Here is a 60,948-nt window from a genome sequence, read left to right as displayed (position 1 = left end):
ACCTTGCCCAAATCACAAGCCTTTTCTGAGATTCAAAAATGTTTTGTCCTCCCTCTCCCACCCCTCCCGTCATCACTTTTTTTAATTACGACTTTCCACGCAGGGTGCCTGGGCTAAGAAGGTAGATGGGGATTTTGAGAAAGCAGGAGCAGGTGTGAAAGTAAATTGGCCAAACTCCACTAGTTTTAGGAGAATTATTTTCAGTTTGTCAAAAGAAAAAATAATCTCTTAATTCCTGCTCTTGGGTATTTTCTCACACTACATCCTTTTTCTTCTTGGCGCTAAGACCTTGTTATCGGCTTGTTCTGAATTTGTTTTCGGCTTGGCCTTGAGTGCATGCATTCATATTGCGAGTGGGTTGCATGGGAAAGCAAGCCCATCTATTTCTATTGCAGTCAAGGCCAGCAGCCAATCTATGGAATGGCTTGAGAGACACAGGACATGGGGAGTTTTAACATGAATATGGTAATTCTATAAAGCTCTTAATAACAGGTCTCTTTGGAAGAAAACCTAGGAGCCTTGACGCTTAGCCCCGGCTCATACCACAGGACCAAACTGCGTCCTCTATCTCAGGATTAATAAACAGCTCACTTTGGTCAAACCAGTATTGTAACAGCAGCGCAAAATGCAGCGTGCTCTGTCCTTTGCTCTGGGAGTGTTAGAGCAGCCCCTGGAAAGGAGTGTATCTGGCTCATGTAAGGAATGGCCTTTCGCACAGCTCCTTCCAGCAGCTGCCAGAGGGAGGGTTATCACAATGCTGGAGGGCGGAGGGACTGTAAGGCGAATAGGATGCTGAGGGGGTGGAGTGTGGGCTGGGATTGGGACCCTTCAAAGATCCCCGGCCACTGACTAAAAAGTCCTCATCTGTCTTACTCTTTAAACCCGCAATAGTTGAGCAGAGTAAGTTAGTAACCCTTCTGAAAACTATCAAAGGCTCTTGGACTCACGGCTCTAAAGGAGCCCCAGCCATGACATATGGAGTAGGGCTGTCAGAGCATGATCACAGTGCTTGCTCTCTCCTCTCCCCTGAACTGGGTGCTTTTCCCCATCTGACTGGCAGAGGAAAGGAGCTGGGAGGAAAAACCATTCAGTAAATTACAGAGACGGACGAGTGCCACATACACAAAGACCCAGCGATCCCTTTGCCCTTGGCAAGGAGCCAACTCTTCCTATTCTGCCAGGCCAGTGAAGCACACGCAGAATTGACTGTGTGAAAGGGAATGTTAGCAAAGTACTGTGTGGAGCTGTTTAGTCTCCCTTTTGATTCCTGTTAACCTCCCACCCCCTGCTGCACTTTCCCTTTGGCTATGGCAGATGGGGAGCAGGAGCAAACATCATTACATAGCCACAGTCTTGAATTGGTGCCCATGAGCTAAGCAGCAGCACAATCCAAGCCTTGCATCTGAAAAATGAATCAAACATTATTTCCAGCATCACAGGAGGCCATTGGAGCCTCACTTAGTGCCAGGGGACATCAGCACATATGGCATCAGCAGAAACAGGAATGTGTCTCCATGGCCAATGAGATGAAAAGGAAAGAGTTAAAAGATCTTTACTAAACTCAAACTCAGGAACCAAACTTTGGGGGGTTCAGAATCTATGACAGAATGTTGCAAAGCTCCCCGTGTTTATAACAGGCAGAATCAAAGCCCCAAACTCCTCCTCCTTCACCTCTCCTGCCCCAAGAGTCTTCAAAATCCTCACCTGGATCCAAATGGGGCTTGAGGTTTACTGCTCTTGTTTGCATTTTCCGATCGATATTTTTAAAGGCACACTGTGAACTTGAATATTTCTAGCGCAGTGCCCTTTAAATAGCATTCCCCCCTCTCCCCCCACAGTGTTTGCTCTCCAAGGCCCCTGGTTACCAATGAAACCAGAAATGGTGAAATATTACTGGACCTCTTTGGCATCATGATTATTATTATTATTTGTAGGGCGGTAGTTCCTACAAGCTCCAGTCATGGCTAAGGACTCCACTGTGCTAGGTGCTGTACAAACATAGAACAAAAAGATGATCTCTGCCCTAAAGATCTCATGCTCTAAATATAGGACAGAAGAAAGAGATGGGTACAGACAGAACAGACTGGGGGAACCAAGGAAACAATATTGACCAGCATCATGGGCAGCACTCTGCACACCAGTTGCCTAACCATTGTCAAGTTTTTTTGTAGGCATCATGGCAAAGTAGGGTGACCAGATGTCCCGATTTTGGGGGCTTTTTCTTATATAGGCTCCTATTACCCCCCCACCCGCGTCCCAATTTTTCACACTTGCTATCTGGTCACCCTATGGCAAAGGAGAGTTTTACGAAGGGATTTGATGACCCTCCTGGCTTGTAGCACAGTGGCTCCAGTTCCACAAGCGGATGTGTTCACCTGTAATGCAGACATCACTGATGCTGGGCCAGGGAGAGCAATTGACAGTCCCAAGCACTATCCAGAAGTAAAAGTGAGAAGAAGGGTTCCTTTGTGTCTACCACTTCTAAGGAATGTTTCATCTGCCAGCATCCTTCTGCCCACGAGTTTAACAAAGGGGGACTGAGAGTGAAAGCCTCTGGGAACTGGGTCACTGGCAGCTCTGCTGCAGTGCAACTTGCTTAATTAAGGCAGAAAAAATGAACCAGAGGGGAAGGAAATCCCAAGAGGCTGGCGGGGAAAGGCAGCTGTGTGCTGAAGGAGCAGATAAAGCTGTTTGTCTGCTTGGTCCCAGCAAACAGCCCATTGGTGTTCCCCTTAGCTTGGCAAGCACAGCAGCCAGTGCCAAGAACACCCTTGTGGACTCTTCTTGCCTCTGAACTGCTCCCACTTGGCAAAGCGAGCTAGTCATGCTGCCTTGTGATAAAGTGGAAAGGGCAGAGAGCTTGTGTGTTCTTAGAAGGGGCCTACTAGGGCTTTGCCATGAAATAAAGTGAAGCATTAGGCACAGGAACAGCTGACTCCAAATAGTGGAATTATTTCTTTTACGGAGGGAGAATGGATCACATCAACTTCCACATGCCCCTCCCTCTGACCCCCTTCTGTCTCTCACACACCCTCATTCCCCTCCTCCCCCAACCCTCACACACACGCTCTCTCTCATTTTCTGTTCTCTGCTGTTGTTCATTGGCTCCAGCCCTTTCAGAGCGCAATCAACACTAAAACCAATTGGACTCTCTCCATGGAGCTAAATGGGAGTTGGATCAGGGCTGCTATTCCATTTTCCTGCGGAAAAACATCTGTAACTTTATCTTGTCGGCATCAGAGGAGAAGACAAGCGAAAGGGAGAAGCCAAGCTGTGGGTCAGGTTCTCAGCGTCACAGGTGGTAGGAGCTAGCACTAGAGGTCACATTGTTTGACTTGACCCTCAGCCACACTCAAGATCAGCTTTGGGTCCCATCTCACTGTCACGCATGGCCCTGCAGTGAGCGGTGTACATTTTATCAAAGTTGGACAAGGAGCTTTTCCGCTCCGGAGACCCAGGCACACTGAGCTGCTGCACACCTATTGCTGTACAATAAGTTTGCCGGGGCCAAGTCACATGGTGTTCTCAAATATGGCCAGTAGGCCCACTTCTAGCGCCTGCAAATTAGGGAGCCTGTTGCCTTGCTGATGGGGTCTCAGCAAGGTTTAGCCAGGGGAAAATAGGGCCTGTCTCAATGTGGCCCTTTTCCAACTTCAGAGCCTGTCGACATTGAAGTGGCAAAACCATTTCAAATGAGGGGTTCACACAAGGCTAGTCTCCAACTAGTTCAGAATAAGGGAAAGTTAACTCTTATCCTTTAAAAGCTAGTGCTGGAGTCAGCCAGCAAAGTTCCGATTGGGAGCTGGAGGTTAACTATCCCAAAGTTTAGGGCGAGGCTGTATTGGGCGAGAAGTCTACCACAAAGTCTGGATCCTGATCTGAATTTCCTCAGAGTTTGAGGTTTTGGTTTGGGCCCCATATCTCTATAAAACTAAATGTTTGCTCTGTTGTCTGTGGAACAAGCTTCTGCTAATCCAGTGGGCTGAGCTTTGCTTTTGCTGCTGCTTGTTGAAACAGTCAGTGGAGCCTGTCTTACTTATGGCTTTTGTTGGCTGAACAACTACAATGCCAGGAGAGAGTGTTCTTGAGACCGATGTTGGAACAGGAGGAGAGCTTTAGTAGCCATGCAATGTGAATGTGTCCCCTGTGCCCCAGTGTGATGGGGACTAGGAGCACGGAAGAGATAGCAGCTTTAGTGCCTGAGACAGAGGAAATCCCTTAGAATTATTCTCCATTGATGCCACTCTGCATAATATGCATAAGGCCACTGAGGACCTCTGGCTTTATGCTGATTGATTAGTTAAGCCTGATAGATGAATAAATAGAGGTATGGAGTGATTAAATGACTTACCCATGGTCACATAGTGAGTCAGTGACAAAGGGAGGAATTAGAATCCTAGAGTCCTAAATTCCTGGTCTCTTTCTGTGAGCATTAGACCACGCTGCCTCTTATTTTCCCAACTCCTTGGCTTCCCCAAATTCCTTTGTCACAGCCACACATGGCCATACATGGAAGATAACGTGTCTTTTATTTTTTATTCTTTTGGAAGGCCTGCTCCTGGGAGGGTCTAGGTTCCCTGAACTGCCAAGTGCTCAGAACCTCACAGTCTGCTCTGTAATAATATTTTCCACATCTAGAAATGTCTTCAGTACAGCCTCTCTTAAGTGGCAACTTTATTCCTCTGCCCACCATTAGAACTCTAATATAATCCCTTGTAACAAGTCAGTGGGTGGGTTTTGCAAACCCCTATTCAGCACACTGCAAGTAATAACATCGGTCGTGATCAATATTTAAAGCCAGTTCCTTTGCTAAAAAGCTACAGTAAAACCATCAGATCCCCAATGAATAGCTAAATAATTCACAAGGGTTGCTCTAATGTCTTTAAGCCTCCAGCACTTGAAAGCTAGCAAAAAATTCTTAGTAAAGTTGTTGCAGCAAGGCAGGGTAGACAGCTGGATCACGTTTATTACAAGCTGCTTTAGTGAGAATGGTGCAGCCTCAGGTTATAGTGGCGTCCTGGATTTGCTGGAGTTATATCTGAAAAAAAATAGTGTCTTTTAAATGTTTTGTTTTTTTTTGTAGTATTCTCTGTGTCCCTTTTCTGGGGGCTTGAGCTGGCTAACAGCTGGCAGCTAATGCCTACGTCATACCCTTTATGTTTCAAAAGTTGCAGAAGCTGAGCCATACATCATGTTCATCTCAAAGCCACTGCAAGGTTAAAGTCAAGAAACAAAGTGTATTAACATCAAGGGCAGATATAAGTATGTTATAGCAAAGAATTAGCCTAATAAAAATACTGTTGTGGTCTATAGCAATGGTCTGAAGTACTGAAAACCTAAGATTGGGGCATGGACTGCTGTTTGGTTCTGTGTTTGGCCAGCTCCTAGCACAGTGGGGTCCCTGGTCCATAATTAGGGCTCCCAGGTGCTATGCCATACAGATAAATAATAATATGATGTAACATCACCATTGCTAGCTGAAGATCTCTGGAGTGTTACAATAGATTAGAATACTGTCAGGGTTTATTATCCAGTTGTAGTGCCATAGGTGTAGGATCCCCCCAACCAATACCTGGGCCCCACTGCACTAGATGTTGCCCACACCAAGGCAGTCTCTGCCCTAGGGCAGTGGCTCATGTTGGCCTAAGGCAGTGGTTCCCAAACTAACAACCTGTGAACCCCTTTCACTAAAATATCAAGTCTTAAAATGAATATTTCCAGGGATTTTCTCCTTTACCTGAGTATAAATTATAAAAACAGTGATCTTGGAAATATAACATTTGTTTTTATGACATGCTTATTACACACTATTTATTATTAATTATTAGTTATCATTACAGTATTTTTATTACATTATGAAAACAGCAACACTCTTCCAAGATCTCACTTTCGTCGCGTTGAATAAGCCTGTTATAAGACAAGGCTCCTATGTTTCATCAAGGAGTATCAGATGTGAAACAGCATAAAGGTATTTAAGAAGCCAACTCAAAGAGTTCCTCCTTCCACAAGCATTCAGGTCTTGAGCAGTCCCGGCAAACAACGCACGATACAGCAAAGCTTAAACTTGTTCTTCATAATAATTTTAAAAACAATACTATCTGTCTATTTAATTTTAAAATCAGCAAAAAATATCCACCTCTCTTTCCATTTCTTATAAGGAGTCTTGAAGTTTAAATCTCCTCAGTGTGATAGATATGCTTGCTTTGATCTGCTTAGCTCTTGCAAGTCCAGGGACTCCAGGCTGCTGGCCCCCTGCTGCCCAGGGTCCCTGAGGACAGCTCTGTCCGCCATTAGGGAATTTTTCCCCAAGAACCCCCTGTAACATTTCGTGAACCCCCAGGGCTTCATGAACCCCAGTTTGGGAACCACTGGCCTAAGGGAAACCCAGTGCTACCGGACCCTCATTAGGGGTGTGTCGGGCTCTTCAATGGCTGGCCTCAGCCCTGCCGGAGGAGAGCCGGGGGCGGAGGCAGGTGAATGAAATGAGTCCCACAGTCCCGCCCTCTCGAGCTTTGAGCTGGTCTGTGTGGCTGAAACACACAAGTGTGAGCCGGAGCCCAGGCACGTGTGTCCAAGGGCGCCAGCGCCGAGCACCGGGGTGGGGAGGGGGAGTAGGAGGGTCCTGGGCGGTGTGTCAGAGCTGGCTGGGGAGAGGCCGGCAGGGGGAAGGCGCCTTGTTCCTTTAAATCGCGGGAGCTGAGGGCAGTCGCCGCAGGGAGCGGACGCTGGGCTCAGTTAAGGGAGTCCCGGCGGCGGTGGGATTCGCTCCTTCCCCAAAGCGCAGCACGTGGCGGGACGATGAGTTGAGCAGCCGCTGGCACCGCCTCCCCCGGGCGCCTGCTCGCCCGGCTCAGCAGCACCTGGGCACCGCACCCTTGCGGCGGCAGCGGCCGGGTTCCCCACGCGGTGCCTGCCCTGCCCGGCGCGCTCCGGGGCTGGGCGCGGCTCCGGCTGGGTTTGCATGTGCTGCCCTCGCCCCAAGCCGGGCGCGGCGATGGCTCGGGGCCCCGGCTGGCTGGCGGCGGTGGCGGCTGCGCTGCTGCTCCTGGCGCCCGGCTCGGAGGCCGGCTGCGCCGAGCTGGGGCGCTGCTGCCGGGGCAGAGACCTGGCTTGTGTCAGCAGCGGCTGGAGACCGGACCGATCCCACGGCGTCTGCTACTGCGACCAGGCGTGTCCCCGCACCATGGACTGCTGCCACGACTACCCGCAGGCCTGCCCAGGTGGGTGAGCGCCCGCTGCCCCGGGGTGCTGATACACCGGCTGCCTGCCTGCTGGGATCCGGAAAGGCGCCAGGTGCTGCGGGGTGGTGCTGGGCACTCAGCACCGATAAGTCACTTGGAAAGTGTCTAGCACCCATAGGTGCCACGGGGAGGTGCTACCCGCCTGTGGGTCTCAAGGCGAGGCAGTGAGAACCTGTAGGTGGCCAGGAAGAGGTGCCAAGTCCCTTCAGGGTTTGGCTCAATATTTGTTACTTTGCTCTGGATTTCACTGACTAGGGTTTGTGCTGCTGGGCAGCTCCTGGTCTGATCTGAAAAATGCCAGGTGTCCAGTAACAGCCTGGGCAATGCCTTTCTGGCTTGGGATAAACTCCTTGTAGTCTCCCTTAGCACCCCCACCCCCTTTTCTGGTGTTTAGAAATACCCAAGGGAGTTAAGGGGGCACCATCAACTGGAAAGTAATCTAGTCCGTTTTAAAAACATGACTAAAGAGCAGATTCAGATCCGACACCTGCTCCAAGTTCCTTTTCTGTTTCAATATTGTGTGTGACTGTAATGTGTGTCTGTTTTCAGAACCACCCTCTTCCCCCCTGGTACTGTGTGTAACCTCCCACCCCAACAACAGAGGGAACTGGCTGTGCAGGAGAAACCCCCAAAGAGGCCATCACAAATACACACAATACACAGACTAGTTTTCTCTCCTCTTCTCCAGTTATAGGAACCCTAGGCATTACTTACAAGAAGAGTAGGTAAAACATTTTGAGGCAGCAGTATGATAAATGTATGGTTTGCCTCTAAGATTAAGGTCCACTAACCTTCAGGATGTGTCATGAGGCGACTCAGGTGAAGTTTATTATTTTAATGATACGTGTATTGCCATAGTATCTGAGCACGTCTACAAGTATTAATTACGCTTCAGAAACCTCTGTGGCATAAGGAAGTAATAGCTCCATTTGACAGAGGGGAAACCGAGGCACAGAGCTTAAATGACTTGCCCAAGGTCACGCAGGAAGTCTGTAACAGAAATGGGGAAAGAACCCAGCTCTCTTGAGTCCCAGTCCTGTGCTTAAATCACAAGACCTGCTTTCTTCTTGTTAATGAATTGCTAACTCTAGGACCAGATCCTCTGCTGGTGTAAATGGCTACAGCTCCCCAGAAGTCAGAATGCTCTCAAACTCTGTATGTGTCTGGTCTGGGTTCCGGCTGGGATTTGAGCTGGCTGGACCCTGAGCCCCAGTCCATGAGCAGGTGTGTTTTCATGTTGATGTGCAGTTCAGAATGGCAGGGAGTGGAGCAAAGCAGTAAAATGCTTAAGAGCAAAGTGCAAATCTTTAATCAGGGAGGTAACTTTTTCCAGAGATTGGTGCAATCACCTGCCTGTTTCCCACAAACCACTTCCTCAAAGAGTCAGATGCACACTGATAGTATTCTTAGGTGTCCTAGTCACGGTTTCCATATTTTTCCTCAGTTTGGCTCTGCCCTAACAAAGTTTTGCAAACATTTCCATTATCTTTTGGGAGTACTACTTTGAGGGAAAGTTCCCTGTGGGAAATGACTTCATTTAATCATTTGAAATTGAATGTAGTGTTGGTGAAAGGGGCTGGGTTGCCAGTTCTGGAGACTGAAAACTCCTATTTACCCAACATGCACAGTATGGATTGCAGCAATGCAAACAATATCTTCATTGCCCTGTCCTGAAGGGATTAACTCCAGGGATATGAGAAGAGCTCAGTCACTTTTCCAACTTGGCTCCTCTGGGCTGAGGCTGCCAATGAAGGGGTCTGTCCTGTTGGTGCTAGATGTCAGAATGGCTTTTAGTGATGTGGACACAGGCCCACTGGGAACTGAACTGTTTCACATGTGGGAAGTGTTTGAAGTACAGACACATCATGATTCCCAGTGACCATGCTCTAGAGCAGGGTTCTAACAATTTTTCTGGTGGCCTCAGAGTGCTTTGCACATTCTTGTCTTTTTTTGATGATTATATTTCTTTTGTGTTTTTGGTAAAAGTGGTTGTCTGTACAACAATTCTGAAGTAAATTTAAAAATGCTTTGACATAATAGGTTTTATCATTATTATTTGGACTTCTATCTGCAAATAGGTCCCAATTTTTTATTTCAGAAAGACAAATCAATCCAATCCAGTAATAATGGTATTAACAACAAACCTAATCCTATTCTATTGTATGTTAGAAATACAGCATGATGATAAAAGTTCTGGGTTTTACCACAACCATTGTGTAGATCAGATTACTTGCAAAAACTCAGCAGCTCTTTGAAAGGAAAGTCTGCAGGATCTCAGGTCTCCTGTGAAATTAAAATAAAAGCTTTGAGGTTAGCATCAGTGAGGCAGTTTCGGTACTTGTTTTTCAGGAAATGAAGGGCACTGAATGCCTTCTCACACAGCACAGTAGTAGAAAACAGGGACAAGCAAAGCAACTTTAGCTATGGGCTTGTAGGTGTCCTCAAACAGGTACATGTTATTCCAGAACTCCTGTGCTGTACCACCAGGCTGACTGAAGTATGTTTTCATTCTTGAATCCTTGCACATTTTCAGCATAAGGGACTTTAGCTTCCTTTGATTCTTTGGACTTAAGGAATCTCATCTGTCTTGAAAGGCAGTTAGTTTGTTCGCAGCCAAAAAAGCTGAACCAGAATTGTTGAATGGGTCAGTCACAAAGGTGTACAGATGGAAAAAGTTTCCCTCACTGAAACAGTTTTCAAGATCCTCCAACAGGATACTCGGCTGTAACCAAATACCTAAGCTGACTTTTTGCTTTACATTTTCATCCTGACAGCTGAGAAACTGACTAAGCTTGTGTGTGTGTGGTGGTTTTTTTTTTTTTTTTTTTTTTTTTTTTAAATAAAACCCCTGAAAAGTCCCATTTCTCTTGTAGGTGCTGGACGATGTTCGTGATTGTCATTCTAAATGTATTATTTCAATGCTATCAAATATTGTTAGCTGAGGTTTCTGAAGCTCCTGGTTCAAGGAAGCAAGCTTTGGTAAAACCTCTTTCAAAAAGAGCAGGTAACCATGTACTTCTGGATCTTGTAGGGATTTTTTTTTTGGACAGTTCTGGTGAAACTTTATTCAAAACCTCAATGAGCTCTTCTCAGAGCTCAAACAGCCTCTGTACACGGTCACTAAGCCAGTGGACTGGGTTGTAATTCAGCAGCACCTTGTGTGTTTCACAGCCCATTTCACACAGAGTTGCAAATTTCCCTTTATTGACACTGCTGGTGTTGACAGCATTGATGGATTTCCCCCCCCCCCCCCCCCCCCCACTATGGATTCAACCTCATTAATACTTTTCATTGAAGCCTTGCTGGCAAGTACTTCTTGGTGGGCAAAACAGTGAACCAAAGAAAGTCTAAGTGCAACTTTCTTGGAAGCCGTTCAGCACCCCTACTTGTGCACTTTGCATAGCTGCTGCCCCATCAGCTGTCAAACCACAGAGATTGTCAAATCTAACACAGCACTCCTGCATTCTCACCTGCACACATTCAAAAATGTGTTTGCCAGTAGGCCTATCTCTGAGGCTCACCTGACCTAAAACAGCGATCATGGTCCAGAAAGCGAACGCATACGATTACCTTGGGATTCCTCATGACATCAAGGCTCTCCTCCAAGCACAGACTATAGAAGGGGCTTGCTGCGACTTTTCCAGCTATTTCACTTTGTAGAAAATTCACCACATCTCTTATGCTGCTCTGTAATGTGTCGTTGCTCAGTCAGTGATATCTCTCTGAAAAGCTTACTTTCTGGTTCTATGGCCAGAACAATTTTCTTCAGGAGTTCTCCATCGCTGAATGGTTTCCTTGCTTTTATTCAAAAAAATTTTGAGCTGCTGCTGTTGTCTTTTGAACTCTGTTTTTGCATCATGTAACAGCTTGCGCCTCTGAAACTCATTGTGGTAATTCTTCTCAAGTACCCCTGCATGAGTACTATAGTGATGTTACATTGCATACATTTTGATTGGATGAATCTCTCTTACAAACAGCACATGGCAATTTGCTTGGAAATGTGTTTCTGAAGCAGTCTGATTCCAAGAAACTGCATTCCCTGCTGGTCTTGAAATGTTCGTTTTTCTTCCTCCCATGTTCCGCTTTTCTTAGCCGGAGGTGACTCCTGTGGGACCATCTCTGTATCGCGTTCAGGGGCACTATCTGGCACTTAAATGGATATTAGAAAGGTTGGTGGTGTGTGGGTGTGTGTGTCTCTTAACTCTTTTTACCTTCTGCCACAAACAATCTCAGCCTACTCAAGCCCCACACGGTGTACCATGATCTTGCCCATGATGAGGTTGACCAATTGCTGCTTACGGAGCTACAGTAGTGGGCGATGTAAACACACTGTATTTACGTTTTTTGTGGTTTGAAAGGAAACCACATCTACGCAATACAGCTCTACCTGCACTGTAGTAATATTTAGAAGGGAACGAGTCTGCATTATGATTTATGGCATTTACAAGGCAACTTTAAAACTTTATCTCAGCGATTGTTGGGGTGCTCTGGTGCATAGCAGTATTTTGACTTCTATATTTGGGGGAGCAGAGTGGATTTAACCAGGACCAAACAGGGCCTTGTGGGTGGGGATTGTGGACAACTGCCCACAGTGCCGTGGAGGGGGGAACGCCATGGACAAGAGGCAAGAAATGAGGCAGGCTTGGGGTATGAAGCCACGGAAGGGAGCTTGGGACAATGTGGGGGGAGGCAGTAGGGCCCATGGGTGATGGGGCAGTGGGTGGGGAGTCTGGGAGGCAGCAGGACATAGAGGTAAGGGGGGGGGCAGTGCTTAATTTGTAATGAAAGGTGTCAGGGCTCAACCTGGGCACCTGCTGGTGGGTGCTGAGCTCTGAAGGCAGGTGACATTGGGGTGCTAACTGTGCTGTGAAAAGTGATATTTGTATCTTTTTAAAATCACTTTTCACAGCACATCCTGGCAAATTTGAGATCTGGGTGGAGGGTGAGGCACCAGGGATGATAGATTTGGGGGAGGGGGGTGCCACCAGTGCATGGTCTGGGCTGATGGTTGGTGCCCTGGGCCAACACCTGCAGGATTCCAAGGTCGGCACTCGCTGCCACGTGGCCAGGGGTTGATCCCTGGGACGGCGCTTGGGGTCTGCGCCTACTGCCGCATGACTGGGGCCAAGGGTCGGTGCCCAGGGCCAGCACCTGCTGGAGCCCACAGCTGGCACTGGAGATCTGCACCTGGGGCTGGCGGCCATGGAACGCCGATTCTGGGCCTGGGAAACAAGCACAGACTGGTGGGACCGCATCGTATTGCAGGTCTGGGATCGATTCCCAGTGGCTGCGAAACTTTCACATGCGTAAGGGCACTTTCTTGGAACTTTGTGACTTGCTTTCCCCTGCCCTGAAGCGCCAGAATACCAGGATGAGAGCAGCCCTCACAGTTGAGAAGCGAGTGGTGATAGCCCTGTGGAAGCTTGCAACGCCAGACAGCTACCGGTCAGTCGGGAATCAATTTGGAGTAGGCAAATCTACGGTGGGGGCTGCTGTGATTCAAGTTGCCAGGGCAATCAAAGACCTGCTGATATCAAGGGTAGTGACTCTGGGAAACATGCAGGCCATAGTAGATGGCTTTGCTGCAATGGGATTCCCAAACTGTGGTGGGGTGATAGACGGAACCCATATCCCTATCTTGGCACCGGAGCACCAAGCCACTGAGTACATAAACCGCAAGGGGTACTTTTCAATGCTGCTGCAAGCCCTGGTGGATCACAAGGGACGTTTCACCAACATCAATGTGGGATGGCTGGGAAAGGTACACGATGCTCGCGTCTTCAGGCACTCTGGTCTGTTTCGAAAGCTGGAGGAAGGGGCTTTCTTCCCGGATCAGAAAATAACCGTTGGGGATGTTGAAATGCCTATCGTGATCCTTGGGGACCCAGCCTACCCCTTAATGCCATAGCTCATGAAGCCGTACACAGGCAGCCTGGACAGTAGTCAGGACCTGTTCAACTACAGACTGAGCAAGTGCCGATGGTGGTGGAATGTGCATTTGGACGTTTAAAAGCACACTGGCGCAGCTTACTGACTCGCTCAGACCTCAGCGAAAAGAATATCCCCATTGTTATTGCTGCTTGCTGTGCGCTCCACAATATCTGTGAGAGTAAGGGGGAGACATTTATGGCGGGGTGGGAGGTTGAGGCAAATTGCCTGGCTGCTGATTATGCGCAGCCAGACACCAGGGTGGTTAGAGTACAGCAGGGCACGGTGCACATCAGAGAAGCTTTGAAAATGAGTTTTTTGTGACTGGTCAGGCTACGGTGTGAAACTTGGGTTTGTTTCTCCTTGATGAACCCTCTGCGTGCCCCCCCCCCGCCCCGGTTCACTCTACTTCCCTGTAAACCAACCACCCCACCCTCCCCTCCCCCCTTTGAGCACCGCTTGCAGAGGCAATAAAGTCATTGTTACTTCACATTCATGCATTCTTTATTAATTCATCACACAACTAGCGGGATAATTGCCAAGGTAACCCAAGAGGGGTGGGGGAGGAGGGAAGGAAAAGGACACACTGCAGTTTAAAACTTTAACTCTTATTGAAGGCCAGCCTTCCGATGCTCGGGCAATCATCTGGGGTGGAGTGACTGGGTGGCTGGAGGCCCCCCCCCCCCCACAGTGTTCTTGGGCGTCTGGGTGAGGAGGCTATGGAACTTGGGGAAGAGGGCTGTTGGTTACACAGGGGCTGTAGCGGCAGTCTCAGCTCCTGCTGCCTTTCCTGCAGCTCAACCATACGCTGGAGCATATCAGTTTTGATGCTCCAGCAGCCGGAGCATCCACTCTTGCCTTCTGTCTGCAAGCTGACGCCACCTATCATCTTCAGCCCGCCACTTGCTCTGTTCATCCCGCGATTCAGCCCGCCACCTCTCTTCTCGTTCATGTTGTGCTTTTCTGTAGTCTGACATTGACTGCCTCCACGCATTCTGCTGTGCTCTTTCAGCGTGGGAGGACATCTGGAGCTCCGTGAACATATCATCCTGAGTCCGCCGTTTTCTCCTCCTAATCTTTGCTAGCCTCCGCGAAGGAGAAACATTTACATTTGCATTTACACATGGTGGAGGAGAAGGGAGAGGTGGTTAAAAAAGACACATTTTAGAGAACAATGGGTACACTCTTTCATGTTAAAATTTGCTGTTCACATTACACAGCACATGTGCTTTCGTTACAAGGTCGCATTTTTCCTCTTATATTGAGGGCCTGCCGGTTTGGTGTGAGAGAGCACTCACATGGTGCCAGGCAACAGAATTCGGCTTGCAGGCAGCCATGGTAAGCCACAGTCTTTTGGCTTTTTTAACCCTCATAACATGTGGGAATGGTTTCAAACAGTAGCGCCCTCATTTCCCATACCAAGGACCCATTGGGTTGACCATTTAAAATGGGTTTGCAATGTAAAAGGAGGGGCTGGGGTTTCTGGGTTAACATGCAGCACAAACCCAACTTACCCCCCCCCCCCGCCCCCCCCCCAATCTCTGGGATGATCCCGACCCCCCCCCACCGCATGGCTAACAGCAGGGAACATTTCTGTTCAGCCGAGCAGGAACGGGCACCTCTGAATGGCCCCTTAATAAAATCACCCCATTTCAACCAGGTGACTGTGAATGATATCACTCTCCTGAGGATAACAAAGAGAGATAGGGAATGGTTGTTGTCTGCATGCCAGCAAACACCGGGACCATACGCTGCCATGCTTTGTTATGCAATGATTCCAGACTACGTGCTACTGGCCTGGCGTGGTAAAGTGTCCTACCATGGTGGACGGGATAAGGCAGCCCTCCCCAGAAACCTTTTGCAAAGGCTTTGGGAGTACATGAAGGAGAACTTTCTGGAGATGTCCCTGGAGGATTTCTGCTCCATCCCCATACACGTTAACAGACTTTTCCAGTAGCTGTACTGGCCGCGATTGCCAGGGCAAATTAATCATTAAATACGCTTGCTTTTAAACCATGTGTAATATTTACAAAGGTACACTCACCAGAGGTCCCTTGTGTGCCCTCAGGATCTGGGAGCACGCCTTGGGTGAGTTCGGGGGTTACTGGTTCCAGGTCCAGGGTGATAAACATATCCTGGCTGTTGGGGAAACTGGTTTCTCCGCTTCCTTGCTGTGAGCTATCTTCATTGTCGTCGTCGTCGTCTTCCGCGTACCCCGAACCCGCTTCCCTGTTGCGTGTTTCTCCATTGACGGAGTCAAAGCACACGGTTGGGGTAGTGGTGGCTGCACCCCCTAGCATGGCATGCAGCTCCACGTAGAAGCAGCATGTTTGCGGCTCTGCCCTAGACCTTCCATTTGCCTTTCTGGCTTTGTGGTAGGCTTGCCTTAGCTCCTTAATTTTCACACGGCACTGCTGAGCGTCCCTGTTATGGCCTCTGTCCTTCATGGCCTTTGAGACCTTTTTCTAATATTTTGCCCTTTCATTTACTGCTATGGAGTTCAGCTAGCACTGATTCGTCTCCCCATATGGCGAGCAGATCCCTTACCTCCCATTCTGTCCATGCTGGAGCTCTTTTGCGATCCTGGGTCTCCATCACGGTTTCCTGTGCTGATGAGCTCTGCATGGTCACCTGTGCTCTCCACGCTGGGCAAACAGGAAATGAAATTCAAAAGTTCGCAGGGCTTTTCCTGTCTACCTGGTCAGTGCATCTGAGTTGAGAGTGCTGTCCAAAGCGGTCACAATGAAGCACTGTGGGATAGCTCCCAGAGGCCAATAACGTCAAATTCCGTCCACACTACCCCAAAGCCGACCCGCAAAGGCCAATTTTAACGCTAATCCCCTTGTCAGAGGTGGAGTAAAGAAACTGGTTTAAAGGGCCCTTTAAGTCGAAAGAAAGGGCTTTGTCGTGTGGATGTGTCCAGGCTTAATTCGATTTAACCCTGCTAAAGTCGACCTAAACTCGTAGTGTAGACCAGGCCTTAGTTTAGAAATATCAAGTTATATCTTCCCTGAAGGTCTCCTTGGAAGACTAGGTAACTGAAGTGGAAGAGTTCTCAGCCCTCAGTTGAAGAGACTGGGGGTTGAATTATTAAACAGGAGAGCTTTCTTCCCAATTGTATGCCAAACAAAAACATAATTGGCGAGAGAAGGGGTGTGTGTGTGTGGGTTTTTTTTTTTATTGGACCAATTTCTGTTGGTGAAGGAGGCTAGCTTTCAAGCTACTCGGCTCTTCTTCAGGACTGGGAAAGCTGACACTCTGAGTCACCCTAAATAGAACTCAAAGTGGAGTGGCAGGTTAACACCTCTGCAGTCATAGGACACAGAGGGTTGGTGGGTTAGAGATTGCCATAATGAGTCATAAATCCAGTGTCTTTATTAAGACCATGATTTTTAGTGTCTAACAAAATCATGAATTTAAGCTCCTGGGCTTAACTTTTTTGAAGGTGTGGCACAGATTTCCTTTGAGGACAAGGACTGAAAGGTCACATGTGAAGTGATTATTTTGTGAAAAGTGTTCACCCACAGACGGCATGGTATTTTTGGGTCTCGTCATTTTTCTCAGAGTTCATTTGAGAGCGTAGTGATTCTGACTTTGCCCACATAGGTGTTGTTGGGACATTTAGGCCTAGTCTTCACTTACCGGCTGGTCCGGAGGCACGCCATCGATGTTCTGGGATCGATTTATCGCGTCTGGTTAAGATGCGATAAATCGATCCCGGATCGATCCCGGAAGTGCTCACAGTCGGCACCGGTACTCCAGCTCGCCGAGAGGAGTACGCGGCGTCGACGGGGGGAGACTTCCGGCCGCGTCTGGACCGCGGTAAGTCCGGAGTAAGGTACTTCGAATTCAGCTACGTTATTAACGTAGCTGAATTTGCGTACCTTAGTCCGAAGTCCGGACTAAGTGTAGACCAGCCCTTAGTGTACTGGATAAGGTGTTGTGATAGGCATGTGTAGGACTGACGGATCTTGAAAGGCATGTTGGTGGGGGGGTGTTGTCAGAAGAACAGATGCATAATCTACAGACAAGGGCTGGTGAACTTTGAAACACTTGCTTATGATGATCTTGCAAGGTTGGGGGTTGTTTGAAGACCACAAGAGGGGCTTTGGGAAGGGTTTCTTTCAGGATGTGGTCCCCATTCAAAAATTCCGTAATTGACTGACTGTCAATCCTGTTTCTTCTCAGTTAGGTTTCACTCCCAGTGATGGTTAGATTGAGTAGGAGTCAGGAATAGCTGATTTTATGTATTTATTTAAAAAAAAAAAAAGCCAATAATTTGGCTGTGCAATACTTGATGTATGTAACCATGTGATTCCTTTACTGTTACCCCTGTCCTCCCTTACTCCTTGTCTCCTATTGTTTGTCAGTCAGAGTCTTGTTCACAACCTAATCTGAAACTCTTTTGGGTTGGGGCACTGTGTTTTCTGAAGTGTTTATATAGCACCTAACATAATATGCCCTTGAACATGTCTGGAGGCTTCAGACATTACTATAATCCAAATAATAACCCTTGTTATATAATGCTCCTTCTGGTTTCCCAGTTGTCTGCTATAATACTGCCTGTTGTGATGTATAAATAAATGATAGTATTTTGAAACAGTACCATCTAGTGGCACATTGTAGGTATAACAATGTACTAGCCACTGAATTATGTCCAAAAATACATGGTCATTTTCTGTAAAGAAATAACTTGGAGCAAAAGATATTAGAAATGGTTCATTTGTACTGGATGCAAGGAACTCAAATATATTTGATATTGAATCGTATCTGTAGACTGTTTCAAATTATTTTTTCTCACTACAAATTTACTTTCTCCAAGTAATATTAAAATGAAATATTTAAAGTGTGGTATTAATATCTGAAGCCAAACTTGGCTGAAAGAGCAGGTGATTTCAGGGGATTCATTAGAGGATTAATGTTGGCCGTTGTACAAGCCAATAAGCATTTAGGTTTTATTGCTGCGCATTGCTGCATCTTTGGAACAGCATCTCTGACGTATGGTTACAAAAATGAAAGGTTCAGATTTGTTTATATTATGGATGATGCCACGTGGGGATGTGTGTGTGTGTGTGTGTGTGTGTGGTTGTGGGTGTTTTTTTAAATCTTTGCAAGGGGAATGGGAACCTCCCCAAACAAACCGAAGACAATATGAGTAGCAGTTTCAAACTAAGTTAATTCAGTAACTAGAGATTATCTGTGTTTTACTGGAGAAGAAACTGAGGCATTGTGACTAGTTCGAGGCTATGTGGAAAGTGCCCAGTGCTGTAAGGTGTTGAATGCCCTGAACTCTTCATTGATTTGAATAGGAAATGAGACAGTTTGCACCTCTCAAGATTGGGCCCCAACTTCAGGCAGAGCTGGGGTTCGATCTCAGGAGTTCTTCGCATTTGAGCCTAGCGTGAAGGGTCAGAGTCTGCCATCCTTATTCATTTGAAGTAGTACTTTATGCCCCAAGTGGTCATGGTGATTTCAGTGGGGGCTACTCCTGGAGTATTACTCTTGGTGAGCATGCGTCCTACAGGCTCTGGCCCTAAACTAGTAGACTGCATAGCTAAGTGCAATAGATGCACAGTGAATGGGACTGAAGCTGAATGGGAACATTTGGACACAGGAATGATTATCACTAGCAGAGAGAAGCTCCTGTCTGAGGAGTCCAATGGAAAGCCAGGATCTGTCAATAGAACACGTGCTGTTGTAGCACAGTATGGCTTTCTACACAGCTTCTATGTAGATGTTTGTAGAAAGCTGCCTCAGAACCTGAGGAAGGTGGATGGAGAGTGGAGAGGTTGATTTTAGGATTATAAAGTACTAACCTGAACTTTCTAAAATAGGAAACCGGGATGAAACTGAAATAGAGCAAACTCCCAGACAATCTGGGCAGTGAATGTCCTGGTTACTATTCTCAGTCCAGCAAGGAAGACTTGAAGTTGGAGGGAGTGATGATTCTAGCCAGGATGGGATGTGCACGCATGCTACCTCACAGACAGAAAAGAATTACGGCACAGAACGGCTGGCAATAGAAAGCAGCTAGGGAAGCAGAGATACCAGAATGACCAAGGCTGAAATGCTGGCTTCCTTTCCTGCTGATTCAGGTGCAGAATAGTCTGGTGTCTGTCGAATACACTAGGATGAAATAGGAGGACTGCAAGGATATTTTGGGGGGGCTGTTCATGAAACTGTATAATACACTGATTTGCATCTGCAAGGTTTGAGTTTACATTGGGATCATCTTTGGGGGTATTAGTGCAACAAACCCTGCTCAATCTAGCACTGATGTTGCTACTTTCCTATGTAATGGCTCAGTCCTGTAAGGTGCCGCATGTCCGTTGTCTTCAATGGGACGTGAAGGCTCATAACATCTGTCCCTGATGGTTCTGCAAGGGGTTGATCATGTCTCTTCATGATATTGGGAGTTTAAACCTCAGAACATAATTTTGACAGGTTAGAGCCCTGTCCAGGAAGATTGGGGGGAGGGGGGGTGCTGAAAAAATTAGCATCAGGCAAGCAAAAAAAGGGGGGGGGAGTGATCTAGGAAGCAGAGCATGGGAACTGGACTTGAGATGTGTTCTTGACTGATGTGAACTTGGTGGGGTGGGAAGAGGCAGAGAGGGAGTGGGGTGTTGGGGGAAGGGGTGGAGTGGGGATCGAGCACCTCGGGAAATGAGTCAGCATCTGTGGTCAGTATCATTACCCCCATTTTACAGATGGGGAAACTGAGGCTTAGAGAGGGGGAGGTGGCTGGCCCGGGGCAGAGTCGGGAATAGAACTCAGGACTCCTGAGTCCCAATCCAGAGCCGTGTCCCATAGTGTCCTGCCTCTGAGGATCTCAAGTTACTCTACAAATGTTGATGAATTTTCACCTCACAGCAGCTCATGTGATGGGCAAGTGCACTGTTTATTGTCATCTCACTCTTACCTTGTACTCCTTGGTCTGTCCGACTGTATCTGCCTGTTTGTCTCTTGTCTTAGATGGTAAGCTCTTTGGATAGGCACCATCTCTTTGTGTGTTTCTACAGTACTTAGCAAGCTCTCAGCCCTGATTGGGGTCAGTAGGTGCTATTACAGTACAAATAAATGATTTATAATATTTATTCCTATCTCAGATGAGGAAACTGAAGCACAGAGATATGCAATGACTTGCCCAAGGTCACATGGGGAAATGTGTGGCAGAGCCAGCCAGGGGTAGGAAACCAGTTCTTCCAACACTCAGTTTTGTTGAGTGATTAGAGCATAGGACTATCTCCGATACCCTGATGGACTTTTTTTTTTTTTTTAAATGTTTCCCCTGCTACTTAGTCCTGTAACTATTTCAGCTTGTGGTTCCCAGGTAGCCTATGGCAGTGGTTCTCAACCAAGAGTCCAGGGCCCCCTGGGGGGCTGCAAGCATGTTTCAGGAGGGTCTGCCAAGCAGGGCCTGCATTAGACTCACTGGGGCCCAGGGCAGAAAGTTGGAGCCCCACTGCATGGAGCTGAAGCCCGGGGCCCTGAGCCTCACCACCTGGGGCGGAAGCCAAAGCCTGAGCAATGTAGCTTTGTGGGGGACCCTGTGGCATGGGGCCACAGGCAATTGCCATGCTTGGTACCCCCTAATGCCAGCCCTGGCTTTTATATGCAGAAAAACAGTTGATGTGGCACAGGTGGGCCATGGACTTTCTATAGCATGTTGGAGGGAGGTGGGGGGGACCCTCAGAAAGAAAGAAAAAGGATGAGAATCCCCGGCCTATGGGCCAGTTTAAGGACCATGCACTCATTCAGTCGTGATAGGACCAATGCCCCAGAGTTCTGTTCTAGTCCAAAGTTTGCTTGATGCCTGAATGAAACTGCCACCCAGGTGGATGAGAGGCCCTGGGGAAGATGGAACCCTTGGTGGTTCTGCATAAATATTTCCCGAATTAGCAGTAACAGAGGCAGCAAAAATCATAAACAAGCACTGAATAAACCCAGAAATGCTGCTATTTCTAAATATTATTGTAATGCTTGTGTTACTAGAACAAGGCCCAATGACCCTATTCCTGGGACAGACTTCTCTACCATGTTTGCTTTGGTGACTGAAAGGAGGGGTCTTTACCCAGAATAGTATTTTAGATTTCAGATTTAGCTCTTTTTTGGTACAGGCCACTTGGCCATTTTAAAAAAAAAAAAAAAAAAAAAAAAGCATAATCGTTTTACAGCAGTGCTTCCTTGCTGCAGTGTAGCTACATGGGTGCAACGCCCCCTAACACAGACCAGCCTGAGTTGAAACTTCCTCCAGGGTCAAGTACTTTCCTGCGATGAGAGCATGGGGCCTTCCACTGAAACTGTTGAGAAGTGCTCTGTGTGACCGAATATGGCAGGCAGTCTCGATTGGCTGCAAACTCAGCACCCCGCAGATTTAGTCAGGGGAAGATTCCTGAGAAATCACGTGAATAATTTCTGCAGCCTACATTGTTTCTCACCCCACTCCCAGAGGTCTCCTGTGCTGTATCCGAGTGGAGTGACTGGAGTGGCTGTGCAGAGCCTTGCCGGGCAACATATCGAGTTCGGAGGAGACACGTCGTGCAGGAGCCTAGAAATGGAGGCGAGGCGTGTCCTCCTCTGGAGGAGAAGGCTGGCTGTGTGGAGTATTGGAACCAGGAAGGAGCTGAGTGCAAACAGTCCCTTAGTAAGTGCATTGAAAACGCAACCTCTTGGGCACATGGCTGAGTCCTAGGCTGAAGAGGGCTTGCTTGAATCCAGGGGTCTGGCCACTAAACCTTCTTTACAGTGTTTGTTTGGCTGGAGTTATTTGCAGATAAACCCTTTGGGCCCAATTCTGCTCTGTTACACCAGTGTACATTTGGAGTTGCTCCAGTGAAGTCAGTGGAGTTACTCTGGATTTACACCAGCGTTACTGAGAACTGAATTTAACCTTTTGTATGGGGTTCGTGGGCATCCTTTCTGGGACATTTATTTTAATTTGTACATGCTGTTTAGTGTAATCTGGTATGTTTCAAAAGTAAAACACCAGGAGTCTGATTCTGATCTCACTTATGAGTGTAATTCTTGTGAAGTCAGTTGAAGAAAATTCTTGTAAGTAGGAGGGAAAATTTGGCCTTAAGAGGTCCTGAGCAGTATCTTTATAAATCAGCTGCAAAAGTCATGGAGGGATGGTACCCATCAGAGGCAAGATATCACCTTTCCCCACCCAGTTTCTGATGTAAATCTGGAGTAAAGGCTGATTTGATCTTGAATACATTGACTTTCTATGGGTGTAACGCCACTGACTACTGTTTTTTTTGCTGATGTCTCTGGGACCGGAGTTTGGCTTTGGCTTCTTTACTAGTGTGGATTTAATAGTTCAGGTTTATTTTAAATCAGCTTTCTCAAACCTGCTGAGAGTTGCTATTAAATTAACCGTGATTTTGTTCTTCATTGGTTGGCACTGCTCTGATAAGCAGCCTCCATCTCTCAGACAGTAAAAGGGGATGAATATAAATTTATCTCCAATCAAATGCTGGATATTCACTGATAATATGGAATTGTTTTTGGCAGGAAATCAAAGTAAAAATTATGTGCCGTTAAAGACCATCAAAGCCCTAATCTTTATTGTTTGACAGGCACAAGTGGCCTCAGTGGAGTAATGTCACTTACCATGTGTGCTATTTCTCTTTGTGCACAGTTCCAGCATTAATAACCACAGGAGGTTATGGGAAAGCAAGGAAAAAGAGAGCTGCGTCCAGCGAAAATGAAAGATCAGGGTAAGTAGGGGCCTGAGTGCTGCAGTGTAATCACACTTCACACCCCTTTTCTCATCGGCTTCAGCGTGTGCAGGATTGCACCCAGGGTCTGCTCTTATCAGAGCAAATGTTCAACAGGATGGAGACTTCTAGACTCTGTCTACACAGCATGTTAAGCCTGGGCTCTGACTCCGGTTTGAGCCCAACCCCCATTCTGTCCACATACAGATCAGGACCTGAGTCCTATGACTTGGCTAGGGGGGTGGGTCAAAACCTGAGTTCCTCTGTGACATTTTGCAATGTGGCCACAGGTCAAACCGAAGACCCAAGTCAGAAGGTCTGGGTAGTGCAGTATGGATTCATTAGCATGCTTGCAAGACCCAAGTTCAGTCAGTGTGAACCGAGGTTTACAATTTAGTGTGGATGCTAAAGTGCAGGTTTGGAAACACTGAATCTACAAGTTCAGGTCCCACAAACCCTCAAAGTCTGATTCCAGTGTGGCACCGACTTCACAAAATAAAGGTCTTGACTCTCTGCTTGGGGACATCAGGGTAAACCAGGAGTAACTCCACTGAGGTCAGCGGGACTCCACGGCTGTAAAGCTGGCGTGATGGGGAGAGCAGAGTTGTAGTTGTTTAATATTGTTGCTATTTAGGATTCCGTAAGCAAAGAGCAGTCATTTCAGCCTGTTCCCTTGACCTACTTCTCTCTGGGTCCAGGGCCCTTTTCTCCCATCATCATGTGATGGGCTTGCTGGCAGGGTAGCTCTCAGTCTCGCTGTGCTCTTTGCTGTTTGTTTTACCAGGAATAGATCTCCAGCATAGACCATGGCCTAAAGAGTCAGAAAAATGTGCGTGTATGTACTGTTACTGTCATGGTACTTAGAATAAATCAATCACTGACGTAGGAACTTCTTATCTCAACAGTATAGGCCCTTGATGCCTATTAATTACGGTCAGAGGAGTGCATTTATGGACCCCCTGTTTTTTTTCCTGTGTGTATGTTCTGTTTTTGTTACTTGTTTACAGTTGATCGTCAGCTTTATAATGGGGATAGCCATTTACACTCCCCTCTTGGGCTACAGTGTGAACCATAGTTATCCTCCGCATTAAAGGGAAAGCGTGGACTATGGAGACTCCAGCTCCAGCATCCTGGGAGCTGTTGTCTCTGTGGGCAGCACCTCTGTATTAAATGTGAAGCCAGGTGCAGCTGGCTCCATTTTGTGCAAATTAGCTTTGCCATTTGGGATCCTGGTAAATTGCCCTATTGGGTACCAGCAGAGCAGAGTCTGGGCATCCTTGCTGTGTAGGAGGCAGTTTATTGTACTGGTTGCCTTGATTGCATCAAGAGCTGGAGGGAGATCCAGGTAATGTGCTTGGCTCCCTTAAGCTCCTGCTGCTTGTTTTTCCCCCCAATGTCACGGTTAGTGCAGGTACCGGCAAGCATCAAAGTTCTGCATGTGGCTCTCATGTGCACTCTAAATCCTGTGAGAGACAGATGTGCGAGTGCTGATTAGTCCCCAGGCCGGGGTTCTCGACATAGTCATGAATTTGGCAAATGTTCCTCCTTTATGCTCACCTTAAAGAACTAAGATCTGTGAGGTGCTGACTTTGGCCTTGCCTCCCTGCTTCTCGTCCCTGTAGGGGCTGCTTTTGCTATTGTAGGTCCATGTAGCAGATCGCGAAGAGGGATTGCTGCCTGTTTTCTTGTCTCCTGCCTTACTCTGTTTTGCAGGCTGGTGATTCTCTGTGGCATCTTATTTCACGCTCCTGTGGAAGCCACCTGCCATTCTGTAAGTGTCACAGGGAGGATATTGGTACCTCTCTGACACCATATGGCAGCTGTGCATTTGCTGGTTCCGCACCCTTGCATGCACACACGTTTCCATAATCTGCATACATCCATCACCCTCATTAAAGCATCTGCAGGGAAAGAGCTTCTGCTTGTGCAAAACCCCATTCTGTGATATATTTGCGCACAGTTACCGCCACCTCCTCAAACTTCCATTCTCCTCACTGAACAAGGCCAGTTCTTAGCCTTTCCTCTAAGGTTTGGTTAAAAACACCAGTACAGCGTGATCTGAGCATGGCATAAATAGAGTTCTAAGTCTCACTGTAAGCCTGATAATCCTCCTCAAAAAGATGGCTGCTTCACCCCACTTCAAAGCAAGTACATTGCCATAGAAAGACCTCCAATTACTTGAGACTTGGGTGCTGTTACGAATTATTCTACAAGACATGTCTTAGTCTCCTATGAAGAATTACCATAAATAATCAAAACTAAGCACTGGGGGCCAGTACGGTCCCGTGAACAAGGCACCAGATTAGGAGTCCGCAGACCTGGGCTCTGTTCCTGGAGCTCTCATTTACTTGCTGTGTACCTCAGTTTCCCTACCTGTAAAAGGGGCATCAGCGATATTTACCTTCCTTTTGAGAAGCACTTTGGTATCTGTGGTTTGAAAGCACCTATGTTAGAGCTGAGTATTGCTATTCAATCTAACCTGTCAGAATAAATGCGCACACTGTGTTTTGTGACGCACTTTCCCTTTTTTAAAAATGATCTTTGTTCACCCAGTCTGCTCTGGGTTGCTCGGCCACTGGTAGGTCTGGAACACAGCTGTTCAGCTAACCGAGACTGTCGTTTCTGCTGCAGGTATTGTGTCGAATTCCAGATCACAGCCATCACGGAAGGCTGTTTGCAGGGGAGCAGTTCCTATACTCAGTGGATGCGCTATCTCAGCGAGGGGCACACGGTCTGCGTGGAGTGCCAGCACCCGGCCCTGGATTCCAGGAGTCTGCATTGCTATGGGGATGGCAGTGGAAGCAAAAAGTAAGAGCCCTGAATCCTGCCTTGTTCGTGTCTTTTCACATTGGATTTTTATATTCCTCCTCTTTGAGCTACTTGGAGAGTTTAATAATACTCTCTGCTCACCTCTCACTTTACATTTTCAGAGCCCTGTACATATATTAAGTAATTCTCACTGTACACTAGGTGTTAGATAGGTGATATGATAATCATTATTTGACAGAGAGACTGAGATGAAACGTCTTGGCCAAGGTTTCATGGTAAGCCAGTGGCGGAGCCAGGATGGGAACACAGGACCTCCTGTGATTAGTCCACTAAATCTCACTGCCTCCTAATTTAAGTAGCACAGTCATGATTTTTTTTTTTTTTTTTTAAAAGGCTCTCCTGTCGTCTGACCAATGTCCCATGGCCAGCAAATAAAACCAAATCTGTTTGCCTGCTGGCACTGGTTCTAAGAACCATTTACTTCACTCAAGTGGACCTGTGGCTCATCTAGATCTGTACCGTGTTTCCGAAAGTGACCCTAACTGGGTGGTTCAGAATAGTGTGTTTTCTCCCTGACCCCAGGCACTGTAAGCTCTGGTGCTGGGAACTGGTAGCCAGTTTAACTGGAGATCAAAACAAATCTTTGCATTATCACACCTTTCACCCAGGAATCTCAAATTGCTTCTGCAAGCATTACTTGCACTGTACAGATGGGCCAAAGGAGAGGAGGAAGGACTTGCCTGTGGCCACACAGCAAGTCAGTGGAGGAATAGAGTCCTGATTTGCCAGTGCTCTGCTGTAGCTACTAGACACCACTGCCCCTCCACTTTTCTCTCACACAGTGCCCTTCCTAGTTACATCTGTGTAACAGGTGGAATTTAATTTTGTTTTTAACATATTTAAAAACCCACTGTGGAACTGCAGGGCAATCCAGCACTGGAAACGACTGCGTGGCAGGGCTGTGGGTGTTTTGCTTGTAGCTCACTTTAATATTGAAATGAATAGCTCTGTTTTTAAACACTAACCATAAATAAGAATTATGAGGCTTGAAAACATGCTATATATTACACACCCACTACCGCAGCCAGTAATAGCCTTTTTAGGTAGAGGCTGCCCATGGCTTTTAATGAGAACAAGTCATGTTAGATTCTTTTCCTCCCACTCTTCCCCCTTCTTGTTAAGTATGAAAGTTGCAAAGATCTTTAGATAAAGAGCAGCAAACCCAACTGATGTGGTCAGCGGAGGCTAAAAAGTGTAATAAAAATTATTTTGTTGGAAATCCTGGAGCCAAAAAGAGCATCGGAGTAGATGAAACAAAAAATATCTGCATCCCACAGTTTCCTTCCCAGGGGTGTGGAAAGAGACCTTCCCTCATTTACCAAGCTGTCTGGTGAATAATATCTACATTCATAGCTTTATAGAACTGAGTGAATTTTTTTTGAACAAACAGTTTATTCATGGAAAAATGCAGGTTTGGGTCGACTGGAACTATTTGCACATTTGGGTCAAACTCAGTGAAAAGTTTTGCCTGGGGGGGGAAATTCCAAAAAGTTAAAATGTTTCAATACTTTTGAAATGAAACATTTTGACTCTTCAAACTACTTTTTGCTTAGAAATTTAGCTTGTGTGGTGTGTTTTAATAAAAAGCCACCTGAAAACAAAAGAAGCAAAACAAACCCTAAAAGTCATTTTGGGTTGAATTAAATGTTTTTGTTTGACCCAAAACAAATTTTTTGTTTAACTGATTTTTTTGGGGGAAGATGGTCATTCACTCAGCTCTAACACTTTAGTGTATAGGGCAAGAAAAACGACATTGTCTCTGTTAAAAATAGTAATTTCTGATGGCAACCTGGAGAACTGGCAAGCTTAGGGGAGTGTTAACGGAATATGGAGTGAATTCTAGCCCCATTGAAGCCAGTGGGAGTGTGGTTGTTGACTTGAATGGAGTCAAGATTTCACCCATGGTGCCTTTCATCTCTAAGGAGCTGGTTTGAATCCTTTCTAGTTCAGCAGAGATGGAATTTGTTCCCATCTGTTTGCTGTATACTGGTGTGTGTGAGATGAGTTGCTGAGCTAATCCATTTCCAGGTGCATGAGAAACTGGGAAGTGAAACAGATTATAAAACATAGTGAACTTGACCAGTCTAGCTTCCAAGCTGAATCAAATAAGTCTCAAGGGAATTGGCACCAGTTGGCCATCTTATCAAGGAGACCAAGGGTTGAATGAGGTTTGGACAGTGAATGCCCCTTGCAGCACTAGAGATGGTCCTTGCAGATAGGGCTGGGGCCAGGTGGGGGAAGCTTACACTGCTGCTGCCTATGTCACATCTGTTTTGGGGACTTTATTTTGACCCATATAGCTCTCAGTGAGGTGTCCATGCCTAATGTTATCTTGGGAGCCTACCTTCTATTGCCCTGGGTCATGAAGCTCTACTCTGATGTGAGAGCACCTGGCAGAAGAAAGCTTAATTAGCCGTTCCAGGCTGGTGGTGGAATGTGCGGTTGGCCGACTGAAGGCAAGATGGTGCAGCCTACAAATCCATTGGGATGCCAGTGTGTATAATGCGATTCCTGTTGTTGGGAGGGGGGCTATGCACTGCAGAGTTATGATGAAGAGACTAGTGAATAGGAAGCCCTGTAGATGATAAAAAAACTAAAATGAATTCACCTTTAATAATCTAAAGGCAAGGCACGGCTCTAGCCCTTAACACGACAAACCTTCTGTGATGAAATCCTAATGGGTTGATTACCCCAATACATTAAAATCCCTGAGTGATTAGAATAATCCCAGCCTTGGCAGTCATCTTGTTTCCATTCATTTCATTCCTCGACTCCACCACCTCAATCCTTTCATCTCCCCCTGCTGTTTGAAAGCAAAGAGAATTCCCAACAAGTTCTTGAGCCATTTTAGCTTTTACGTCAGGGTAAGAGATTTTGTTGGTTCTTTTGTTCCTTTCAACTGGATTTGTGGCCTTACGTTCTTGAGGGGGTAATGGGGCTTGGATCTCTTCTGGAGTGGTGGGAAGTATTTTTATGATTCACACATTTAGATGATAGCTCTCCCTAAAGCTACCACGAAATGTTGTGCAAGTTGTGGGGGCCAGTTGTATTGATTTCTGTAATTGCTGTCCTATGTGCGGTTCAAAGTATTTGTTGGTGGAGCTGAGCCATGTTTGGAATGTCTTCTGCACAGCGCTGGTGCATGATGCTCCCTTTTCACTTCCTTCCAGAAATAGGCTTTAAGGACTGGCCAAGTGGGATGGAGGCAGGGAAGGCATGGGGGGGGGGGGGGGGGGGGGCATATGGAGCTGGTCAGCCATGATCTCTGAGAAGGAAGGGGAGCAGGTGGGATGGGAGAAACACGTGTGTCGGAGGGCATTACCTCTCCAGTAGAGTAGCTAGACATATCAGAGTATCGACTGAGGTTTAAAATATTTTAGGGGAGCTCTTGTCCTGCTAAACTCCTCAGGCCAGAATCTGTGAGCCCCGGTGAAGAGGCTGAAGCTGGCAGGGGCTGGGATACAGCTTTGAGCACTTGGCCAGGTCTACGTAGAACTCTCATGCTATACATCCAACCTCCCTTCCCCACAAAGTACCCTGGTTTCAATCTTTAGCCTATGTAGTTATGCTAATAGGATAAATTGATCTATTTGCTGGTGATCATGCAGGCTGAACTAACTGCCTCTCCTAGAGGAGTCACTGCAGCTCCTGGCTGAGGCACTGCGAGGGAAGCGTATACAGCTGGTGCCTGGATCACACCCATCCCATCTCCACACTTCAGTCCTCTAGCGCTGTCGGTTTGACAGCTGGCACCAGCATTTAATTCACTACTGGTTCCCAGAATGATTGTCGGGAAGTAAAACTTCAGAGAGTTTAAAATAAACTCAGCAGCGGTGTTAGAAAATATTCAAAAGTACATCTCTCTCTCAGCCTAGTCTGGCGCAATTCAAGCATTTGAGTAGCTAGTGCAGACGAACGGGAGATTCTGAAGGCTGCCTATGTAACCCGTTAGCGAGTGGTTCCTTCTCAGTGCCTGACCTGCAGAGAATGTGGATCTGCTAGTCACAGCTAGGGAGCCTTGGATCTTTGGCTCAAGATGTAGCAGCTCCTGCTTGTAGCTCTGGAGGTCTCCAGTGTGATGGCCAAGTAGCAGCCATCACATAAGTGGGGACACCTGGGATGCTCCAAGGAGTTTGATTGGCCTCCTTGTTCATGGAAGGGTAAGAGTTAAGAAGCCCAACATGACAGGGCTGTAAAATTATCCAGTGATCTTAGGACAGGTGGTGGTTGGTTGGTGGTTGTTTTTAATGGTACCAGACCTCAGTACTAAACAACAAGCACTGATGTCTGTGATGAGCATGCGCTACAAACTGCTCTGGGGGCCGGTGCCTGGGAGGATTAGCTGTTCTTTATAGTCTTAAGCAAGATGTGGTGATTGCAGCCCACAAACAGCTTCACTTGGTACATCCAGATAGGGAAGTGGGGGAACATTCCTTTAAACATAACACAGACCGTGTTTCCTATCGGCAGGGCCAAAGCTGGCAAGTGTGCTTTATGTTGAAGGAATCAAGCCTTTTAAAGATAAAGCTGTGGCCCACGGGAGGAGGAGGAGAACCATACAACATGTGGGACCTGTCCATGTATGTAGCCTGCTCTGTAATATCTAGGATCTTGATTCTTCCTATACAAACCCTGGTGCCTTGAAATGACCCAAAGCCAGAAAAGAGAATGTTTCATTCCCTCCTCCCCCCCCTCCAATGTGAGATGTATAAAACTGCACCCTGGATCATGGCACCTCGTTAAACCAGCAGCACTGCTGTCTCTGTAAAATTGGCAGTGATAATTCAGGCTTCTAGAGAACTATAAAGCAAACAGGAGCAACAGATCATTCTGGCTACTTTGCTGACAGCTCTTGGCACTGGGGCGAGGACTGAACGAGCCATTGTGCTTTTCCGAAAGGGCCGGGCTGAGACCTGTTGGCATGTGGTAGTGCATGTGTAATGGGAGAAGAAGTCTGCAATGCTGCTGCCCGTGCCGTACCTTTTTCTGTGGCTAAATTTCAAGCTCCTTGTCTGTCTGGCCAGCACCTTTTGGGCTAACATTAAGGGTACGCCTACACAAGAGCGAGGGTGTGATTCCCAGCTCATGTTAGACCTACTCTTGCTAGCTCTCCTCCAGCTAGAATGCTGAAAATAGCAGCGGCAAGCGTCGGCACAGGGTAACTGCGCTGCGTACAAGCCTTCCTGAACCTTGTGGGTATGTGCTAGCTTGTGCTGCCGTGGCTTCGCCGCTATTTTTAGCTAGCTAGCACGAGTATGTCTGTGAGCTGGGACTCTCAAATGCTACATCTGCACATCAGGGTAAGTACTTAAAAGCCATTTGTTTAAAATGGAACATTTCTCTAGTCAGTTCAGGATAAACACATTCAATAACTTGCTGGGAACATTCAGAACCTAGGAGAAAATAGTTTAGAAGGTGACGGTGATGTCTCTGCTCTCTTTTCCTGCCATACAAATAGATCCGTACTGCATGGCTCTGTGTTGCATAACACCTACTCATTCAATGTCTATGGATGACAGTGAGAGCTCTGCCCGAGGAAAGCTGGCAGGATACAGAAGAGGGTAGAGCTGGGGGAGTGTTTTTTGTGCAAAAAACAAAAAAAAACACAACTTTTTTTGGGTGACACCAAAATATTTCATGAATTCCTGTAGATTTCACCAAATGGTTTTAGTTTGGGGAAAAAAAGTAAACAAAAAATCAAAATGTTTCAAAAATGTCAACATGAAACAAATATATTTGTTTGAAACATTTTGTTTCAAAATTTCCTTCAATTTATTAAAAAAAACAAATAAAAAAATGCTCAAAATTGAAACAAAATATTTTGTTTGAGCTGTAACAACTATTTTTTTTTTTTTCCCCCCTCAGCCGCTCAATTACCAGTGAACCAAAAAATCCTTTATTCACCCAGGTGTAGTAGAGGCTGGTGATGTGCATTGAAGAAGTGAACTTTGCCTGTGGCTTGCAACTTATCAAATGCTTCAGTACAAGAGGACTGATTGTGATCTGCTTTTGCACTGATGTAACCCCATTGGTATCAATAGAGTTGATACTGATTTCACCAGTGTGAGATCAGAATCAGGCCCAGTGGGTGCAGACTGATGTCAGACAGAAGCTTCAGGATTTATTGGCTGATTTCAAACAGTGGCTGTGTGATTGGCTACTTCTACAGAGCAGCCAGCGTTCTGCTTAGCAGCCCTGCTGGAGCCCCCATTAGTGATGGTGCATTATGCACTCGGGTACTGTCCTTGAAGGAGTTAATACACTAATCCCTCCCCCCCCCACCCCCCTTTTGCTTTGTTCCACCAGGAATCAGCTGCTGCACTGGCAGGCCATGGGGAATCCCCGGTGCAGAGGAACCTGGAGGAGAGTTCGCCAGCTGGACACTTGCTCCTGTCCTTCTGTTCACAGTTTCTTGTTCATCTAACTCTTCTGAATTGGCCCAGCGCCTCCAAGCCTGAGTCACGGGATCGTGGCTTTGGCACAAAGTTTGAAGTAACAACCCCACCCCACCTGCTGATCAGTCAGTAAAACCCCTCTTGGACTGTTTCAAGGAGGTTGCCACCTGCCAACGCTGAGGCTGAAAACCCCTTCATATCCACCCACGCTCTTGGCTCGCTGAAGAAGACAGGCTGACAAAAAATCTTCAGGCTCTTTGTCCCCACACTTCCTTCCATGAATGTCCCCTGTGCTTGAGAGCAGCCAGCCTGACTTAGGCAGTCAGTCGCCTACTCTACTTCCAAGTCCCTCCTTCCCTGAGACTTGCCAGCGAGAAGCCACCAAATAAAAGAATTCAAAAAAGAATTTATACATGCATTGTTTTAAAACCTAGCTAAGCAGCCAACAAAAGATATGTAAAATGAGTCCACTCAAATTGCCTCCTCTCCATACAGATAACCCCCCTGCCTGGAGGGCATTCCTCCCTTCCCCCAATGCTTTTGTTATTTTATGTTGGGTTCCTGGTCTAATGTAGAGGCCAGTGCTGTACCTATTGAAATTTGGGGAAAAGCTCTCATTTACTTCATGAGGAGGTTTGAGTCCTTGGGGACTGATCCTGAAGGGTGCTGAGTGCCTCCACTCCCATTGGGCTGGATTCTGCTTCCTTTGAGGTATACAGTAACTCCTCCCTTAACGTTGTAGTTCTGTTCCTGAAAAATGCTACTTTAAGCAAAACTATGTTAAGCGAATCCAATTTCCCCATAAGAATGGGGGGGGTTAGGTCCCAGGGAAATCTTTTTCGCCAGACAAAAGACTGTTTAAAACTTATGTTGTGTATGTGTGTGTATACGTATAAAATACAATGTAATACTGTACAGAGCAATGATGATTGTGAAGCTTGGTTGAGGTGGAGGAGTCAGAGGGTGGGATATTTCCCAGGGAATGCCTTACTGCTAAATGATGAACTAGCACTCAGCTGAGCCCTCAAGGGTTAACCTATTGTTAATGTAGCCTCACACTGTACAAGGCAGCAGGAATGGGAGGGGAGACAGCATGGTAGAGAGAAACAGACACACTGTGTGTGTGTTTGTGTGTGTGTGTGTGTGTGTGTGTGTGTGACAAACACGCATTGCCCCTTTAAGTATGCTGACCCCACTCTAAGTACATTGCCTTTTTAAGTAGATAAGCAAGTTGAGACTGCAGCTGCTGCCAGCAAGCTTCCTGAGTCCTGTCGTATCCCCTCCACCCCTGCTCTGTGAATGGGGTAAAGGAGTGGGGGGGAGGGTGACACCCTGAGATTAGCACCCCTTCTCCCCCACCCCCCAGCAAGCAGGAGGCTCCTGGGAGCAGCTACCAGGCAGAGGGCAGAAGCAGCATGTGGGGGGAGGGACAGCTGAACTGCCCAGCAATTGATAGCCAGCTGGGCAGCTGCCACACAGGGAGTTTAGGGGAGTGGGGAGCTGATGGGGGGGGGGGGGGAAGGTTCCAAGCCCCCACCAGCTAGCTCCAATGGGCTGCTCTTTCTGCAAGCAGTAGACAAAGCAGGCGGCTGCTAAACAGCGTTATAAGGGAGCATTCTGCAATTTTAAACGAGCATGTTCCCTAATTGATCAGCAATGTAACAACAAAACGACGTTAGCCGGGATGACTTTAAGTGAGGAGTTACTGTATATTTATATGAGAGTTGTTTGCAATAGCAGGGGACTGGACTCGATGACTCAAGCAGTCCCTTCCAGTCCTATGTTCCTTTGTGCAAAGTTTACATTTCATGATTGGGCCTGTTGAACCCGATGGGAGTTGAGGGTGCCGTGGAGAATGGAGTCCTTTGATTTCAGGCTTCAAGGAGCATGGACCATATTATCTCAACTATCTGTGAAGTGCCTAGAACACCTTTAGGTGTATAGAAAAAGTAGCCATTTAATGCCCAGCTGGGAGATAACTGTTCCTTTTTGTTTGCACATGGAACTGTTTGAAGTATTTTCTTTATAATTGGTTGAGGTTTTGTTGTAACACTTTTCTGTAGTGAATAAAGAGATGCTGGAGACATTCTAACAGTGTTTGATCTGTTTCTATAGTGCCGTCATGGAGCAGTTGGCCATTGAGAGCTCAGTCCAGCTAATCTTGCTGTCCACTTCTCTACCACAGGATATAGGGCAAGGATGGATCTCTCAGGTATCCAATACCTAGGTCACTTAGAACTTCCAAAAAGATCCCAAGCACCTTGAATGAACGGCCCCGAGAAGCGGACGTGACATTTTACATATGCTTTGTTTTTAAATGTAATTAAGCAAAATAAAAAACTAAATATAATAAAAAGCCCATCTTTCTAGCTTTGCCTTGATAGGATCCCTCATTTGGACAGTCAGTGTGGCACTTATATGTGCTAATGTCCATTTGCTAGACCTAAGTAACACAGTATATTGTAGAGCTGTATAGGATAAAGAGAAATGATGTATCTTTGCCTACAGATGGAATACTCTAGTGCAGTGGCTCTCAACCTTTCCAGACTACTGTACCCCTTTCAGGAATCTGTCTTGCGTAACATGCGTCACTGCTCTAGTGGTCTACTTCCATTCTCACAGTAAATGATAAACTATCCACTGCTTTGGGGCTGTTGAGTTCAGGGGTAGTACTCAGTGCTGTGATCTCTGTGGCTGTCTTCCCTGCTAAAAGAGGTACGTTTTTACATTGAGAGCTGACTCCAATTAGCTATATCACTATAGAATCCTAGTGGAGACAAGGCACAGGAACTTCTTACCTCAGTCAAGCTAGTTAAGGCCAACCCTATAACCTCCCTCCCATCAAGGTAAAAACTACAGTGCCTTTTTTCCACTAGGGTTTCATCGAGAAACCCATCTGCCTAAAAATACACACCTATTTTTTTTTCAGTGAAAACCAAGCCTTTGATCTTTACCTTTGAGTCTATTTGAAGCTTCTAGCAGCCCTTCTCTTCCTCTTGTGTTTATGATCTGCCTCCCAAGAGTCCTGTTTAGATACACTCAAACTGGCATGAGGTACTGTTCGGACTTCCCCGCAGTAGTGGGTTTCCCCTTGCCTGCCTTAGGAATTTGCTCTGTTTAACTTCTTTGTGCAGCTGATGACACAGTAAACTCAGACATTACAGCAGGCCTCTGCTTTTTAATTGTATATTACAGACTCTCTTAGTGGACTAATGACTCTCAGTGAAATGACTTCATCTCAGTGTAGCAAGATGGGGGTGGGGGAGGGCTTATGCTTTGCTGTCTCTGACATCATCTGTGAGTAACTGGCCTTTGTGGCCTCCTCAAAGATCCTTTCTGTTTTGTGGACAAAGACATGCTGCTTTTGAGGAATGACGTATGAATAAATAACGAGTGCAGTATTTGTGCTTTTGCAGTGAGGCATTTCTCTGGATATAGAAGTAAGTCTCTCTCTCTCTCTTTGGAGTTATGTGCTAATAGTAACACTTATTGGAAGGTTTTAAAGAGGCCTAATCCTGCACCATATGGGTCCAAAGGGAGTTTTGCTATTAGCTTCGGTGGCAGCAGGCTCAAGTGCATATCAGTAGCATTTTTCACTTGCAAATTAGTGCATCCAATCCTGTGAGAGACCAAACCCCCACGTCCTGCCAGGTGCTGGGAGACATCAACTCGTATTGCCTTCAGTGGGTGCAGTGGTGGACTCAGCATTCATTCAATATAAAACTTGTGGCCTAATTAACTTTCTCTACAAAAATTCTATTCAGCCCCAACCAACTCCTAATCTTGCAAAGCACCCCTCCCCTACAACTTCACCCACCAGCCAACTAAGTGTATGTAGACTATTGCACACAGTTTAGATTATGGTTAGAAAAACGTTAATGAAATGTTAACTATACTACATCTGTGCATTAGAATACACATTAAAGAGGTGGTTGTGTAAAACTGTTAAGCATTTATTACTAGAAATCTCGTGTGGGCTTTGTTGTGAGACTTTCAGGATCTAGTGATTGCCACATGCCATAGTGACAAGTGCAGTATGAAGACCTTGATGGACAGAGATATATAGAACCTCCTCATGTCAGCTATGTGAGAGTAACTGTGAACACTGCTGTCTTGTTGGTACCGATAATTCTATTCTGCCCCAGGTGAGGTTGCAAAGAGATGCTGAACCTGATCCTGCAAGCCCTTCCTCTAGGGAACTCCCCCTGGTCTCAATGTGAATTCCATGCATGGAGGGCTTGCAGGATCAGCCAGTTAAGTAAGTGCAAGGAGCTTGGTGATGGGCTATGGCCCCTTTCAGTTCTACGTTGCTGGTTCAAGTGAAGCTCTGATGGACTGGAAGTTGCCACCAGCTGAAAGCTGTTCAGTGGCACATGTGACATGAAGTGGTCAGGTGTCCGTAGTATCAAACACTACCTGAATGGGCCCAAATGGGCAACTTTCTAGGCAGAGTCAGTGAAGACAGCGTCAGTGAAGACAGCAATGACTTATGATCCATTGAAGTCTGAATAAATCCCTCATCACCCTCAAGATGGTACCTTCGGCTCATGACTGAGGCACTTGGGTGAGATGACGACTTCAAATCTACAGGGCTGTCAATCTTGCACCACAACACACACTCTCACACTCACACTCACTCACACGCGCTCTCTCTCTCTCTCTCTCTCACACACACACTAAACAAGAAGGGACTGTTTCCCATTGTCTGCCCCCGGCTTTCCTCAATTTGAACCTCAAACAAAGCTACATCGAGGCTACATTCCATAGTGATGGTACCACAGCACATCCCTCAACATGTCCCAGAAGAGGGCAGTACCAGGCACCTGTTTAAATGCTGCCCCTGAGACACTCTCACAAATAAGCTATTGGTGAGTTTTGGGAGGGGACAGCACAAATATTGAGAAAGAGAGACATGTATCCCATTAGCAGGAGAGGTTAATGGAAGTGATGGGCCAATTTCCCTAGCAATGACAAATGGATCCCTAGTCCTGCCTACTGCCCCCCAGGGTTTTTATCACCATCCATCATCATAATCTCTGTAACATCTTAGAGCCTAGATCTAAGGGAAGACAAAGCTACTGGAAAGCCCAGGCTAAATATTGCTGAAAAATGGCTTCAGATGGCAAAAAAGACAGCCAGCTTCGTCTTGAGCAAAAGGCTGTTTACTAGAGATGACAGTTGTTCCCATGACAACACTGTGAGCCTTTCACCATTGGGTGTCAACAGGAAAACAGCTCCTGCAGTGAATGGATGACACCAAGAGCCTTAGCCCAATAACTCAGAAATCATCCTGTTGGTCAAGAACAATCAGGAACTGTTCCTTGTGCATGTGTGCGGGGTTCACTTGTTAGCTATGGGCCTTTGGAGCAGTGAATGAAGGAAAAACCACAAGAATTCAGCTAATTTATCAAAGTTAAAAATAAAAGCCTCAGTGACACCTTAAGATGTTTGATTAAAAACCATGTTCTTCTGCCTGTTCCCCAGCTTTTTCCCCACTTAATTTTCTATGTGCTTGGGGCTTAGGGGGATGGGCTCAGTGGAAGGCTAAGGACTCTTTTCCTCATTGAAAATTTCAGCTTTTCATCAAAAACTTTTCAGCTTTTGGCAACTGGAAACCAAAAATTTAAGGCCACAAACTGTAAGTATTTGGCCAAAGCCTGATTTCCCCCTCGCCTGGTTTTGCCTGGAAAAAATTAGCTTTTCAGGTCTTCGGCTTTTCAGTAAAAAGCTAAAAATGTTCAAGGGGAGCAGACGCTTTGCATGAATACTTTAATGTTATTGAAACTGTCACCGTCACAAGCCAGACAAAACCACAGGCCCCTTCCAGAGCAGTGTAGAGGCCAGTAGGTTATTTCTATGACAGAGGGGTCTGTAGATGGCAGGTGAGAAAGAAAGGCCCTGGGAATTTGTCATGTGCATTGTGTTCTGGTCTTTTAGCATAGTCTGTGATTTAGCCAGTCTTCTTCAGTATTGAAACACAAAGCAGCATAGGATCACACCTTACCATGGGGCCTTCATTGGTGTTACCAACTCTTGTGGGAGTCTCACAATACTGTGTTTTCCTTCAAGCCCCAGCTTCTGGGCTCATGTGAATGTGAGACCACCAGCTTTCCTTTTAAGGGAAAAAAGGTAGGTTTCTAGCGCTGATAATTGTGGAGAAAAGTTTGAAAATGTGACCCAACTGCATGTGAAAGGCTCAGAAGCTGGAAGGTAAATATAAAAAACTCCAAATATATTTTTTTAAAGTAATCTCAAGATTTTTGGGGGGAGCAGAGTGGTTAATAAAGGATTAATACTGCTTCATGTGTGGAAAGGTTTCATAATTACTCTGCTAATGCTAGCTTTGAGAATTTGACATTTTTTGTCTTTTAAAACTTGTTGGAAACTTTGTTTCGGATTAAATTGTCCTTCCTACATTGGGGTTTGTGTTTTGGTAATGAACCTTGTGGCAGTTGCTCAGGTGATGAATCTCTCTGGGTTACTGAAACCTTTAGTTAATGTTATAAAGCACTTTCAGAATGTTAAGCATTACACAAAGTTCTAACCATTACTGTTAAGGCCTTAGACTCATGTTGTACAAATAGTTGCTGTGGAGATGGCTGTCATGTTGCAAACAGAGGGTTATAATTGATGAGGATAAGTGTCAGGAGTAGAGGAGATTCCTAACCAACAAAGATTATTTTGTTCTGTAAATATACATCTCTTACAATTTAAAAAAAACTCCAAACTGACAAAGGAGAAATTAACTCTTTCATGCCCCATTTCCAGACTGAGAGAAATAGATTGATTTCTGAACTGACTTCAGTGTTTTCTATTAGTCACCGGCTTTTTAAATCTAGGCGGGACCAGGATATTCAGGGACTCGAAGTCGCCAGTCTACGCTGTCAAGGATAACTTTTGTCCTGTGACATAACCACACAACTCTCAGTGGGACCTGCATAGGCATACCAAGGGCAGGATCTGCTTAGCTGCTTGTTAAAAATGTTCTCCATGCTATAAGAATAGAGGGAAGGCTGGAACTTGCAAACCTGATGCTATCTATCCACATGCATGTAATGAATGATCATAACATTATCCAGTTCTTTTTTCTTAAATCTAGCCATGGTATTTGATCTGACGACTTCATGCAGCAGTGAGTTCCAGAGGTCACTCATGCATTGGTTAAAGAAGTATGCTATTTTCCATTACAGGTTGTAAATTTAACACCTCTTTAATTCCACTAAGTGCCCACTTCTGAGTCATCAGGGTAGAAAGGCTGTTTCCACAATGAGGTCTTGCCTCTGCTGAGGTCAATGATACTATCTTTCAATGCATTAGGTTTTGCTGTTACTTTCTATGCTTAGTGCTTGTTTACTTGTGTTTTTGTGGCTTTTCATACCAATGACTATGTGTGATTGAATTAGGGTGTGGGAGAATGTCAGAGCTAATGGGTTCTAGCTTTCTCTTCTTTTAAACCAATCCTCAGCCAATTTTTCATTTATTCCTTGACTCTGCACTTTAGACACTGACCCCTGAGGTGGAGCTAATGCCACCACTACTGTTCCTGTATTTTGCAGACAGCAAGTGCTTGGCACAGTTCTATTCACCATAAGTGCTATTGTTCATCCACACTGTTTTCTTGTGAAAATCTATTGAGGGAACTAGGACCTACTTTACAAACCATGTCATCTGCAACGCCAGTGTTAAGACCATTTGGGAGACCTGCTGACACCTCTATGACCTCCTGGACAGAATTTACTGAGTCTTACTAGATCTGCAAACTCAGTCATATGGGTAACCAGAGCTCATGTTTCAGAACATAAGACTCAGTAGGGGTCTTATTTTTCCTCCATGGAAGTACAGCCTTGAACAACTAACTCTGCACATTCTGGATTTTTTTTTTTTTAAACCTTCCTTTGAAGTAGGGTGACCAGATAGCGACTGTGGAAAAAATGGGATGGGGTGGGGGGTAATAGGCACCTATATAAGAAAAAGTCCCCAAAAACAGGACTGTCTCTTTAAAAACAGGACAAATGGTCACCCTACTCTGAAGCATAATCTATTATCCACTTCTGGGGCAGGATATTGGACTGGAGGGTCTGATCTGGTTGGACAATTCCCATGCTTCTGTAAATAATCTGCCATTCCACTAGAATGATGCTAGTTCCAAGAGTTCAGTGTATTTTGGATTTTCAAGACTGCTATTTTTCATCTGTTTGTTTCAACTCAAATCAAATGTGAATCCAGCAGGCTGGTACAGTACAGAAAGGAACCTGTGGGAAATGCACTAATTGGAATGTGATTGAGGTAGGAGTTTAATGCAGAGAGGACAGGTAAATGTGTCGTTTCACAGATGACGCTAAAGGCACAGTTGACAACAATAAAATACCTAATCCCTACACAGCTGCCTATGTCCATGAGGGAAGAGCTATGGTACCCCCCCATCAAAACGTAACCCTGGGAGCCCTAAAGGGAAATAACTCATTGCAATGTACTTGCTACCCCTGGCAGCACTAGAGTTGCATTCTGCTGAGTTTCTCTGCCAGATGTATCCGGCTCAGGATGGGTTCCAAACTGTGAAAGGGCCTGGCTTTTGTGTGCTAAGCTCCTCAGCCTTTAGTACTCTGCATACTAAACAAACTCATAAGCTGTTCATTTTCCTAAGGCAGAAGAGCTGAAATATTTCCAAGAAAAGTATCACTATTTATCATGCTGGGCAAACTAGAAAGTCTCAACTCTACAGTGTGCTGCAGGTCTGACAGTGAACCAAAGAAGGTGCGTGCACACATGTGGACATACACAGAGTGAATGAAGAGGAGGGTGAAAATGGTGCTAATCTTTTTTTTCTGCCTTTAATGGTTAAATCAAATGTCAGGGAGCTGTGCTGGAAACTATTCACAAAGGGAACTGGGAGGGAGCAGCAGGACTTTAGCCAGATAGGGAGGGTACCCCTAGGAATTAAGTTGTCACCAGTTTGGAGGCTACCAGAATGATTTGCAGTCTTCGCACATGGCTCCCTTCAGAATGCTGGTTTCAGGAATGTCCTTGCACAACAAGGGGCCATCAGCAAAGGGCTCTGAAACGCATGTTAAAACACAAACGTTTCAGGTACATGACATAGTTTATTCCTGGTGGGCTAAGATTCTTTGCTTCAGAAACTTCTGCCTGTTGGACAAAATGAGCCTTTCTGGAGTAAAAGGGGCAGCGATTGGCAGGTAACAGAGGAATCCAAAGGAAAGTCTTCCTGGTGTTACACCATTCTTTGAGACCGAAAATGAGCATGCAGAAAAACCAAACCTAATGGAAGAGAATTCACAAAACTTTAATGTTTTCTAACTTTTTGTTGTTGTTGGTAGCATAGATACTTCTGTTTAGTAAATCCCATAATGAACTGCAGATTCTTTTGTGGCAGCAGATTAAAGTTGCACAATTCCACTCCTAGAAGTCAGGAAGAGACATACGTATGGTCACAACACCTACCAGCAGAGCTGAAGGATACCCTTCTCCTGAGAGCTGGGCAGGAGGTGTGGGGAGGTGCTAGCTAAGGACTGTGGGTGGGGAGCTGCAGGGTGGGGGCTCCCCTGCGCTGCTGAGTCCAGAGACTGTGAAAGGGGACGGGGGACTGAGGAAGTAAAGTTAAGTCCCTTCTCTCCCCTAGCCAGAGAGGACAGGAGAGGGATCGCCCAGTCAGCTAAACTGGCCATGCTGGGGGGTGTGGGGGGCAGGGGGGCTTTTGGGGGGGAGGCGGGGGGTGGGGGGGTGGGGGTGCCTGCAGGAGGCAGGGAGGATTGTGTGAGAGGTCGGGAAGGTGGATGCCTGCAGGAGGTGGAGAGACAGGAGCATCTCAGTTCATTCTCACCTCCTCCCCCATGCACATATCTGTCAGGTGTGGGTACCACGTGCCCAGCCACCCCCTACCTGTTACCTGCTAAATCCAGCGAGATGGGAGGCTCCTCCTCTTTCGAAAGATCTGGTACTCCTGCAGTGCATGTGCGCAGGGACCACTCCAAGCCAGGCAGCCATGCAGTTTGCCTGATCTGAACAGACTATACCAATGTGGTTCACACCAGGGTCTACATGGGCAGTTAGAGCACTACATGTTAGAGTGCTCTCCTCTTCACGTACCTGTGGACCGGTCTGCAGTGCCACCCAGACAGCTGGCTAGTTTGCCTGTAATTAGAGTGGCCTCCGCTTATGGTAGCATGCCCAGCTTTCGCTCTACCCCTTTGTGTATGCATTGTTGCACCTTTCATTATGCTATCTCATCATTCATTGCACAATTATTTCTTGAAAGAGAGTATCATAGCAGACAATTAGATAGCAATATGTAAAACCTGTTTATTCTTGTATACGCAGTCTATATTAATTGTCATAACAGCTCAATAGCTCTTCAGTAGTTTAGACATTTTACATGCACTCTTCTCTCTCTAAGGTCTGTATTTCAATAATTAAGGCCCCTTATCCTCCAGACACTTGTACACATGCTAACTTTACTCATCTAAGTAATCCTATTGGCTTCAATGCAACAGCTCTCATTAGTAAAGTTATTTGCTGTGTTGTAACTGTGTTGGTCCCAGAATATTAGAGACACAAGGTGGGTGAAGTAATATCTTTTACTGGACCAATTTCTATGGGTGAAAAAGAAGATTTTGAGCTACACAAATTCAGCCTACTGCTCAACACGACTGCTGAAGTTAAGCATGTATGTCAGTGTTTGCAGGATAGGGGTTTTACTCAGCCACCATGTGCAATTTATTCTATTTTCCAGTCAGCAGCATCACGTTCTTAGATGCAGTTCAGGGAATGAGGCGGGTAACCACCAAGTTCATTAATCTCCACACACATGCACAGCATGGCTGCCTCAGATGCAGCTCAGGAGATGAAGCAGTTAACTACCTAAGACGTGGTAGGAGTGACGAGGCAAATTCACTCATGTAGTAACACCAGAGAGGTACCACCACCTGGAGAGGCTTGCATGTCCTGCTTCACACTGGATTCTCTAGGGACCAGCAGACAAAGAAAAGACTTTTGGATAAATAGGCTGAGTTTAAACTAACTCAGGGCCTGCTTTCTGTTCTAGCAAACGGACAGGACCGTCTGTCAGACCAAGGCCCCATTCCTTCCTGGGAAGGGTTGGAAGGACTTGACCTATTCATGGGGGGTTCTTGTTCTGAACAAAGGGTATTCTGAACTTGTAACCACAGAAAAACCCCTGTGTGGGGTTTCAAAGACTGACTCCTACTAGATCCCCTGCTGTAAATAGGTGGGGTGGGGTGAGGGGAAAGTCTCTGGTAAGCTTCTTAGCATGCATGTAGGTTCTTTTATTATTTTAATGTTTTTTCTGTAATGCTTTCACTTTAAGAATAAATGTGCTTGCTTAGAAAGGGCTGTGTGGTAACTTAACTGTGGACAATTACAGCTGAGGAGAAGGCAAAGCAGGGCTGCTTAGGCCATCTGGCTTGCTGGAGATATGCCAGTGATGGGAGGGAACTGTGCAGCCAGGTAAAAAACCTGGTCAGGATGGAGAGAGATGTGACACTCTAGCCAAGAGAGGTGATAGCTGAGGAGACTGAAGCCAAGAGTGGGTGCCCTCAAGGGATCATGAGGGGGAAATCCAGGTGCAATTGCCCTAAACCGTGACAGTCTGTACATGCCAGCAATTTTTCATTATTTATATTACAGTACACTTAATCCATAGTATGCTGTGCATAGTTTACTGTGTGTTTTTCATATTTATTGTTTTAAATCTGCCTACACGAGAGTATTACATGATGCTACAGTTAAAACAAAAAGTCTTTCAGAAATAGTGTGTGCTCATCTAATTAAAGACTGTATGGTAATTAGAGCTGGTTGCAAATTTTTGATGAAAATCAGAAAATAAAAAGTTAATCCTTTTCCACCCCCCATTCCTATCCCCCACCTGCTCTATCTCACATGCAGACAGTGGCAGGGCTAAGAAGTGTATGAGCTTAACTAGGTCATTTTCTGAATTTTAAATGCGTATTGATGATCCTGTACCGTTCTTTTAACTTCATTTTTTAAACAAATGAAATTTCCTTGTTTTTTTTTTTTAATAAAGACAAAAGATTTAAAAAGAAATTCAATAATCTGGAAATACTGAGCTAGGCACCCCCACACTGCCATGTCCCGTGCACTCTGTCTGACCAACATCTCCTGTGCTCTGAAGGAGCTATGCAGCTTTTTATCTGACAAGATGCTAAACGACCAATTTGCTGCTGCTTCCACTTTGATTATCCAGGGCTTTTACCATTTATCATAGACTCTAGAGAGGGAAAAGACCTATTAGATCATCCTTCCCAATGAAACAGTGTTCCCTGAAGCTCATTTTATTGTGCTTTGTCCAGTTTGGTATTAAATGTTTCAAGTGAGTGTCTTCTGCTGCCTGCTGTATTTCATTGTCAGGAAATTTCTCCTGTAATTCAGCCTATATTTTCCCCTTCTTAATGTCTTCCCTGTCCTCCTCGTTTATAGCCTCCTCTACCACATGAAATTATTCCTCTCCATCACTGGTGTTTGCCAACTTCAGCTAGTTGTAGACTGTTATCCTGCCTCCCTTAATCAAACCATACACGATTCTCTCCTTTAATCTCTCCTCACAAAGCAATCCCCCAGTGTCCTGGCTCTTCTCTGAACTCCCTCCAGCTTGCTCAGATCTTTGCAGGCAGTTGTCCAGGTGTGGTCACCCCAGAGCCAGGTGGACTCTGGAGAAGGACTGTTACCTGTCTTTCTAAATTACATGCTCTAATTCCTGGGTTATAAAATCCGTGTGTGTGTGTGGCCACCCGCCCTTTTTTTATGGCTAGCTGGGATGGTGGGGGAGCAGGGAGGATCCTAAAACTTCTTTATTGTAACATAGGGTCACTGTAGAAAAGATTGAGAGCCATCATGCTAGTTCAATCCCAAGTTATTGGGCGGGATGTGGTAATCACTGGGTTAATTTTTTTGGCCTGCGTTATGCAGGAGCTCAGACTAGATGTTCACATGGACATCTCCTGGCCTTAAAATACACTGTTGAAAAACTCGCAGCCCCTAGGAAGGGAAAGCAAAAGTGGCTTTTAGCCAGCTTTGCACCCTCCCGATTCTGGGCTGCTCTAAAGCCTGAAATGTCCCAGCAGCCCGTCCCCTCCTGCTCATGGATGGCAGCTCATCCAGAATTCCCATATCATGAGAAGTTCATCCCTTCCTGCTTCCCTCATGCTCTCTCCTGCCTACTGCACACCCCCATGCTGTGGCAGATGTGTAGGTCAGCTGTGACTAACAGCCACAGCTGTCCTACTCGCTGTCTGTAGCTGGGGAATTCTCCACTGTTACAGGGGTGGGAGTCTCCTTTTAATGCAGTCAAAGGCCAGACAAACTCAAAATTATGCTCTAGGCTGAAACTCTTTATTATGTGGATTATAGTTGTACTGGCATAATGTGTCACAAGAAACTATACCTCAAACCTTCGAAGTAGGGAAGTTCCTCTGATCACAGGGCAAGTGTAAATATTCCCTTAGCACACCAGCTGCGTGGCTTGATTTTGTGTCCTACAACAAACAGACGGATGGCAGATGGGAGCTTTGGGTTTGAGAATTCATTCAGTTCCATTAGGCTGCTTTTCGACATTCGGAATTGCAATATTAATGGTGGTTAACACAGGTTTCCTGGAAACAAAGATGACAACTTGAAAGCAAATACGTGAACTAAGTGGATATGTTTGTGGGTGTGAAGAATAGTGGAATGTTTACAATAATTGAGAGGAGGCTGGAGACCAATATTTCTACAAGTGTTAAGACAACAGCGCATCCTACGTGTCTCAGGTGGAATCGCAACCTCGTCCAGTGGTACGCCTTTCCGGAGCGAAGGCTAGGATGGGATTTGAAGCAAACGATTTAAAGAAATATTAAATGTTGGGTTAGAACTGCAAAGACCTAGATGTGGCACTTGCTTAGTGTAGGGAAGGGGATGATGGTAGGAACAGTGAGATTACTGATAAGAACTGGTGAGAGTAGGAAGCCGGTGAGCAAGCCCTCTTTAAACACAAAACACTTCCATGCTAATGGCCCTTAGGCAAACTTTCTCTGCAGTGAATGCAGAAATAACACAGCTCTCTGATGGTCTCTGCTGCCCTCCTTTCAGAAACTGTCCTTCCATTCACTGAACTCAGTGGGATGTAAATTGAAATAGGAATTTTCAGCAGTACAAGCAGGGAATCACAGCCTGGAGAGCGTGCTTTAGCTGGGCATGGGAAGAGGGGAATGGAAAGAAGCAGGGATGAGCTGTTATAACAAAGGAGCAGGAATGATGGCCATACACTGACTGAATAGCCAGCCAGATGATCTTAAACACCTAGCTAGTGACGGATCTGCAAGGAGGCTCCATCCTTTGGGGATTGGTCTTGTTGATGATGAGGAATAGAGGAAGGAAACTGATGACATGGTTGTTTATCTAAAGAATTGTTTTAAATCAATAAGTCCAAATGCATTTACATTCAAGATAGCACGTCTCCCCCTAAATGCCTTATTACATAGGGATGTAACAGCTGTACCTACATTTATTTTATTAGGAATGGTTTCTTAAACAGTTATAATTCAGCAGCCAGCACTACACAGCCATTTGCTTTATATTAATGGTTGCACATTTCATTGCAAATGGCCTAATGAGTGTATTCAAGTCATTTATTGTGAAATGTGGAAACCCTAGAATTAAGTAAATGCATTTTCCAGAGTTATAATTGTACTGTGCTCGGTACATGCTGTAGACTATTTGTGAGCTGTGTATTCAAACCTGTACACTATTGATAAGAAGCATGTAAGTAGAGCAGGGGTGGGCAAACTTTTTGGCCTGAGGGCTGCATCGGGTTTCGGAAATTGTATGGAGGGCCTGTTAGGGAAGGGGGTTGGGCCTGACCCCCACCTCCTATCTGCCCCCCCCAGGACTCCTGCCCCATCCAACCCCCCTGTTCCCTGATGGCCCCCCCCAGAACCCTGCCCCATCCACACACCCCCACTCCCTGTCCCCTGACTGCTCCCAGACCCCTGCCCCTGACTGCCCCCCGCTGCCCCATCCCTCCTTCCTGACTGTCCCCCCGGGACCCCTGCCCCCATTCAACCCCCTATTCCCCCCCTGACTGCCCTAACCCCTATCCACACCCCCACCCCTGACCACCACCCCGAACTGCCCTCTAGCCAACCCTCCCCACTCCCTGCCCCCTTACCGCGCTGCCGGGAGCACCGGTGGCTGGCGGTGCTACAGCCACGCCGCCGCCGCCACCATACAGCACAGAGCACTGGGTCAGGCCTAGCTGTGCTGCCCCAAGAGCTCACAGCCCCGCCGCCCAGAGTATTGCGCCAGCGGTGGAGCGAGTGAGTGCGCTGAGGCTGTGGGGGAGGGGGAATAGTAGGGAAGGGGCCAGGGGCTAGCCTCCCAGGCCAGGAGCTCAGGGGCCAAGCAGGATGGTCCCGCGGGCAGTAGTTTGCTCACCTCTGAAGTAGGGTATAAATATGGAGCACCCTGATAGATCATGAATATGAAAAATAAAGTTCCTGATAGTTTTCTTCAATCAGGAAAGTAATTTCAGTACACACAAGAAAAATAGCAGATTTGGGCCCTACAGCTGTAAAGAATTTGATTACACTTTAACACACATGCGTACCCTTCAGTCCAAGAAAAAAACCCAACTCACACAAACCCAACAACTTCAGCAGCTCTGGAGGGCAAAACAAGGTTAGGGTTCACATGAAAGATCTGGATATTGTTCAGAAGCAAGTCTTACTTCTATTTACCTTCTTGCTACTCAGTTAATCTATTCAAGATTTTATAGCAGGCCCATGACTGTAGTGTCTTGTAGGTGCCCAGGGTGAGCTTGTAGTGGAGGCAGTTATAAACTGGAAACGTCTCAGCTGGAGTAGTTGAGACACTTCTTACAGAAGTACCTTTCACAGCAGAACTGTGTTTTAAATTAATTTTCCATTTTCTGCTAGAAGAGTCCACTGTAGATTCATTTAAAAAGCACTTAAGTGAGTTAGGAGCTTAAGTCCCGTTTTTGAAAGTGACTCAGACTGGTATTTTCAAAGATGCCCAAAGGAATTAGGTGCTAACTCTCGTTGGAATTCAATCAAAGCTGAGCATCTAACTTCCTTAGGTGCCTTTGAAAATCCCAGCTTTGGGATTTAGGAGCCTAAGGGTATGTCTACACTGCAATAATACCCGCGGCTGACCCATGTCAGATGACTTGGGCTCACGGGGCTCAGGCTTCAGGGCTATAAAATTGCAGTGTAGATGTACAGGCTTGGCCTGAAGCCCAAGCTCTTGGACCCCGTGACTGGGGATGTTTGGGCTCCAGCCTGAGCCCAAACATCTATTCTGCAATTTTATAGCCCTGCAGCCCGAGCCCTGCAAGCCTGAATCAGTTGACATGGGCCAGCTGCGGATGTTATTGCAGTGTAGACATACCCTAAGTCACAGAGATTTTTTTCAGTGAGACTTAGGCACCGAAGGGCCAGATTTTTAAAGATATTTTGGTACCTAAAGGTACCTATTGAAATTTTCAAAAACACCTAGGCTCATAACGTCATTGATTTCAATAGGTACCTAGGCACTTTTGAAAATCCAACTAGGGACATATTTCCATCTTTACGTGCCTAAATACCTTTAAACATTTGGCCCTAAGTGCTGAAGTCACTTTTGAAAATGAGATTTAGACTCCTAAATCACTTGGGCACACTTTAAAATCTTATCCCAAATCTCTATTAAGAACACAAGAACGGCCATACTGGGTCAGACCAAAGATCCATCTAGCCCAGTATCCTGTCTTCCGACAGTGGCCAATGCCAGGTGCCCCAGAGGGAATGAACAGAACAGGTAATCATCAAGTGATCCATCCCCTGTCGCTTATTCCCACTAACGACTAGGATTTTTTTTCTTGATAAACAATTATGAGTTAGCAACAATAGACCTGGTGACCCTTGGATGGGCCAATAACAAACTTGGTAAGGGATTACGAGGGGAGGAGGAAATGGTCTATGAAAATTTGTCTGACTCATCTCTTTCCTAAACACTGTGGGGCTTTCTGGTCTACTCTGTGGGGCCCTAGTCACCCAAATAAAGTTAGTGGTATAAGTGTTTGCAGGTCCAGGTCCTGATTTAGCACAGTGTTTCTCTGTACTGAAGTACTATGATTTATGTGCACTGTGTAAGTGCACACAGCACTTCACAAAACATAAGGGAAAGTTCCTACCCCAAAAAGCTAACACTGTAACTTGAGGAAATACAATATACAGACACCAGTTTCAGAACCAGTCAGTGGGGAGACTTTGGTGATGAAGTGAATTAACATTATTAATATTTTATTTATTATTTATAGTGGGGGTAGAGCCGACAGGCCTCCGACAGAAGAATTTATGGGAGAAGTGAATTTTGAGGCGAGGATAGGTGCACTGGATCTGATTCCAAGCCCACTGAAGCGACGGAGAGACCCTGAGGTTGGACTTTTCAATGGAGATTAAAGGAATTAGGTGCTCAAATCCCATTGAAATTCAATGGGGGTTGGGTATCTAACTCCCTTAGGCTCCTTTAAAAATCCCAGACCCTAATGACTAGAATTGTGTTAGGATTTGACTCTTAGTGCATGGGAAGTGTGAAGCTGATCTGTGCATAGTGGATGCCCTCAAAGAAAAGGTGGAGCCAAGAGTGAGAGAGAAGCAACAACACACACAGTCAACATCACATTGTCAAATATTTGTTAAAGGTGAGGTGGAAGGCTTTCCAAAATCTAATATGTTTAATATCCCGACCCACTATCCAGCATGTCATCTCTCAAGTCACAGATACATTCATTTAAAAACAAATAATTGGAGATCAGGACTAGTCCTCTATTCACTTGGACTTTACATCCATTTGTCTGCATTCTTTGTAATAGAACCAGGTGGAGATGGTCAAGGTTAATAAGAGAATTAATTTTAGACAAGATCCCAGGCATGTAGATAGTTTCCTTGTAATTGGCTATGGTAATAAAGACTTGTCTGATATGCTCCTTGCCTTGATCTTCACATCTATTAATTATTCTGGAACAGTTCTAACTGATAACTCATTGGCGGTTTCTGCTGCTGTTCTGAAATGATACGGTTGGCAGGATGGGCCCAGACATGCACAGTTAATTGGGTTTTCTCAGAAGGAAATTACACAGTATAATAATGTGCCCAGGGTACCATAGGAAGTGTAATTTCTCATTGCCTTGGTAAATAGGGTTGGGAGGATGCAAGTTTAGGATTGCAAATTGCTTTAGAATTTATTCCAGAATTGCAGCTGTTTAAAAAAAATAACCCCACAGAGGCTGATTCACACCCTCCTCCCTGCCCTCCCTCCTGGCCAAAACCATTGTTTTCTCCATGGCTTTGATGGAATCACATTGTTTGTTTTTTTTCTAATTAACTTAACTGCTTTTTCTGTCTGGTCACACACTTATAATGTAGCCTTCTTGCTGGGTGGTTCTTTATAGGTTTGACAGAGTCGGATCAGTGGATCACGTTGACTTTAGATTTCTATCTTCCTCTCTCCCTCTTTCCATGTGCACACACTGGGACTAATCCATTGCTGTTATAACTCAATTGAAATCAGTGGAATTACAACAGGGTTTCATCTCACTCTTGTTTCCAGCAGAGCTGCTTAAAATTTTATAAATTTAAATTTTTGATGAAAAAATTTCATTGATATTTTAAATAAGAAAAAAGGGATTTTTTCGACACAATTTCCTGCCCTGTTTATTGACCAGCTCCAATGGGATAGTCATTATGATAGCCTTTAAGTGCCCTCACAATAATACTAATACTACCTGTCTGTCTATCTGCCCAGACTGCATCCCTTTTGCTTACATCTTCTTTGACTTTATGGTTGTCCCAGAGTTGGATTCCCATGTGGTGCTTTTTGGTTCTTATAGCGATGCAGAGCTGGGCCAATGAAGAGGAAATCCTAAGTCAATTTATCCTGCTTGCTCTTTCCTCAGAATTACTGTACTCTTCCTCTCTTCACTCAGCATCCTTTGCCAGGCTGTCCCACTATCTACAACGCCAGTCTTTTTCACTAAAATCTTCAGGTGGCAACCACTGTGACAGTTCTTGGGGTACCCAGGACAGTAAATCACCCCCTGCCTCCAGGTGTTAGGGAGCTATCACCATCAGCCTGTGACCTACTTGAGCACTCTCCTGTGGGCTGTGCCAGCCCCGACTGAGCCTTGCAGGTTAACAATAGGTGCACCCCAGTCCCCGAGTCCCCTGGAAATGTTCCTCTGTCATATACAGCCCCTGACATTGGCTACTCACAGAAATCCCAGCCCCTCTGCCCCCAAAGGAACAGCGTACTCCAATTTAACCTTAAATCACCACTCTGTATAATGCACAGCACTTATAATAAAACAAAAAAAGGTTTACTTACAAAAGAATAGAGATTCCACTAGAAACAAGACAGAGACTGATGGATACAAATGGTTACAATACAAAACAAAATCTGAAAATGCAAACTAATGGCCACGCTTATTAATAGTTGCATTTCCTATGTAATAAAGTAGCCCCCTCCTCCATTCAGTCTTTTGCAGAGCTAGCTGGCTGGCTTCACCAGAACGAGTTTTTCATAAAACATTCTGCTCAACAAGATGTCTCCTCAGTGAATGGATACAGAGTGCCTCTCCCCACTCTGTGTTATAATCAAACAGTATGTTCATAGACAGGAACTTCCCACTGTCTGTTACAATGTTCCTTTTTACCCTCCAAGTGGTTTCAATCGTTTGCAGTTGTCTCTGATGGTTTTCCATTGACTGCTCTGTGATGGGGCAATGGTAGACAATAGAAGCTTGTATTAGCTCACCAGCTGAGCAGGGAGGTATGGCAACTCCCTCCTGCAAGAATAGGCCATCACTGAGTAGTATTACTCCCTGGTGGTGCTTTTAACTTTACTGCCATGAAGGGATAAACTTCAATATAGTTACTTTATGTCTTAAATATTACTCATACACACATCATGCCATAATTATGAACATCGATAAGTTGCAAGCTTTCAGTAATTTTTATTACTGAATTATAGTAATGTTTAGGAAAGTGCCTTTGTAACTGACCCCACTTGGGTCCTCAGAAGGGCTTGAACCTGGGACTAGAGCAGGTCAAAAAATGCTGGGTGAGCAGCTGCAGCTCTAAGTGGACATTTTTCAACTGGTATCTGCTGTCTGCATCCCTCACCCCGCCCCTGTCTTCCAGCTAGTAAGTATCTGTTATGTTAATTACTTGTTATAGCTGAGGAGGTGGCATGTGCTCCCAGGCAACCTGTCTCACCAGTGCCCTGTGACCCCTTTATGCAAGCATCTGCATGCCCTCCCTTGGGCAATATCATCAGACAGGAGGCCTCCTACCAGACACACAGACAGCTCTAGATATCCTCCACCAGAGCCCCTGACACGGGGCATTCTCAGGCATAAGGGAGTGCACAGGGATCCTTCTGGGAGCCAGAAGAGGCGTGGCTATGGCAGTCCTGCCCCCAGCTATTCCATGACTGTTGCAAGGTCCATAGGGACCTTGGGCAGTTGGATGCAAGACAAGCATCGCCCAAGAAAGACCAGGGGATGGTTTGGCCCTTGGCAGCACTGCGCTGAGGGAACCTCAGTCACCTCAGCGTCAGCCTCTGCACAGCACAGAGATGAGCTCAGCCCAGAGATCTAACTCTCCAGCCATCTTGGATTATCCAGTATCTTGGATCTCCCAGTAGCTCTTCAGCTTAGCAGCTCTCCACTCCATTACACATCAGACCTGAAACCCCTTTGACTGTCTTTCCCCTTCAGTTTCTGCATCTCTTTGTAACTGTGCTGCAGATGACCTAATAAACCTTTGACATTTCTCTATGTTTAATTGAATCAGGGCTGGGGAAAGTTCCTGGATTGACAGCCCAAAAGGTCAGTCATCTATTTATCCAGATAATAGGAACAGCACTGACTTCTATTTATTCAGACAATAGCTCTCCTCCTGCTGAACTGCAGATATGTCCCAAGCATAACCTGCAGGGTGACAGGAGAATTCAGCTTCCACAGACCATTCAATCATTGGATTCTTTTCTGAGGCTGCAAATGAGGGTGCCAAAGAGTATCCGGTTTTGTGATGTGCACATCTAATTAGTCCGTCCTCTTAGTATGCCCCTGTTCATTGGGCATTAAACTCATGTCATTTAACCTCCTGAACTTCTCTTAGCTGTTAACAGTTTTAATCAGCCCCGATCTGGGATGGCTTTGAGCTGTCGTCTCAGCGCTGGAAGGATGTGTGTCCCTAATCCCCATAATACACACACTTAGTTGTTGTTGTTGTGAAGCAGTTAGGCCTGCTGCACACACAACATACCTGACACCCAAGTGAAGCAAGGAAAGGTACAGTTAAGCCACATAACAGTGCATACCTTCTACTCGCCTTACTGTTACCACAGCCTGCACCCTTAATGGTGCCAGTCTTCAACAGCCTCTTGACCAAATTGTCCCTTCCAAACACATGGCACTACCCTTCACTGTGCTATGTCCTCCCTGTTGATGTGAGTTACGTATTGCTGAATGGGGGGGCCTGTCTGATGTGACACCCACATTCACGTGCACCCAGAGGGAGGAAAGAAGGACTATTATCCCCATTTAACAAACAGGCAACTGTGGCAGAGGTGGATTAGGGGACTTGCTCAAACTCACACAGGAAGCATACAACTTGGCCAGCAGTTGAACCCGGCTCTCCTGAGTCCCAGGCCGGTGCCTCATCCACAAGGCCGTCCTTCTAATCCTGTCGGGAACAGTTGCAGTGCAATAAAACAAAGCTTTAGATAGGAGCTAATATTGATTGAAATAATAAAGCAAACATAGGATGCTATGATGCCATTTGCCATTTAGTGTAACATCTTGTTAACACCCTCCCCTCCCCACCTCAGGCAGATTGTAAATTGCCATCACTTAGACATGCTGAGAGGCATTTCTCCACTGCCCTCCATGCTGCAAGCGGACGCTGTCTTGTTGGCAGCCAGAGAGGAGTGTGAATGCCAGGTCTTCCTCCCATCTGCTAGTCACACATTTGAGCTGGCAAGCAAGTGTCCGTGGCTGTGATCGGGTGTGAGGCTGCCGTGAAAATTAAGGCGAGGAAAACAGGGTTCTGATCAAATAAGAACAAGGCTCAATCTTAATCTTTGCTTTGAAGCAACTGATACTGGCACAAGCAGACACCTCCCTGCCTTCTCCATGTAACCTCAGCAGGCTCCCGGCCCTTCTGTGAACCAATCTCTGAACAGCCCAACTCCCCACATGTCTAAAATCAAGTGCTTAAATATTTTTGGATGGAAAATAGCTATAAAAATACAAGGCATACATTCCATTTATTGATTATTAAAAAGACTGCAGCCTGGCTCCAGACACCAGCCCAGCAAGCAGGTGCTTGGGGCGGCCAACGGACAGGGGCAGCACATCTGACTCTTCGGCGGCAATTCGGTGGTGGGTCCCAATTGGACTGAAGGACCAGCCGCCGAATTGTTGCCGAAGCCTAAAGCAGCAGCGGTAGAGCAGATCGTGATCACGGCTTTTTTTTTCTTTTTCTTTTTGCTGCTTGGGGTGGCAAAAACCCTGGAGCCAGCCCTGCCTGGCTCCCTCTAGCCCTTGTGAGGCCCCAGTAGATCTCTTCCTCCTTCCTGTATCCCTCCACAAGCTCCTGACCTGGGATCTTTCCATTCCTATGCCCCACCCTTTCAAACTTCTTTATATTTGAGCACTTGGCATGGCAGCCTGTCGTCTGGTCCCTGCTCCAGAGAGAGGTTCCCAGGAAGTCCAGGCCAGCAGCCTGTTTCACCCAGCTCTCTGAGCGAGTCTGTGGTGTGCTGGGTGTGCGTGTTGGGACAAGAAGAGTAGAGGCCTGCTAAGCATGCGTGTGCTATGTGGGGGGATGTCCGAGAGGAAGGGCTGCAGGAAAGGGGCATTTGAGCCAGGCAGCTGTTGACAGGAAATGATTCTATGCCTCATTCACTTTCCCGACACTCGGCATGTTCTTTCAGCAGCCAGGTCTTCATCTGCTCAGTTACTGCCATGGAGTAGTGAGCAAGGGAGAGCTGTTGAGAAGCTTTCTAAGTTTCCAGAATGAGCTCTTTATTGTGTGTTTGGACTCCAGGTAATTCTACGTGCTAGCTCACGTTCCTTCTGACATGGAGTCGTCCTCCTTCCCCTTCCCCCACCTCTGCCCTCCTTTATTGCTCTCCTTCACCCTTCACGCACCCTCACTCCATTTTCTCAGAGCTTCCCTTTATACAGACACCCCTCTTCCTCCCACACACTAACTCCCTTGCACTCCATTTTTTCTCTCAGGGTATCAGACTTATTGTCAAGGATGCCAGGCTGGGCATGCAGCTCTGACCCATTTCTAACAGAATTTATTGAGGATTAAAATCTACAATTTGAAATGCAGCGTTTAACAAGCACGGGGCTGCTCGAGGCAGGCACACTGGGCCTGGGGGGGTGGGGGGGAGTCACCTTTGCTCATTTAAAGTGCCTCTCTCCTCCAAAATGTGACTCTGTAGATACACATCATGGAGGCCCGTTATTTGATGTGATTTTCAGTTTATTCTGCTTATATTAGCTCCTACCCAGAGTTCTGTTTGTTGGGTAGCAAGGACTCCAATTTGAAGATTCTGTTTATATGTAAGATTTTTACCTTAAGTGCCAGCCCTACAATCTGGCCATGGGAGCTGGGAATTAAGCTGCATTCTTTCCTTCTCACCAGAACTAAAGGTTCTGCAGGCAACACTATACTCTGTGCCATCTCAGCGCCTTCAGTAAGGTTAGACAGGTGTAACTGACTGGGAATAAGTAACTAGTTCTGTTGCGGATGGACCAGAAGGATTAGAATCCAGCTCCTTGTTTGGGCTCAGCAGTATTAACAGGAGTTAAAAAGCAGTAAAGCCTTCTTTTAGTCCCTGAAGTCAGCAGATTCCACCATGAATGCCCACAAGGAGTCAGTCCAGGAAGTAAGATGGTGAAGAAGGTGCCATTTTTCCACAGTGGTTTTTCCCTTACAAAAGTGCATAAGAAAAGGGATGCCTAAAGTGTGTGAAAACCTGGCCCAAAGTATAGAGAACTCTTATGTTATGGCAATAAAATTTAGTCCACAATCTTTGACTGGAGCTTTGTGTTTGGCTGCCTGGTTCCGTTAAATGTTTATTTGCAAACCCCATGAAATGTTACAAAAGCATTTTACACTCACTAGATTAAACGGCTCAAATTTCAGAATGTAAAACAATTTCTAGCTGGGAATGGGAAGGAATCCATATGTGCAGCCTCAGACACAATACTGCACACTTCACCAAGGCCATTAGAGCTAATTTGCCTTTCTCTGAAGTAGCAGATACTGCCAGAGGAAAGCTATCTAACGAGGTGGACCTGCTCTGATCTGGTCTGGCAGCTCCTATGTTCCAAGGGTATTTTACATTTAGAACATTTAGTATAAAAAGCCCATTTGGAAATCTCACTAGTGCTCTAGTGGATGTTCAGTGGGTCTGTTCTCAATGCACAGGGGCTCACTACTGCTCTTCTTTACACATATGTAGCCCCACTGAGGTTGCAAGCATGTGACTGAGATCAGACGGTGGCCGGATCTCTGTAATAGCTGGAATAATGCAATGGATACATGAGGAAGATTTAAGGGTTTCTATTGATGCTAGGATCTCTGCCAAATTGAGAACAAATATACATGACACTCTTGTGGATTTTACTAAGAACATGGTTGATGTTTTTTTTTTTTTCAGTGCTATCATACAGTAAAGACTGATGTCTGGGAGCTATTGAAATCATTATAATTGTCTTATGGAGGAACGCAAATGTAATTAAAAGAGACAGTAGCAGTTTTTTATATTCAAAGCGTAATGCTTTGCATTTGAAGGTTATTTTGGTGGTTAGCACAGACGGTCCAATCCTAGAAATTTAACCTGATCTAATTTTGGTGTCAAATTGCTGAGGGGAAAAAAATTTAGTTCCCCATCTGATGCCAGCTGACACATGTGGAGAGCTTAATGGGGGGAAATTAGTCAATGGAAGCAAGAGACAGCATTTAGGGATTGAATGGGTATGCCAGGGAAAGCAGGAAGGAACTCAGCAATACACAGTAAAAACCAGGGCCCGCTTCAGTATGGCAATCAGCACCATGGAGAAAGAAATGGGGATGTTGTTATCTTAGGCAAGTCTGCGCATCCATCCTGCTACCTCCCCTAGAGATGGAATGAGATGGGAAAACACAGCATTGAATGACGCAGCCTGCAGATGGCATTTTTGCTGGTCACGAGCTGTTCAGCCACATGTTCTCCAGGACAATAAAATCAGTCATGTCCTTTTCTTTCTTTGCTTAAGTGTTGGATCTTCTCTCTGTGCTGTAAGAAGAGGCGTTCCTTGGGTTGGCCAACAGGTGCCAGGATCGAGCTGTGTATTAGGGAGCCTGTTGAGCAGAAAGAAGGCAACTTTGCTGTGGAAATAGGTGGTGGAAAGGTCTAATCTTCTGCAGCACCCAGAGTGGCAGTTTCACCTGGTGGTGTCGTGGGATGCGGGTGTGGTGAGCAAACCGTAGGGCTCTGTTTATGTGGAGAGGGAGAGAAGGGGCCAGGGCTTGGTGAATGGTGTTAGCAAAAGTCCACAAACTGGACCCGGGGCTGGAGATCTTCTTCTTCTTCTTTTTTTTTTTTTGATTGGACTAGAACTGGAACCCACCTGATGTGGGGTGGTTTCAGGATCCATTTTACAAAGGCTTAGCCCTTTGGTGTGCTGCAGGGATACCATTCTGAGGGGCTTTCAGAAAGACCTTTGAGAGTCGTGTACATAGAGCATAATTAGCTTCATGTTCCCCAGAGTGCTCGGGAAGGTAAGTATTTGGGGGGTAAATAGTTATCTTGGTCGCTAACGAAAGTTGCCATCTTAGGGCAGCACTATAAAAATATATCCCTAAACCTCTGATTTTACTCTAGCCATATTTCCAGATTTTATAGATCAAAAAAGCAGGATGTGATGGGAGGGAAAGAGTTAAGGGCAGCAGTAAAGCTGCCAATTTTTGTTTCATCTCCCGAGATATCAAGGAGGATTTTTGCTGTTGCTGACTAATTTCTGAACACACCAGCAGTAGCTACAGGCGAAGTTATCTTCATGATTCCCAATGAGCAGGTTTCACTTATTCATTGATTTGAACATGATGATATACTGTGGTTTGCAGCAGTTTAAGACTGATGTAACTTAGGATCTTGAAGGAGGCAAAAAAGAACTATGTTACTGGCAGCTATGGAAGAATCTCACTTTGAGCAAGAAACAGAAGCATGTGCAATAATTACTGTTGGGTAAACCTCAAATTTTGGGCATGGGGACAGATCCTGCACAAGGCTGTGGCGGCAAATTGTTGTAGCAGAATGATTCTCTAGCAATGAGGAGGTTTCGGATACTTGATCCACTCAGCAGGGGACACCTCACCAGGGTTTATTATTTTTCCTTTCATAATAGTAATAATGCACCTGAAATAACTTTTAAAAAGTTTAATTCTAGCTTAGATCAAGTGCACTCTGGAAACCGTCTGAGCTAAACATCATGGGTGAAATCCTGGCCTCATTGAAATCAATGGGCATTTTGCTATAAATTTCAGTGGGGTCAGGATTCCATCCCATCTCGCCAACAAGTTATATCACTCAACTGAGCTTAGACCCAGACTAGAAGCATGAATCTGAGTCCACTGTCTCATTGGTTGACCTGGAATCTTGAATTTGAACACCCCCATAAGCGGGAGAGAGAAGGGCTGGAATCCAGACCCACACCTGGATTCTGAGGCTTGTGAAAAGTTGGGGAGATTAGAATGAAAGAGGCAGTTGTTCTGATTAATTCTCTGGCTCTTGGTTGGCAACCCAGGGGTATTGCTAAGAGACTGAGGAATGTGTCATAGGAGAGAAAAAGAGAAGCAGATGGTGGATGGGAGTTATAGTGGGAGGAAAACCCAATTAGAAGTCCCAGCCTGGCTTGTGGCATGGATCGCTATCTTGCACCCTGGCTACCTGCCAGGAAATGAGAAGGACCCGACTTAGCACCTGTGATTGGGTTAAGAACATTCTCCTTTCAGTTAGAGACTGATACTAAGGCATCTTCTCAAAACTTCCAAGAGATTCTGTTCATTGGGAGACAGAGAGAGAAAGGGAGAGAGACTGAGCAAGAAAAAGGGTAGATTAGAAAGAGAGAGAGAGAAGGTAGATTAGCTGCTTCCATAATACAAGTTTGTTATTTCTATACAGTTTTTTTCCTGGAAGGATGGTTTTGTGGTTAAGGCACTGGACTGGGACCCTGGAGATCTGTGTTCTACACCCTCTTCTACCACAGGCTTCTTGGGCAAGTCACTTAGGCCAAAAATTTCCAAAGGGGCCACTCATTTTGGGTGCCTCAGATTTTGGTTGCCCAAACTGAGACACCAGGGGCCCAATTTTAAGAAGCTATGAGCACTAACAACCCTAATTGATGTCAGTGAGATGAACACGCCACGCCTCACTTTCCCCATCCACAAAATGGGGATAGTGACTTTCTTACTTCACCTGGGTCCCATGAGGCTAAATTCATTGATGTTTGTGAGATGGGCAGATACTCCAGTGCTGAGTACCATAGAAAAGCCAATTCAATAACTAAATTAAAATTTGTTTTCAGCATAACTGATGAGACCGGGCAGGCTAGGCGCCATTTGGCATTCAAAAGTGTGACATGAAAGCTATAAGAGATCCCTCTAGCACGTGCTGAGAGGAGTTTTACAGCCAGAACAAATGAAGGGCTGGGAGTGTTTGCCATTGTGGGTTCTTTCCTTTTCATACGCCTGCTCAAAAGCAAGGAGCCTGATTCGAAGGATGAGCTGAGATTGGCTCATCTTGTCCTTGCTGGAAGGATAAATACATTGTCAAGCCCCCTCAATAAGTCATTCCAGGCAGAGTCCCCGGCAATCCCTTTGTCCTCTAGTTATTTAGGGTCAAGTCCTGCCATTCTAACTCAGGGCCGGCCTTGAGGGGATTTCAGTATCTGCTGAGCATGCAGCTCCAGCTGAAGTAGATGGGAATTACAGGAGCCCAGAACCTTTCAGGAGTGGACTGTGGTCTTTATTCAGGCGTGAAGCCCATGGGAGTTCTGCCTGGGCAAAGATCATAAGCTTTGGCCCCTAATATTTGTCTTTCAGAAGTTCTGGTGGGATAATACCACCTGGATGTGGGTTGGGCAGGGTTTCCTTGGGATTTGGCCCAATTCTGTGAAGTGCTCAGCATCTTCATTTCCACTGGGAATTGAGGGTGCTCAGTTCCTTGCAAGACTGGGCCTGTTATTGGCACTGACTGCTCCCGAGGCAGAGTGAAAAATTTTCAACTTGAGTTGGCCTGAAACTGAGTCAACAAAGGGGCATCTTCTTCACTGCCAGGGATGAATGGTCTAGAACTTGCTGTCTCCCAAGGATCAGATTAATTCTGTTGCTCAGCTACAGACACGTGGCCTTCATTTAAGAGAGTGAGGAGCGGTGTTTGTTCCCTGAATGTCACAAGCCACGCTGTCTAAGGAATGAACTTTAGCAGCCATCCAAGCTTAAATCAAGCTCACCTGTCCAAGCGCTGTCACTGCGGCTCAGAGCAACCACCTGATAGATCGTTGGGCTGTGGTGTGCTGCAGGACTGGGGAAAGAGGAAAAGAAGGAGGGGTTCGAGGGAAAATACCTTTGCAGTTTCCTTAGCAATTTCCTCAGCTGTTATACTGATAGTTTGGTCCCAGAGTGCTCTCTCTCTTGTAATCTAATCATTTCTTCATGCTGAAGAATTATTACCAAGGCAGTTTCA

At 46.0% G+C, this 60,948-nt stretch overlaps 1 protein-coding gene across 1 annotated transcript; it reads left to right on the top strand.

Annotated features, from left to right (window-relative positions):
* The first annotated feature begins 6,664 nt into the window (after positions 1–6,664).
* On the top strand, positions 6,665–33,015 carry LOC117886297 (somatomedin-B and thrombospondin type-1 domain-containing protein-like). The gene is made up of 5 exons (XM_034787980.1): positions 6,665–7,220; positions 21,619–21,813; positions 22,810–22,888; positions 25,520–25,696; positions 32,024–33,015. Exons 1-5 carry the CDS (start codon positions 6,962–6,964, stop codon positions 32,139–32,141), a joined length of 828 nt encoding a protein of 275 aa, XP_034643871.1. The 5' UTR covers positions 6,665–6,961; the 3' UTR covers positions 32,142–33,015.
* The last annotated feature ends 27,933 nt before the right edge of the window (positions 33,016–60,948 follow it).

The sequence above is a fragment of the Trachemys scripta genome, chromosome 12, assembly GCF_013100865.1.
Source record: "Trachemys scripta elegans isolate TJP31775 chromosome 12, CAS_Tse_1.0, whole genome shotgun sequence".
Classification (NCBI taxonomy): Eukaryota; Metazoa; Chordata; order Testudines; family Emydidae; genus Trachemys; species Trachemys scripta.
This window is presented reverse-complemented; position numbering and strand designations above follow the sequence as displayed.

Excerpts from the sequence above, each read along its gene's own strand:
- LOC117886297 (XM_034787980.1), top strand. The coding sequence starts at position 6,962 with ATGTGCTGCCCTCGCCCCAAGCCGGGCGCGGCGATGGCTCGGGGCCCC. Across the intron at positions 22,889-25,519 it reads AGCGAAAATGAAAGATCAGG|GTATTGTGTCGAATTCCAGA; the intron begins GTAAGTAGGGGC and ends TTTCTGCTGCAG. Across the intron at positions 25,697-32,023 it reads GATGGCAGTGGAAGCAAAAA|GAATCAGCTGCTGCACTGGC; the intron begins GTAAGAGCCCTG and ends TTGTTCCACCAG.